This window comes from Jaculus jaculus, chromosome X (genome assembly GCF_020740685.1).
Source record: "Jaculus jaculus isolate mJacJac1 chromosome X, mJacJac1.mat.Y.cur, whole genome shotgun sequence".
NCBI lineage: Eukaryota > Metazoa > Chordata > Mammalia > Rodentia > Dipodidae > Jaculus > Jaculus jaculus.
The window spans coordinates 26,628,652-26,700,740 of record NC_059125.1 but is presented as its reverse complement, the minus strand read 5'-3'; positions in this window follow the sequence as shown (position 1 = coordinate 26,700,740).

The following is a 72,089-nucleotide window of genomic DNA, read 5'->3' as shown; positions in this document are numbered from 1 at the left end:
GTTTTGTTATTATTTTTTTTTTTAATTTGTTTTTTTTTCAAGGTAGGGTCTTACTCTAGCTCAGGCTGACCTGGGATTCACTATGTAGTCTCAGGGTGGCCTCTAACTCTGAGCAATCCTCCTACCTCTGCCTCTCAAGTGCTGGGATTAAAGGTGTGTACCACCATGCCCAGCCAAAAGTCTAATTTCAAACAACTGTTACATAGCTACAAACCTGTTCTACTTCATTTGTGATTAGCTAAAGACAAATTAAAACAACGAAGAGGCACTAAAATGGTACTAAAATGGCAAAAAGTAAAATGTACAATGACAATTAAGTGTTGGCAAGGATGACAAGCAATGCCCCCGCAAGCAGTATAATTTGCTTGTAACTGCTTGGAAATTTTTATATTTCATAACTGAATGTATGCATGGTATATGATCTTGTAAATTAACTATATATATGCACTTATAGAAATATATAGAAAATATCCATAGTAGTGTTATTTGTAGTGGCAAAACATGTTATTGTTGTTGATGATGATGATAATATCCCTGTAAGTGATCCATGCTATAAATAGGAAATGTGTATGGGATGTATAATATAGCTATACAGTAGAGCACTATGTAACCACAGAAGTGTGCAGTTAAATGCACTTTCTTGAATGAGTATCACAAGCATATTTAAAAGAAGGTCAGAAGGATTTCACACACTTCAATTCTGTTTATATAAATGTATAACATACTGGAAATGTTCCTTTGTAATTCTTCAATGTAAATTCATCATTTTATCTCATCTGACTTAAAATGCTAACATAAACAAGGGACTACTGGTGAAGTCAAAAGGTGCTTCTTCCACTTTGATGTTGAATTGAGCCTTTTGTTGGTCAGCAAACTCCTGCAATATTTTGAGTACTGTATCTTTGACACTGATGTACCTTCCAGATAACATCTTGTCTAAATACAGCCTTCCATAAATGTAAGAGAATTCTTGGAAATGTATATTTTTTTCTGAGTTGGACTTTCTTTTCTATATTTTTTTCAATTCTTCTCTGTCATTTTTTTAAATATATGCTGTATATCCAGATGTCTGGTGAAATTTACGATTGTCCTTTATCTTTGGTAAAGCTGGTTGGACAAGTTTTTTATTATTATTTCACTCTGTGAAGGTTACTTGAAAGCTTTTTCTAACTATGTGACTCAATTTTGTGAATGACTCTCTTGGTGCATTCTCCTACTGAAATGCTTGTATTAAAAATCACTTCACAGGAATTTTCTAAATAAGAATGCTTTTCTCTCTGGTCTGTTGTATATATTACAAATGTGTTTCCAAGATTATCATTTTACTTTTCTATTTATATGTTAATGTTTTCATAAGTCACCCTAAAATTTTAGCTGATCAAACTTGAATATTTTTGCTTTCTGACTTTTATTTTGGAGGTCATTCTTAGTAGTTAATTCCTAATACTCTAAATTAAATTGGAGTGCATATTTTAAGCATTGATAATCATTTTACAGGAATTCTGTTAAAATTTAAACATAAACAATTTTCTATTAATTAAATCCAACAGACAATTGTTGTTTATCAGGTGGATACTCAGTATTTTGACAAGTGTGATGGTTAAACTCTGAAGGTCACTTTGACAAGATTTAGAATCACCGTCATAATAAAACTCTAAGTCATTTTTGTGAGGGGTTTTCTAGATTAGATTAGTTGAGGTGAGAGGACTCATTCTAGCTGTGTGAGGCACCATTCCATGGAAAAAGCTAGTTGATAATAGAGGATTTATCTCTCTACTTCCTTTCTGACACTGTGACACCAGCTTTCGTCCCTGCCATGATGGGCTTCCCCTTGAAACTTAAGCCAAAACTAAACTCTGTATTTCCTTTAGCTGCTTTTAGTCAGATGTTTTTCCCAGCAACAAAATAAAGCTGATATAAATTGAAAGTATAAATGAATAAATGACTAATCTTGAGAAATTTATAATCTAGTGACGGATCCAGCAGGTAAATTATCACTATATGGCACATAATAACACTGTGCTAGAACTGTTACAGCACACAAAATGTGGACACAAGTTTGCTGAAAGTCGTAAAGTGTTCTTCAGCCAATAATATTTATTCAAAATTAGTTTAATTGATTAACAAAAATATATATTTTGTCCAGCATGGTGTTTGGTATATAAATACACTTGGAGTGTGTTTTCAGTAGCATGTATAATCTCACACATTTATCATTGTTCACCTGAGAACTGATTTTGAAGATGAAAAATGTTATAATTAATTATAGTTATTAATTATAGTTTAGTTAAATTATTAATTGGCAGCATAGGAGGAATCTGTCAAAAACAGCAAAAATGTATAGATAATACTATAAAATATAAAATAGTAACATAATCGGGCTGGAGAGATGGCTTAGCTGTGAAGCCGGTTCGAGGCTCGGTTCCCCAGGTCCCACGTTAGCCAGATGCACAAGGGGGCGCATGCGTCTGGAGTTCGCTTGCAGTGGCCAGAAGCCCTGGCGTGCCCATTCTCTCTATCTCTCTATCTCTCCCTCTATCTGTCTTTCGCTCTGTGTCTGTCACTCTCAAATAAATAAATAAATAATGGACAAAAAATATTTAAAATAGTAACATAATCAATATTAGCACCAAATTAAATAAATAACAAGATACAGGCCAGCATAACCCACAGTGAAATATTTTATCCCTGGAAAATGCCAAAATATTCAGTGCTTATCTTTAAACATATTCTTTCCTCCTTAACTACCTACCTTCTGATGTCATCTTAGCACATAAGTGTTAGACAATATGACAATATGAACCATAAAAAGAATTCAGTTGTTCAGTTGTATTTATAACACCTTCACATTTTTATTCCTTTAATTACACAGCATATTCAACTAAACTTTAGCTCCAAATCACCATATCTCATAAACATACAAATTCTGTGCTTCTTTGTATTTTTAAAATCTAGTAAATACCATGATTATAGAAGGTCTGGTTAAAGCCATTCATTCAGCTGGTAGGTATAAGTTAGAGGCCTTTTGAACATATCATTTACAAAACTTATTTTGCTGCTTTCTTAAAGTCTAGGGCTGGGTCTATGGTTAAGTGGTACAGTGCTGACCTTGCTTCTTCATGCTATGTTTTTCTGATCTTTTTTTCTTTCTTTTCTCCCTTCTTTCCTTCCTTCCTTCCTTCCTTCCTTCCTTCCTTCCTTCCTTCCTTCCTTCCTTCCTTTCTTCCTTCTTTCTTATTTCTTCTTCCTCTCTCCTCCTCTCTCCTCTCCTTTCTAGCCTCAAATTTACTATGCAACTTTTTGATCATCTTGTCTCCATCACCCAGGTGCTGAAGTTATAAGCATGCACCACCACACTTGGCACATGTGGTACTGGAGATCAAACTCAGGGCTCCAGTGCATGCTAGGCAGGCACTCTATTCACTGAGCTACATTCCCAGTCCCTTGTCTAGCCTTTTGAGGGTGTGGACTCAATCACCAGCCCAGCAAAATAAAGAATCCAAAATCATTTCTTCCTTGGCTTCCTTGTACTATGTATTTGAGAGCTAGAAAGAATAAAATGGTTTTTTAAAATATGAATTTATATTTGAAAACCTTTCCCTAAAGATGATTACAATTGTTAATTAATTATTTTTAACAGATTGTATGCTTTTATTGCCTCTGCACTGTTTCTGTTTCCCTGGGGCTTTCCTCTGTCTGGTTATGAATTTACTGTGAGGTTATGGGATTTACTGTGGGTTCATGAAGGCTCATCCAGTTTCAGTAGAATAGTGGGGTGGTGGGACAATGCCTCAAAGTATTTTCCCACTCTGTGGCTCTTAAAATCTTTCTGTCCCCTCTTCCAAAAATGCCTGAGCCATGGCAGACTTGTTGGCACTCTGATTTAGTGTTGAGTTTTCTGTATCCTCTGGATTTTTGCCTTGATAGATTGTGTTTGATCACTGTGTATGTCACTATCACCCTGGAGCTGGTTGTCAGGTTATCAGTAAGAGCAATGTTCATGGTGCTGCTTCCACTGCAAGTTTTCCTGGGCCATGTCAGATGTGGGATAGGTGGCAAGTCTCATGGTGGGCAGTTGGTTAATTTCTTATCTTATTAATGGATTTTGACTCTCGTTGATTTTCTATGCTATTTGTAAAATAAAGTAGATTCTCCAACCAAGAGTGAGAGCAGCCTTGGCTAAAGGGGTATGTAAAGTTATTGGAGAGATTTTTGGTGTGCAAGTCAATTCTTCTCTAGAGAGCAGTGGGGGCTTCTCTTGGAAGTATGAGTTTCCTAACTATAGGTATCTAACATGGTTCCCTATAGCAGGTATCAATTCTCTCCCACTGAACAGGCCTCATGTACAATCAGAGAATAACTGGTTACCTGCAGAGGCTGTGTGCCACTGTTGCACAAGTGTGTATTTCTTGTCCATCTGGTTGATTTTGTAGTCTGCAGAGTCCTCTGGTAATTCAAGCTATTGATGACCATTTTCCTCCAGCCAAGAGAGAGCTAGTTTCCCTTTCATTTCCAGCATGGTAATCTGATTCCCTGTGACCATGGCCTGTGGTGTCTTCAGCAATATGGTCTTACTTTTTAGCTCTGGTAGGTAATGAAGTGTTTTGATAATGGCCTACATTGTTTTGGAGACCATCTCACTGGTGTGTGGGGGCAACCCACCTCTTGGCCTAGGAGTTACCAGCCAGAGTCCATGATTTTCAGAAGGTTAAGCTTTTGCCACATTCTGTCCAGATTGTCTCCCCTCACTCCTTATTGGTGGTTATATCTTAAAGAATGCTAGTCAGAATTAGGATTTCTATGATACTGATTCATGTTATCTTAAGTTTTGGGTATTTTTCTTCCCTGCCTCCCTCTGCCCTATCCCTCTAAGGCCCCACCCCACCCCCAATATTCTGCCCTCCCCTAACTTTTGAGGTAACTCCTCTTCTCCTCTCTCCCTAGTTCTTCTCTCTATTGGTCCCATTCTAGTTTTATGCTCATATTTATGGTGCTGACTACCATTTGCACTCATATCTAGTCGATCCAAATTAGAAACTGCAGAAGAGAGAGTACATGCGGTATTTGTCTGTCTGTACCTGTGTGACTTCACTTAGAATGATGCTTTCCAATTTCATCCATTACCTGAAATTTGTATTACTTAATTTTTCCTTACTGCTGAGTAGAATTTCATTGTGTATATGTAATACTTCTTTGTTACTTATTAATTCAGTTGATGGGCTGATTCCAGTTACAAGCTGTTGTGAATAGAGCAGCCACAAACATGGAAATATCTCTGTAGTAAAGAGTGGAGTCTTTAGGGTACGTGCCCACAAATGGCATTGCTGGATGAAATGATAACTATATTTTCACCTTTTTCAGGAGCTTCCATACTGATTTCTATAGTGGTTGTAAAAGTATACACTCCTACCAGCAGTGGGTAAGGGTTCTTCTTTCCCACAGCCTCAATAGTATTTATTGTCAATTGATTTTTTATTTGAGGCAAGCCCAACATACTGGTCTTTTTTATGACAGAGGGAGAGAGACAAAATTGGTGTGCAAGGGCCTCCAAACATTGCAATCAAACTGCAGATGTGTGCATCCCCTTGTGTGCATGTGTGGCATTGCACACTTACTTCACTGTGCCTGGCTTATGTGGGACCTGGAGAGTCGAACTTGAGTCCTTCGGCTTCATAGACAAGTACCTTAACTTCTAAGCCACCCCTCCAGCCCTCATTCAACTTTTAAAAAAAAGTTTTGATGTTTATTTATTTGAGAGCAACAGAGAGAGAGAGAGAGAGAGAGAGAGAGAGAGAGAGAACGGGTGTGCCAGGGCTTCCAGCCACTGCAAACGAACTCCAGACACCTGTGCCCCCTTGTAAATCTGGCTAACGTGGGTCCTGGGGAATTGAGCCTCGAAATGGGGTCCTTAGGCTTCACAAGCAAGCGCTTAACTGCTAAGCCATCTCTCCAGCCCACATTCAACTTTTTTTGATGAATTCCATCCTGACTGGAGTGAGATGGAATCTCAGAGTTGTTTTTATTTGTATTTCTCTGATGAATAAAGATAATAAACATCTCTTTACACATGTCATAGCCATTTGTATTCCTTCCTTTGAGAATTCTCTGTTCAAATATCTACCCCATTTGTTAACGTGATTGTTTGATATTTTACTTTTTTGAGTTCTTTATAAGTTTTAGATATTAGACTTTTGTAAGAGGTATAGCTGGTAAAGATTTTCTCCCATTGTGTGGGTTGTCTATTGACTCTGTTGATGGTTTTCTTGTCTTTACAGTAGCTTTTTAGTTTCAAGAGGTCCCAGTGGTTGAGTGTTGATCTGGGTTCTTATTCAGGAAGCCTTTTACTATGCATATATTGTGGAGTATACTCCCTGTGTTTTCTTCTAGTTGTTCTATAGATTCACGTCTTCTATTGAGGTTCTTAATTCATTTAGAGTTGACTTTTGTGCAGGATGAGAAAAGTGGGTGTAATGTCATTCTTCTATATGTGATTATCCAATTTCTCTAACACCATTTGTTAAAGATGCTGCCTTTACTCCAGTGTGTATTTTTGGTCCCTTTGTCAAAGATGAGGTAGCTGTACTTGTTTAGATTTAGAGATGAGTTGTCTATTCCATTGCTCTGTGTGTCTGTATTTGTACCAGTAACATGCTGTTTTAGTTACCATGGCTTTGTAGTATAATTTGAAATCAGGTATGGTGGTACCTCTAGATGCATTCTTTTATTTTGGATATTTTGTCTATTTGAGGCCTTCTGTTATTCCATATGAATTTTGAGACTATTCTTTCTATCTTTTTAAAGAATGTTGCTGAAATTTTTATTGGAATTGCATTGACTCTATTTAATAGTTTTGATGGGATGGCCATTTTCACAATATTAATTGTTACAATCCATAAGCATGGATGATCTTTCCATTTTGTTGTACCCTCCTCAATTTCTTTCCTCCATGTTTTTATATTTTCATTGTGCAGGTCTCTGATTTCCTTGATTAGAGATGTTCCAAGGTATTTATTTTTTTGTGGCTAATTAAAATGGGATAGAGTTGATTACCTCTTTCTTCTTTGGCTTATTGGAAGGCTATGGAGAACTTACAAAAGTGATAAATTCTTTCAGTAAAGTGATTGCTAATTTTTTACATTATTTTTATTTGACTTTCTCTGTTTAGTTTATGTATTTTTTTTACTGTAAGTCTAATGTGTTCTAGACCCTCTGCTAAGTACTTTGCATAAGTCATTTCAGTACAAAATTATAGATTTAATACTTGCAACCTTTAAGATAATAAGATATTAAAATAAAGTATTCAGAGAACAAAATAAGTGGCAATAACTATTACCTGCGATTATAAACAGAACTGATTTTTCTTTTGAGCCCGTCTATTACAGGTAATAATACTGAAATTGGAAACATAAGAATATTATCACCATACATTTATCTAATGCTTTTAAGAAACAAAATGTAAATGTGCTCATGTAATATTTTTTGCTTTGTAACAAGTCACCTTAAAGTTTAGTGGCTTAAGACAAAAACAGTTGATTAAGTTCATGATGTTATAGCTTGATAATTAAGATGAGAGTTGGCCGGGTAATTTGTGTGTGTGTAGGGATGGTTCTTATCTGGGTTCACTCATGTATCTTCACTTTCATTAAGGTTAGCATAGTAGACCTAATTTTAGGCTCAATTGGCAACCATAGTCATAGAGGGATCCTGGGTTTTATGTCTCTCACCTAGAAGACTGTGGTGATTTGATTCAGGTGTCCCCCATAAACTTCGGTGTTCTGAATGCTAGGTTCCCAGATGATGGAGATTTGGGAATTAATGCCTCCTGGAGGGAGTGTATTGTTGGGGGCAGACTTATAGGTGTTAAAGCCAGCTTCCCCTTGCCAGTGTTTGGCACACTCTCCTGTTGCTATATACCTTATGTTGGCCAGGGGGTGATGTTCACTCTCTGCTCATGCCATTGTTTTCCCCTGCCATTGTGGAGATTCCCCTCAAGCCTATAAGTCATAATAAATCTCTTTTTCCCAGAAGCTGCTCTTGGTTGGGTGATTTCTACCAGCAATGTGAATCAGACTGCAACAGTAAAGTGGTACCAAGGAGTGGGATTTCTTCTAGACACTTGACTGTGTGGCTTTTGCCTTTTGGAGCTGATTTTCAAGAGGAATGTGAGAGGATTTGAAGCCTTGGCCTAAGAGACACCTTGCAGTTCTGTAAGTACAGCTTGATGGACTATTCTGGTCAGAGGTGAAAGACCTGAAGGCAGTAAGAACTATGGACTATGAGGTTTGGCTTATGAGGGTGAGAAAGAGCTTTGCTTGGACTGGGCTAGCAGTTTGTGTGAGAAGCTTGCTCTTATGCCCATGTACTGAGAAGTTGTGCAGGGTTGCTTTGCATAGAAATGAACTGGTGTGAGCAGAGGGATATGGCACAGAAAGAAAAATCTTTGGATGAGCTATTGCCTGTTCAGCTGCAACTGAGAGATTGCAACCTTTGAGACTGGGCTAGCTGACCTGTGATGGGGCAACAGGAAGAATGTCAACTCATTTGAAGGGGTCTGAGTGCTCAAGGAGTGTCCTGTTCTTCAAAGTCGGCTTTATTCCCCCCTGGATTAACATACTGGCACCCTACCTGGTATTGTGGAGTACAAGAAATGCTGGAAAGAGAGGGTCATTGAATTTGCAACATGGTCTTGTGTTTTGGAAATGGACATGGGCAGTGTGAAGCAGGTTTGCTGGTTGCCTGCATGGAGACCCCATGGGGCCATGAGGATGAACTGTGGATTGCAGTGGAGACACAGTGGCGATGCCGGGAACATGACATGGCTGCCAAGGAGCTGCCAACCCCGATGAAGTTTTCCAGGACTGTGAGTAGCCTAGGTGGAGGGGCGGAATTGGAATGCCAGAGACTTGTTGCTGGTTACAATTATCAGACTTGGAGATTTGTCACTGGCTAGAGTTGTTGGACTTCAAGCTACAGAGATTGATGTTTGCCCTGGTTGTTTTAAATCTTGTATTGGTTGAATGTGTCTTTGCTATGCCCATTGCCATCTTTTGAAGTATTAATATTTATTTTGTGCCATTATGGGGTTCTTTGAGGTTATTTTTTGGTATAATGGCTCGGTTAAAAGATCTTGGACTATGGCGATGTATGAACATCATTGGAATTGATAAAAACTATGGGACTTTTAAAGTTAGGTGAATGCATTGCATTTTATATCATGTATGGTCATCAGTTTATGGGGGCCAGGGATGGAATGTTGTGGTTTGATTCAAGTGTCCCCCATAAACTTAGGTGTTCTGAATGCTAGGTTCCCAGCTGATGGATATTTGGGAATTAATGCCTCCTGGAGGGAGTGTATTTTTGAGGGTTGGTTTATGGGTTTTATAGCCAGTTTTCCCATGCCAGTGTTTGGCATACCCTCCTGTTGCTGTGGTCCACCTTCTGTTGGCCAGGGGGTGTTATTCACCCTCTGCTCATGCCATCGTTTTCCTCTGCCATCAAGCTTCCCCTCGAGCCTCTAAGCCAATATAAATCTCTTTTTCCCAGAAGCTGCTCTTGGTTGGGTGATTTCTACCAGCAATGTGAACCGAACTGCAACAAAGACTAACCTGATTTTTTTTTTTTTTAACAGCAACAATTTCCAAGAAAAAGAAGATACTCTCAAACCAGAAGGGTTTATTTTTTTTAAATCACCCAAGCATCAAAGGAAGAAACACATCCCATAGAGTGAGTGTGGAAGACTCCCTAAAGGTATGAAGAACAGGGGAAGTGAACATATTATAGGACATATTGCAGTAACCTATCCTTAATATGGTAATTTCTTTTAAAAATATTATTTATTTATTTGAAGGAAGAAAGAGATAAAGAGAAGAGAGAAATATAGAGAGAATGGGTACACCAAGGCCTTCAGCTGCTGCAAAATAAACTTGAGATGTATGTTACACTTTGTATATCTGGATCTACTTGGGTCCTGGGAAATTGAACCCAGGTCCTTAAGTTTTGAAGGCGTGTGCCCCAACCACTGAGCGATATCTTCAGCCCTTGTACTTTCTTAATGAAAATATTTGCTTTTCTGAGTTTTCCTGTACACTGTGAAATTAGTATATTATCTACCTCATTTCCTTATCTCATCTCTCTCTCTTGCCCTTGCTGTTACATTATACACACATACCCTCTACATCATATTGTTTCCTGATAGCAGTCAAGCATTCTTAATGGAGAGCTGCTAAGCCAGTATCTCTCAGAAACACCCATGAATAGGCATTTGTACAAGGAGATTGAAATAAAAAGATAAAATCCTGAAGTTAGCTTTTGAAAAGAGATTAAAAGTGACTGAGAACTAGTCGTTAGCAAAGTGGTGTTCAACACAACTGCAGGAACAGAGAAACATGGCTCTTCCTCAGGGTTTTCAGGCAGCCTTCAAGGCTTACTTTCTATTTGTGCTTTCAGTGCTAACTTCCAATTTAGGCTTTTTGAATGGGAACTCAACCTTCAAATCAATTCAGATGCCATAAAACCATTTTTTGTAGAGGCAAGGAAAGTAAGATATTATGTGTATATAAAAAATGGATAGATGACAACTGTAATAAGAATTTCAAGAATGATAACTTAGTCTAAGATGTCTTTTATTTATTTGTTTATTTATTTGCTACTGCTATATATTCTTCATCCCTAGGTTACTCACAAAATTGGATTAAAAATTTTACAAGTCATACTTCAAATGGATATTTAGAAAAAACACACAATTAGCTCATTTGTCTAAACAGAAATGATACATTTGATGGATTGCTTAGCATATCTAATTATTTGAACTTTGCCTTTCTTTGACACCATTTGAAGGCAAAGCAAGAAACTTCATATTTAAGCATGAATCTATTTATTAGCATGGGAACATACAAATAATATATATTTGTGCAGGTAGGATATATTTCAATGAAAGTTAACAGATGAAATAGAAAACTTTTTCTAAAGATACTAAAAGAAAACCAAACTGAAAAACCATTAATATCAAATTTTTATCTAGACATATTAATCTCCAAGTTATACCTGTGTTATTTATCTTATATCTTGAAACAGGATTTACAATTCAAATAAGTAAGAATGAGTTTGTTCTTAGTTGGTAGGTTAGTGAGGCTGGAATGTGAACTTGGAATTGCTTCTTTGACCCTAAAAAACTTTTGTTTTCATTGATAGTTTTTATTTTCCCTTAAAAGTCAACATAGGTAAACTATTTTTTATATGTAAAACATATCCAACAACTGTTTGTTAAATTGAATTAAATGTTTGTGTGTTAACATTGTATTCATTGCGTTACTACTGATGTGACCAATTATCTGACAATAAAGCAGTTTAAGGAATCAAGGGTTTATTTTGACATACAGTTCAGGGAATAAAGTCTGCCATGGCAGGGAAGGCATGGAGTCAGGAATAGGTAATGGCTGGTCACACTGCATCCATAGTCATGAAATAGAGGATCAAACAAGTGTCGCCAGGTTCTTAAAACACAAGGCTTACTCCAAGTGATATACTTCCTATAATAACACTACACTTCCTAAAGATTTTACATCCTTCTAAAACAGTGTAACCAACTGGGGACCGGGTATACAAATACAAGACTACAAATGACAAATACCCATCATGTTGGTTAAATTAGTTAAATACTTTTCATGCTTTGAAATAGTATTGTTATTTATTTATTCGAGACTGACAGAAAGAGGCAGAGAGAGAGAGAGAGAGAGAGAGAGAGAGAGAGAATGAGTGCACCAGGGATTCTACCACTGTAAACTAACTCAAGACACTTAAAACACTTTGTGCATCTGACTTTACATGTGGACTGGGGAACTGAACCTGGGTTGTCAGGTAATGCAAACAAGCACTTTTAACAGCTGAGCCATCTCTCCAGCCCACTTATGCTACTTTTTTATGAAACATACTTTGAGATTATTATCTCTAACGTTTTCATAGAATCTCCACTGATGTCCCTCTTGAAAATTGGACAAAGAACATATTCTTATTTTTAAGTTTCATATTCATTATGGTCACATTTTGTAAAATGTAATGAGTCCACAAAGAAATTAAAGACATAGAATGTAATACATTTTCATTTTCAGATTCAATAGATACAACATTCTTCTTTAGATTGTTAAAGGACATTTGTTTTATACCTACCTCCTTGAAGGCTGGCACAGTTGTATGAACATACCAAGTTTCCTAGTTTTCAAAACAATTTAAGTGTCATGGGGAAAAAACATTTCAAATATATTTGTGAACTAATAGGAAGTGTTTTTAGAATTTGTTGTAAAGTGAAAAGTGGGCTCCATTTGTTTAAACAAAAGAAAAACTACAAATATATACATATGTTCCTAAAAATTATCCAGAAAAAATTCAGATATTAAGATTAAGATTAATCACTTATAGAGAGTTGAAAGAAATTGGGGAAAATGATAAAATTCAAGAACAAATTCTGTATTTCATATCAATATATTAGTGATATTGTTTTCTATATAACAGGGTGTTCTTGCACTTAAGAAATGGACACTGGAGCATTTCTATAACCTTCACCCCAAAGTTTCAGGGAAATAAACTATGAACAATTGATGTATCTCACTAAGTGTTAAACAGGTTATAATATCAGTGTAGGAGGTATCATTCTTGCAACTCTTTTGTAAGTTTAAAATTATTTCTGAGTAGACAAATTTGCTAATTTAAGTGCTATTTATTAAGATCTCAAAAATGAAAAACATCAGCACCTATCTGTTTAAGCAAGTCTATCAGTTTCCCATATTTACTAGTACATTATGATATACTTTGACCTTTACAATTTGAGGACAGGGTAGTATTTTAATGAGTATTTACATTAGCAGAATTATATGTATTATTTAAAAATCATATACTAGATGCTGAATCTAATTAATCTTCTGCCAGGTGCTTATTCTCCTGTGAAATTTAGCTGCCATGGAAATAATTTGACAAAATGATCTCAGTTGTTAATAGTAACATATTCAAATATGTGAAAAAAATTGCAGATGCCACATCATTAGCTCACAGGTTTACAAAGCAAAACCAGTGTCCAAGTGTTTCTGATTTTGATTTCTTGTTATTTATTTGTTATTTAAGAAATATCAGACAGAACTTTTATCATTAAAAAGGATCTCACACCTATGGTCTCTAAGAAAATGTTTCAGATTTTTAAATCCTTTTCTCTTTGGTTGTATGTATATGTGTCTAGTATGCATGTATATGTATACATGTGTTCATATGCATATGTACACGTGTGTGGATCCATATAGAAGCCAGAAGTAGATGTAATCTCTTGTCTATTGCTTGATACTTTACTTCCTCATTGAATTTGAATCTCACTGATTGGGCTAGATTAGCTAGCTACCAAGCCCCAGGGCTTCTCCTTTCTCTACTTCCCTAGTGCTGGGCTTATAGGTACACCTCACCATGCCTGGAAGTTTACATAGATATTAGGGATTTGAATCCAGGTCTTATGATTTTGTGCTAATTTTTTAATTGACTGATCCATCTCCTTAGCCCTCTAATCTTTGCATTATTTAGTATCCTTAAAAAATAAAACAAAATTATAGGAGATACTGTATACTTTTGCCTTATGCATTTGTTGGCAATAATCTAAAAACAGGACTTTCTGAAAACGAAAAGAAAATAAATTCTAAAAATAGGAATTATTCTCTCAGAATACCCAATATTTTAATTGAGCTCTTAGGGCGTATATGAACATTAGTGACATAGTGTCCATTAGACATGTAGCTGTGGTCAGGAATAGGGTGAAGTGCCTATTGAGTACTTGACATGATAATCAAATGAGCTGACATTTAAAAACAAGCAAAAATTCACAAGCAAAGATAGCTCTTCACACACACCTAGGTCACAGTATTTATTTGGTGGATAAGAGCAAATAGTTAACAATCAAAAGTGAGGAAAAAGTATTTTTGTAAAGTCTTGGAGGAAATAGTATGTGTCAAAATCATCAGGCTATTAATATTACAAAAGGGTATGAGGCCACAGGGATCTGTGGTTGGAAAAATTGTCTGTGGGGTCAGAAAGGTTCGCTTTACCTCTTTGCCTCTCATTAGAAACTTTTGTCTGGGATCAAAAGGTTTTCTCATTATGTACATGGTGCATTTGTCAGATTCAGATTCCTAACTTTATTCTTTTTCATTAAAAAATAATCTTATCATTTGTAAGATCTTCTATCTGAAGGAATTTGTTGTTCAGATTCTAGTCAAACAGGTATATGCATTTCATAATTTGGTATGTACATTTAACATTTTAAACAAAATAATTACATTTATTAAATATATTAGTAAACAATAAGTAATTCTTTAATTACCTAGACTACATTATTTTTCTACAAATAAATTCTATGAGACGCTTCTAACACATACTTTCTTCTATTAGCTTCAGGTAGAATGCTATGTTGGAGATGTTGAACTAACCTCTCTTCTGTCTCCATAAGCTTTATTTTTCAATCAATTGAAAAAATAAACAACATTGACAAACCCCTGGCCAATTTGATCAAGCAAAAAAAAAAAAAAGATGCTTCAAATTAACAAAATTTGAAATGAAAAAGGAGAGATCACAATAAACATAAGTGAAATCGGGAGAATCATCAGGACTTATTTCAAAAGCCTCTACTCCACAAAACTGGATAATATGGAGGAAATGGATAAATTCCTGGAAACATACCATCTATCAAAGCTAAACTCACAGCAGATTAATCTCCTAAACAAACCTATCACACTCATTGAGATTGAAAAAGTAATAAAAAAAAAAAAACTCCCCAAAAAGAAGAGTCCAGGACCAGATGGCTTCTCAGCTGAATTCTATCAAACCTTCATGGAAGAACTCAAACCAATCTTCCTCAAACTGTGCCCCACAATTGGAGAACAGGGAAAGCTCCCCAACTCCTTCTATGAAGCTAGTATCACACCCTAATTCCAAAACCAGGCAGAGATGCCAAAAGAAAAGAAAACTATTGGCCTATTTTCCTCATGAACTTAGATGCAGAGATCCTGAAAAAATCATTGCAAATCGAATCCAAAACACATCAAAAGCATTATCCACCTTGATCAAGTGGGATTCATCACAGGAACACAGGGGTGGTTCAACATACGGAAATCTGTCAATGTAATACACCACATAAACAAGGCTAAACACAAAAACCACATGATCATTTAGATGCAGAAAAGGCCTTTGGCAACATACAACATCACTTCATGATCAAAACATTGCAGAGAATTGGCATGGTCAGTTCATATTTTAACATAATAAAGGCAACATACAAAGCTTCTAAGGCCCAAATAATATTTAATGGAGAGAGAATGGAGGAATTCCCATTGAGATCAGCAACAAGACAGGGGTGTCCACTCTCACCTCTACTCTTCAATATAGCACTGGGTGTCCTAGCTCAAGCAATAAGACAAGAGAAAGTACTTAAAGGGATACAATTTGGAAAGGAAGAAGTTAAGTTAGCTCTCTTTGCTGATGACATGATTCTATACATAAGAGACTCGAAAGACTCCATCTAAAACTCTTGCAGGTGATTAACTCCTATAGCAAAGTATCAGGATACAAAATCAATGCCCCCAAATCAGTAGCCTTTCTCTTTCTCTTTTCTTGCCTTCTCTATCCTTCTTAAGTTAGGCATCCCAGGCGCTCTAATTAAAATGACCTTCCCCATATATATAATGGTAGAGTTGAGGAAGGAAACCATGGAGGTCTAGCTTAAGAATCTACTCTCATAACCCCTATGATGTAATCTCGTTACAGTGTACTCACTATGTTGTGTGATATAAACTGCTTATATGCCAGTAGGTAGTCAGGTATATGTTCAAATTTGCAGCTAAAACGTTCAGCTGAACTTGGTTCCAAGTAAAGGATGATGAAGTTCAGTTTTCTGTACTGTTAGCTATGGGAATTGAATGTCCTGACTGGTAAAGCTCTCTCTTTTCATCTATATTTTAGCACAGCATTTGTGTTAAACTAAGCTTATATGATTCTAAGTAAGAATTCATATAAACTCAAGTGTTCTTCAAATAAGAATTACAATAAGTATAGAATAACTAGTTGTATGTTCAAAATTGTCTAATTGACCCTTGTTTCCTTTTGAACAAACAAACAAAAAATGCCTGTTCTGCAAGTCCTATACCTCTATGATCAATAACTCTTCCTGATTCTTTGAAGGTCTTACTCAGGTATCACCAGTTTGAGAAATGTGTCTCCCAGATGTACATGAGTTATATCCTTAATCCTATGATGCAGCATTGCTGGGAGGTTTGGCTGAGGCTAGCAGAGCCCTCATGAATTGTTTAGTACCTTTCCTGAATGGGAAAGAATCCCCCTTCTCTTGGGACTGGATTAGTTACCTGAGGAATGGGTGCTTAATGAAAGGATTTATCTTTTTCATATTTGGCCTACATTGCATTGCCTACTCCCCTGCACCCTTTCTGCCATGAGTTGAAGTAGAATGGGGCTATTAGTAAATGTGGCTGTTTGTTCTTATACTTTCTGGCTTCCAGGACCTTAAGCCAAAAAAATAAAAATAAAATACTCTCTTCCTTATAAATCATAAAGGTCTGGTATACAATGACAGCAACCAAAAATGTGTAAAACAAGAAATGAAACAAGAATCTATCTCTGACTTACCCTTGTGTTTGGATTAAGTAATTTTCCTCTATATCTTCCTCACATATATCTATATTAATATTAATATCTATATATCTATATGTATGTGTAGAGAGAGAATAAGCTATCTATCTATCAACATATAGCTAGCTAGCTAGCTAGCTAGCCAGATAGATAGATAGATAGATAGACAGACAGACAGACAGACAGATAGATAGATATATTAGTTCCTGAAGGTAGGTATATGCTGTTTCTCTTAATATGGATGGTACCTAATGGTTTTTGCACATGGTAACTCATTAGCTTGTTACAGACTAAAGCCAAACTAAAATGTATGAACAATTACCTCAAATGGTAACAAAAATATCCCCACCTCAACCATGTGAAACTGTTAGAAGGAAAGAAATTAAGTTCTTTGACTAAATATTTTGAAAATAATGTAGTAATGGAAATCTTTTTAAAGAGGTAGTACCCTGGAGAAAAAAGTGTATGGAGAGAGAAGGAATGAAAGAATGAATGATTTAAAAGGCTTGCTAATAATAGCTATCAGATCTTTTGTTAGGGTTCAACACAAATATGAATGCAACAAGGGAGACTGTTGATGAGGTACATATGAATTAGGCTTCCCTGTGGAATGTAAATGTGAATGGAACAGATGAAAAATATCCTCCACAATCAAGTAATTAAAAGAAGTATGAGTTTTGAAATCTAATGGATCTTAGTTTCAAGCAAGGGCTTTTATCTATTGAGATATCTCTCCAGCCCTGGGTCATAGTTTCAAATGTCAGTGGTCTTATTCTCTAGTTCTCTGGTCATTGGAAAGATGCTTTATCTAGCTGGACCTTAGTACCTAGGAATAGCACAATTCTTTTTCAGGGTAATGATTAGGCTGAAATGAGATAGTGCCTTATAGATTGTTTAGGATAACATAGACCTGAAAAGATCAAAAAATCAAGTTTACTTTTATAAAGCTAGATTTACTGTATAATACTTTTAAAAATAAAATTGTGTCCTTAACTCATGCCAATTGCCTCACAACTGATGGGACCATAGCACAACTAGTCCCACTAATGGAAACTCTCCCAAATTATCCTGAGTCAGTATAATTCTCATGAGCTTTTGTGTTTATGTACATACAAAATGAGGATGGAAATCTCAAAACTGCCTGCATCTGTACCTTTACACTCTGTTTGTTATTTTACAGTAGTATGAAATTTGCTTGAGAAGTATTTACATTTTCCTCATATAGACTATATCTGCTTTCAGATGTAGTCCGGTTTAAATAGCAAGAATTCATTGAAGAGACATAATTTGGTTGAAACATCTGTTTGATATTTTGTGCAACTAACTTCATCTATTCTCCACACAAAAAGAACACAATCTTACTTATAATAAACATTTTTTTGGTAACAACAATCATGCAGCTGCAGAAAACATGGTTTATCATTAGATAATCACATCCTTGGGGGATTGGATGCACCCAACTGTGTCATATGCTTTCTATGTTGGAAATTTAATTTTCTCATAAATGTTAGACTATTGCTTGCTACATATTGCTTAATTAATAATTGAGTCATAATTCTATCCTCATAAACTGTATTTAAGCCTATAAGCAATATGCATATATATATAATGCAATCAGGACTAACCACAGATAACACAGATCAGTACATTCACATTTTATACCCTAGTATTAACTTGTACACTTGTACTTGTTGGCACATTTAGTCCATCAATGAAAATATCAGACCATAAAATGATTTAACTGAAGAGACATAGAACAGTTGTTAAAATATCATAGGCCCAGGTTTAAGAATATTAAGCTAGGGACAGAAATGCAAGTGAGTTGTAAGTGAAAGCTAAATGATCACTTTTGAAATTGAAGCTGAATCCTAGTTATCATTAGCAATGAGCCAGGAGTATTTTGGTAACTCAGAAAAGATTAGTCATTTGTGGCATAATACTAGCAAGAGATACACATTTACATATATTTTTTTCTGTATTTAAATGGAAAATATATCTCATTGATGATCCATTATCTTATGCAACAATATACTCAAATACCTGGTGGCACAAAAATTTGTGATGACTCATGTCATGGGCCCTGTAAATCAGCATTTGAACACAATGGCCCTAGAGCAACTGACTTAGAGATAAATCACTTTTACCAGTAGGCAATGTGGTAAGCTCCCAAGGCTGCTTCACTTTGGCATCCTTTCAATCAATAGGAAACCATGTGATACTTTACAATAGAGTGACACAACTTGTCAGCATTCCTCTTGAATGTATCTTATCACTATGGCACAAATATATTGGAGAATGAAAGTCACAAAGAGCCACTACCAGTTGACACTGGTCTAAATAAATCATTTTTTTTTTCTGGCTGGCAGCATACTCATGACTGAGCTGAGCCTAGTTCAGCTTAAATAAGCTGACAGATACTAAATGCATGTTCAGTGATGAGTGCCATTGAGATTTTCTGACTACTTTTGTTTTGCAGCATGATTATGAATACAATTAACTGGCCCTTGCCTTTTTAAATTGACTTTTTAACTTTTTTCTGATAACCTCCATAAATATACACAATGTACCCTACTAATAATCCCCTCCTACCACTCTCCTTTGTCAATTCTCCCCTATACACTTTCAGTGAACCCTTACCTCTTTCCAACTAGTCCCTCTTCTATCTTGATGACATTTAATCATTTTATGTATAACAGGTTATACTCTTCCATCCCTTTGCCCTAGACCTCTGCTCCCTTGGAGTGGGGGGGGTCCTCCCACATGGTAACATGGTATTCACTGTGGGGGCATGAAGGCCTCAGTTATTTCCTGTAGGGTAGCTGGCATTGGGGGGACCTTGTCTCAGGATATTCCCACCCACTCTGTGGCTCTTACAATCTTTTTTTTTTTTTAATTAGTTTTCTATTCAGCAAATACAGGCAGTTTGGTACCATTATTAGGGTCATCTGTGACCTACCCCCTCCCCACTGGCCCCTCCTTGTTGAGGTATATGGGTCGTGCATTGTGGATTTAGCCCAGTTATTGGTACGATAAATGTCTCTGCATATCATGACCCAATATGTGGCTCTGATATTCTTTCTGCCCCCTCTTCCACAAAATTTCCCTGTGGCTCTTACAATCTTTCTTCCTCTCTTCTGCAATGTTCCTGAGCCTTGGCAGCCTATTGGCAGTCTGATTTCAGGTTGAGTTCTCTGTAGCCTCTGGATTTCTGCTTTGATAGGTTCTGATTGTTCACTGTGTCTTTCACCATCACCCTAGAGCTGGTTGTCAGGCTAGCAGTAGGAGCCTTTAAAAAAAAATTGTCTCCCTACAACATTAGTGGAGCATTGCTAGATAGTAATGGTGGGTATTGATCACTTGATTGTCTACCATGTGCTAGGTGTTGTACAGATTTTGATTTTCTTATCTCTTAAAGATAATTATTATTACTCTGTTTTTAGGTAAACAGAATAAAGTTCAGTGATGTTAAGTTTATCTAATTACTGTTTTGACTTCTCTCCCTTGTGTTTTTAGACATCTCAATGTGTGTTTAAAACTGAGGACCTTATGTCCCTCCCACCACCATAAATTGCTTAATATCTGTCATCTTCATCTCAGTTAATGGCAATTCAACCTCCCTAGTTGGTCTAGCATAAAAAATTGAGTTAGCTTCTGTAGCCTACCTTGATTCCAATTTATCAACTAGTCCTATTAATTGTATATGCAACATACTTTCAAAATCAGGTCATTTCTTGCCACATCCATAGGTAAGTAACATCATGAACCAAACCACTATCTCTTGCCTGAATTAATGCATTAGTTTTATCTATCCACTCCACTTCTACTCTTTCCTCTCATAGCTGATTCTCCACATACAGACTATAGTAATGTAAATGTGTTAGAGCACGGTACTCTTCTGCTAATGATATTGTTAGAATAAAAGACGAAATGCATGCAATTGTATATAAGCTACTTTGCAATAAGCATCATGAGGGCAGGGATCATTATGTTCTATTCATTAATATTTGTGTGGGTGCCTGACACTAGAGTGCATACTCATTAAATATTCAATGATTGAATCAACAGAAGCAAAATTGGATAAAGGTTATATTTGGTCAAATAAATACCTGTTTCAGGCCATTTTGTGATTCTGTATAAGAACATCTAAGGATAAGTAATTTATAAAGGACCAAAGTTTTCTCCATTCTGGACTCTGGGATGTTTATGTCAGAGTACCTACTTCTAAGATCATTCCAATCATACTGAAGGAGAAACAGGAAGATGATCCTTTTTTTTTTTTTAAATAGAGTTTAGTTAGGAAGAGAGGCACAAAGAGAGAACTTGTGCTCATAGAACTAGAACCTCTGACTGTTTCAGTCTTATCCACAATGACTACAGTGTTGCTCACTGCTTCACAAAATTCACACATGCAGGTTGGCTAGCCTCTGGATTAGCCCTCTAAAGCAGATCTCCCCCTACACTCCTGAGTTTGAGGACAAAACTCATCCTAATTAATTATTTTTATTCCCTGAAATCAGCTCTTTTGGTCCCTGCTTTTTCCCCTTTCCTATCCTGGCTGGGAGGGGAGAAGCAGAATTACTCTTTTTAATTTTGGTGGTCTGACTCACCTGTAGTTCTTTTATTTGAATACCAGTGTATAAGTTTTCTCCCACTCCCAATGAGAGAGGGAAGGGCTCCTTTTTGTCTTGCTTGGATACTTTTCTACTAGTTTCTTACATATATTTTGTTTGCAGGTACCTTGTTGATGTTACGTGCACTAAAATCTGGGTCTGCCATGTGTATAATAATTCTCTTGACTACTCATTTTCCAGGTGGCTAAATTTTCTGGTTCCTGCTTTGGTGCCTTCTCCCACTTTCAAGCCTCACCACCTAATTCCTTAGTTTCGTCCTATGTGAAGGTGAAGGGCTGGCACTATTCTTTGTTCCCACATGTGTATGTATTCTTATGTTCCTCCAATGTCCTTGGACCCTGCTCTCATATTTTGCCTTGCATGTGTGTGGGCACCAGGCTTGTATTCCATGTCCTACTTCTTACATGCGTGTGTGTGTGTGTGTGTGAGTGTGTGTGTGAGTCTTCTGAATCTGTAGGCCTGAGGTCTCACGTTTTTGCCTCACACCTGTGTGTGTTTATAGACTTTTTCCCCAGAGACTTTTCTGTGATGGAGAGTCTCCCCACCAGCCTGTCAAGGAGAATTCCCTTATAGCCTCAGTCTTTCAGCTAGCCTCCTTCCTGGATCCCAGTTTTCCCTAAATAAACCTCATAATTCATAACTTCTCCCCATAATAAATTCAGTAAGTTCTTATTTATCCTTGTCAGAGTCTGCTTTCTCAATTCCTTTTTAAGATAGATAAGAGCCCAAAATTTAAGGTTCACAGGCCCTCCTTGAACCCCAAATTCTGTACTAGTTCCTTGAATGCTGCATCCTGTAGAGTGTTTGACTGCTACCTTACTACATGGTAGAAGAGGCCTTGGACAGTAGTGTTAGTCCATTTGTGAAGTACAGTTTACCCAACCCACACATCTCTCATTGGACCTCACCTCCCAACAGTGTCACATAGATGATTACACTTCTACCATTAATTTTGGAGAAGACACCTTTACAAAACAGTCATGGCTGGGATGGAATTTAACTCATGTCTGATGCAACTTCAGTGACAATCCAGGTTTTCAATAATTTTTCTAAATGTTCAACTTTTAGGAAATAAAGACTCAAATCTTTTTACTCTCTCTAATGATTAATCTGTCTCCTTTTAACTCTGCTATGAGGAGTAAATTTTCACCTGGATAAAAAAGCAGATTGGTAGTTTTGGTAGTGGTAGAGAGTGGCTTACTAAGGTGCTTTAATTGCATGATATTAGGTGGGAAGAGAGCAGTGGGTAAAAGAAGTCTGCATGGTATGTGGGGCTATAAGGGGCTATATAAGAGTTTGTTTTTCTTTGATAGTGATTTTTAGGTAACTTTTTTTTCATATACAACCTAAAAGCAGTGTTTTCTAAGTTTGTGACAGAATATGACACACATCATTCTACCAGGAAATACCAGCTCTACTTATCCTCAATACTTTTTGTTTGTTTTCTGGCAGTGCAAAGAGATGGAGATTCATAATATGTTATAAGCCTTTGTGTTTTAGAGATCATTATTAGAATACCTCCTGCCCTTCTTTTCGTTAAGCTTACCTAATGTCAAACCATTTAACCTTTATTCCTTAATCACTTTCTAAAATTTAAACATTCTTACTACTTTGCTATCAGTCCTTTTTAAATTCTTCACATATTAAAAGCTGAGAGACTTCTAATAGTATCTTCCACTAGGGGATTTTTCTATTTTTCAATTATATGCTCTATATTGAGTATATAAGCACAGATATGATTAATTACATTCTTCTGTGCAAATATAATTGATCCAGAATATGCATTTTTTATGTATGAACAATACCATTTTATATATTATTGACATATTTTAGTTTGGTTTTATAATTTCAATCCATTTTAGATGACTTTTTTCTTTTTCTTTTTAAAAATTTTTTTGTTCATTATTTATTTGAGAGCAATGGAGAGAGAGAGAGAGAGAGAGAGAGAGAGAGAGAGAGAGAGAGAGACAAAGGCAGATAGATAGATAGATAGATAGATAGATAGAGAAAGAATGGGCGAGCCAGGGCCTTCAGCCACTGCAAATGAACTCCTGACATGTGTGCCCCCTTGTGCATCTGGCTAACATGGGACCTGAGGAATGGAGCCTCGAACCAGGGTCCTTAGGCTTCACAGGCAAGTGTTTAAATGCTAAGCCATCTTTCTAGCCTGACTTTTTTCTTTTTTGTATAACATACTCTAAATCATAAAAGTATTTCAATCATAATTCCTATTTTTCAAGGATTTATAATTTGTGCACTACTGTAATATTAAGATTAAAACACTATAATTTTTCTTGTGAAGGAAATGGTGAAGTATTACCATGAGTTTGTAAAAAAATACCTTTTATTTCCACCTAAAAGATCAATTATGTGATATTTGCATTTTTAATATATATTTTTAAACTATTTTATTTTCATGTATATTTCTAAACTATTCTCTTTTCTCTGGTCTAAAATGCTCATCTGGAAATAGTTTCCACTGTTGGTTTATGAAAAGCCCATAATTACAGGTTTTTCCTAAAAGAACATAGACAATAAGGTACCAATTTGATCCTGCTTACTTTGTGTTCTACTTTTAAAAGATTAAACAGTCTCTGGTAGAAAGTTCAAATGGGGGCTGGAGAGATGGCTTAGCAGTTAAGCTCTTGCCTGTGAAGCCTAAGGACACCGGTTTGAGGCTCGATTCCCCAGGACCCATGTTAGCCAGATGCACAAGTGGATGCATGCATCTGGAATTTGTTTGCAGTGGCTGGAGGCCCTGGTGTGCCCATTCTCTCTCTATCTGTCTATCTGCCTTTCTCTCTCTGTCTGTCACTCTCAAATAAATAAATAAAACTGAACAAAAAAATAATCAAAAAGAAAGTTCAAATGCAAGATAATCTATTATATATGTATCTTTAACCCATAAAACAATCCTTATATTATCCATGAAATGCAAGGATGATATCAATTCTATTAGCTATTGATATTCGTAAATTTCTCTCATGACAGAATATATACTGTGGTCTTGACATGTGGCTCAGTGGTAGAATATTTGTAAGATTCTGGGTTATAGACCAGGCCTGCAAAAGCAATGCATGACTGGTTGGGCATGCTGGCACACAACTGTAGTCCAAGAAGTTGGGAGGCTGAGGAAGAAAGATCTCTGTAAGCTCAAGATGAACTCAGGCTACATAATGAGACCCTGTCTCAAAACAGCAAAAACAACAAAAAACAAGATATAATATAATGTGGATGAATCATCCATTTTGATGTTTATGTTACTTTGAATGGAAATTAACTCAAAATGATAATTATTTTTGTGTGAAAAGATATTTCACTTTTTGAACACTTTCTTTTTATTTTGACTGTAGATACTGGCTTTGGAAAGATATTTTTAGAGATATTATTTTATGGCTTCAATTTCTGCCATAAGTCATGTGAGTTTATTTCAAAAGCAGTTGATCCTGTGTTGAAACCTCTATTTCTGTAAATATCAATAAATTGCCTGTAGGTATATCCAGGAAAAGCCCAAATCATCCTATGCATTTTTAATCAGAACATATATTATTTAAATTTGTTTAACAGAATAAGACACAGATCATATACTTGGTTGAGTTTAGAGGATAAGATAGTTTTGTGGCTATTATTCCTTCAAAAGAAAACGCCAGGTCTAGTTGTATAGCCAAGTAGTAGTGCATTTGCCTAGCATGAATAGTGTCTTGGATTCCACACACCAGTACAATGGTGGTACACAGCCTTGGTGGGTAACCAATGGCTTTCTGATTGGCTAATAGATCCACTCAGTGGAAAAGAACCCATATCTCAAATTGGGAACCAGGTCTGAATCCTATAGGGACAAAGATTATTCTCTCCAGTGTCAAGCTTCCACTAGTCTTTGGCTAAAAGAGGGGTTACATACATTGAAACTCTCCCTAAATTAATAATAGTTATCCAGTTTAACCTATGCTGACTTCACTCTCCATTGGAGAATATGTTTTTCTTTTTCAGAAGGTAGCAAGTCATGAGGAAATAAACTATCCCTGGATTTTCAGCCAAGCCGCAGCTGAAACCACAGAGGAATTTGGAAGATGAGCAAGAGTTCTACTTCCATTGTGAGCCTGATAATCAGCACCAAGGTGAAGGAGACAGACCCTGAGTATACTCAACACTTACCAAAGCAGGGGCTCCTATCCAGAAGCTTCTAAGAGCTCATCACTGAAGTAGACTTAAAACTCACCAACCACAGCTCAGGGAATTTTGCAGAAGAGGGGGAAGAAAGATGCTAAGAGCCATAGGTTGAGATATCATGCCCAGAGTTATTCCCTGCCCCCAAGATAACTGACTGCTGCTCTCACAACACATAACCCACAACCCCAAGGGGAATAGCTGCAATCCCACTGAGGAGGGAGGGAAGAGGGAAAAGAGGGTACCAACACATGTTATCCTCATACAAAATATATTGTTAATAATAATAATAATGTATTTATTCTGCAACTACATTATTATTATTAGTTTTGTTAAGAATAATAGATGCTAAAATACTATTTTCATAACTAATTACAAACATCTACATGGACTTTTTGGTGGACCTAATCCAGGCCTTCTAAGAATTAATACTGTGTTCTATAGGGGTTTATTTCAATCTGGACACACACACACACATGAATATATATATATTCAGTAAACCAGTAGTATTATTAATGGCACTATAGACTGCATATTCTCCATTATATTCTACATTTAATTTTATATTTTCTTTTCTGAAGTACCTACTTTACATAAAAAGAATACTTTAAAGAATTAGAATTCTCTAAAGTTAAATAACATGATATGAAACAATAGTTAAAGATTTCTTGAAATAATGTCATTTGGATTTAGAATTGTGAAGTATATTAGTCCTTTGGCTCTTGAAATTCATAACTACTTAATAACAACATTTATTTCTCTAAACCAAGTGTCTCAGTAGAAAAACTGAACATTTTTTGGCAGCAGTATAACTGATTTATAATTTACAATGGTGTTTTAGTATGTTTGTGCATTTTTGTCTTTTATTTTAATCTTAAGATAGTCACAAAACTCTATTTATACCTTTCAAAAGTAACTTAATCACTTCCAGATTGGAATGTGGCCAACAAATTGAGCTTGGAACAGACCATTCTACGTGAACTCACACAACCACAGAAAGACAATCGTTGCATGATCTCACTCATCTGCAGTTCCTAACCTGGATCAGCCCAAGTTGCTGACATATCTGACTAGTATCTTGAGGCTTGGAAAATAGGGAGAGTAGGGCTTGGGGGAAAGAAAAGTGTGGGGGACACAAAATCTGAACCCAAATTGAACTGGAACCATAGAATCCTATATCCTGGAAATCAGGCAAAAAGGTGGAACCCTCAAGCAATCCTTAGAGGGAGCACCTGAATCGAAGGGACCTGGAGAGAATGAGACAAAACTTAACCTCAAATTTCTCCTGTTTCTCTTTCTTCTCTGGCTTTTTTCCTTTTTTCTTTCCCCTTGGCACTGGCCTGTAATTTCCTGTACCAGGATGTGGTCTATATCCACACTGAGCTGTTGATCAGAGAGACCTACTAGATCTCCCAAAACAAACAAGACAGACTTCTGTCAGAGCACTTGATTACCCACCAGAGGTTAATGGTAAGATCCTACTGCTGAAGACACCATATGATGTTGGCATGGATAATGGAGAGACATGATTTGAATGTGGAGGAAAGCCAGTCCCCAGATAGTTATAACATCTACAGGTGGAAGGTGGTACATGAACTACCAGGGGAAAGTGGCCAACATCTGTCCAAGCAACTCAAAGTCTAAGCAACTCAGAAGAAAACAACTTGACGTGATGCTCACAAAAGTGCAATAGTGGCACACAGCCATGGTGTGTAACCGGCTGCTCTTGGATTGGCTAACAGATCAACTCAGTGGAAATGAAACCATATCTAGAAGTGGGAAACAAGTCAAAATCATATACAGATAATGATTCTGCTTTCCATTGTTAAGTTCCCACTAACCTTAGACTATAAAAGTTTCTAAACCTCTTTAATTCTAAGTTAATAATGGTTATCCCATTTATCTGGCCCTGACTTCATGCTCCGTTGGAGAATATGCTTCTCTTTTTCAGATGGGAACTGGACTTGAGGAGATAAATAACCCAGCACACTCCATCCTAGCCCCAGTTTAAACCACAGTGGAATTGGGGAAATGAGCAAGAATGCCGGCTGCACTTTTAGTGAACCTGGTATCAGCACAAGGGTGATGGAGAAAGATACTGACGACTCAACACCTTCCAAACCAGAGATCCACATGCTCCTATGTGCCCATCACTGAAGTAGATTTAAAATTCTCCCAGCATGGCTCAGGGAATTTTTCAGAAGTGGGCAAGAAAAGATTATTAGGGCCACAAGTTGGGACATTTCTCACAGAGACATTGCCTCTCTCCCATAACTGACTTCTGTCCATATAATGCATGACCCACAATCAACATAGGGTTGACCTGCATCCCAGTGAGAAAGGCCTCTTCAAAAAAGGGGCAGGGAGGAGGGAAAGGATGGCACTAACATATGATGTTTACATACAAAATATGTCCATATCTGATAATATATAAAAAGAATGTAAATTAATTTAATTCCACACTTTTCACTACTCTACTCTTATTCATGCTATAGAGAAAATTTTGAAGTCTCAGATGATTTATATAGAATTCATACATTTTCTTGGTGTATCTGTTAGTTAATACTTTGTAATAAGTCACTCTAGAAATAAGTGGTTTGAAAATAAAATATGAATATTGCTTATATGTTGTTATATAAATGATTCTTATGGTCTAAACTTATTCTTATGGTCTGAGGTGAGTTCAATTGGGTATCTGGAGCCTGTCTGATTTGTCTGGGTTTCACTCGCATGTCTGTTGTTCATCTGTCAATAGTCTGGCCCATGGTGACTTTCTGGGATAGCTATTTTGTAACAAAAATAATCTTTCATCCTACATCAGGGTAAACTAGACTTGCTCATATGGTCATGGCCAGGTATCATAGCACTATGTAAGAAAGGCAAGTAGTCTCTTGAGGTTCAAGGTCATAACTGACACATGACTACTATGCTTCTTTCTTTTGGCCAGAGTTGGTTACAATAAGAGATTGGTTTCAAGAGTTGAGATAACAGATTCATGATGGGGCTTACTATAAGATCATATTGCAAAGAATGTGACTATAGTCAGGGATGAATCAGGCTACTACACTTGCTATGCAGAAGAAAGCATCAGGTTTGTCTGAAGATCCTCATCCTTGATCACCTTTCTGATGAACTTTTGGTTTGCCTTGTTCTTCTTTTTCCAAAGATTTAAGGTGAAGCATTAGGTCATTTACCTGTGACCTTTCTAATTTCTTAATATAGGCACTTAAGGCTATAAATTTGCCTCTTAGAACTGCCTTCATTGTGTCCCAGAGATTTTGATATGTTGTGTTCTCATTATCATTTGACTCTATGAATTTTTTGACTTCCGTCTTGATTTCTTCATTGACCCATTCATCATTTAGTAGTGTATTGTTTAGTTTCCATGATTTTGTGTATGCTCTATAGCCTTTCTTGCTACTGATTTGTAGTTTAATTCCATTGTGGTCAGATAGAATGCAAGGAATTATTTCAATTTTCCTGAATTTGTTAAGATTTGCTTTGTGTCCTAATATATGGTCTATTTTATAGAATGTTCCATGTACTGCTGAAAAGAATGTATATTCTGCAGCCTTTGGATGAAACGTCCAGTAGATTTCTGTTAGGTCCATTCCTTCTATGACCTCATTTAGTCCAGATGCCTCTCTGTTTATTTTTTCCTGGGATGACCTGTCAATTGATGAGAGTGGGGTGTTAAAGTCACCCACTACCACTGTGTTTGGTGTTATCTGTGACCTTAGTTCTAATAGTGTTTGTTTGATGAATTTGGGAGCCCCCATGTTAGGTGCATATATGTTTAGGATTGCAATGTCCTCCTGTTGGAGTGTGCCCTTAATCAATATAAAGTGACCTTCCTTATCTTTCCTGACTAACATTGGACTGAAGTCTACCTTGTCAGATATTAGGATAGCAACCCCTGTTTGTTTTCTAGGCCCATTTGCTTGAAACACCATCTTCCAACCTTTCACCTAAGATAATGTCTATCCTTTGTAGAAAGGTGAGTTTCTTGGAGACAACAAATTGTAGGATCCTGCTTTTTAACCCAGTCTGCAAACCTCTGTCTTTTCGTTGGGGCATTGAGGCTGTTGATATTAAGAGATATTATTGAAAGGTGTGTATTTATATTTGCCTCTTTTTTTGTGGTTCCGGTTCTACCTGTGCTCTTTTAACAAGTACTTGAGTATTGCTTGTTTTTTCTGGGTTCCTTATATGTGTGCTTTTCCTTTTCTTCAGCATGGAGGATTCTATCAAGTATTTTCTGTAGAGCTGGTTTTGTCTTCAAATACTCCTTTAACCTGCTTTTGTCATGGAATGTCCTTATTTCTCCTTCTATTTGAATGGATAACTTTGCAGGATAAAGAAACCTTGGTTGACAGTTGTTATCTTTCAGAACGTGGAAGATATTACTCCAAGCCCTTCTGGCTTTAAAAGTTTGTGTTGAATAATCTGCTGTAATCCTGATGGGCTTACTTTTGTAGGTAACTTGATTTTTCTCTCTAACTGCTTTCAATATTTTTTCTTTGGTGTGTGTGTTTGGAAGTTTGATTACTATATGGCGAGGAGAGGTTCTTTCCAGGTTTTGTCTGGCTGGGGTTCTAAAGGCTTCCTGTATTTGCATTGACATCTCTTTCCCAATTTGGGGGAAATTTTCTTCTATGATTTTGTTGAAGACACCTACTATGCCTTTGGAGTGGAATTCTTCTCCTTCTACTATGCCCTGAATTCTAATATTTGATCTTTTCATAGTGTCCTGAATATCTTGAAATTCCCACTCATACTTTTCTATAAGTTTGTCTTTCTCTTTGTTGGACTGCATTAGGTCTGCCACCTGATCTTCTAGCTTAGATATTTTGTCCTCTCCCTCATCCATCCTACTGGTGAGATTTTCTACAGAGTTTTTTATTTCATTAACTGTGTTCTTCATTGCTAGTAATTCTGACTGGTTTTTCTTTATTATTTCTATTTCCTTATTTATGTCTTGTATTGCCTTCTTTATTTCATGAAATTGGTGTCCTGCATCTTCTTTGATTCTTTTGATTTCCTCTTTAAGTTCTTCTTTGACTCCTTTGATTTGTTCTCTGACTTCTTTGAACATATTTACAATCATTCTTTTGAAGTCTTTCTCAGGCATTTCCTCTAACTCATTCTCACTGGAGGTCATTTCTGATGCATTAATACTTTTAGGTGGATTTATATCGTCTTGCTTTTTAGTGTTTCTTGTGTTATAATGTATATATTTTTGCATCTTGGATTAAGTTAATGCTTGGATTTTCTAGCTAGCTGGGTATTCTTAGCTGTAGCAATTGGTTTGATGTTATATATTTTCAGGGTAGGAGCTTAAGGTGTTAGGTGTGGCTCTGAAGACTCACAGAGTATTTACAAAGGTGCTCCTAGGGGTTGAGTTTCCCTGCTATGGGAGTATTCAAGTAGGCTGAGTGGAATAAAATACAGGTAGATTCTAAAAGTTAACTAAACACTGTACACATTCAGTCAAAAACAGCCCCAAGTATCTATGCCAGAGTAGTTGTTGTAACAACCAGATCCTCTATCAACATAGAGGTTAAGATTTCTGGTCTGTTGAGGGATCCAAGTCAGCTTGTGACCAAGTGAGACCCTTTCCTGGTGCAAACCCAGTTACCTTGGATGAGTTTGGTCTCAGTCAAGTTGCTGCCTGGGTCGTCGGGCTGCTGTTGTGATTTCTGGAGCTGGGCACTGGATTTTCCTGCGGGGCAAGCCAAGCCTGGCAACTGTGGCCCTGCAGATAAGCACCCCCGCTGCTGGAACTGCTGCTGCGAAAGCTGCCTCTTCTGATGAACTTTAATGCATCCAGTTAATTAATATGTTTTACTGCTTGGATCAACACTTAAGCATCTCCATTTCCTTTATGGTCTTTGCTCCTGATGCCTCACCACTCTATATTTTTCTTAGCCTCTTTCCACTGATTATTCTGATTATCCTTCTGTAAGATTCTTTAAGGTATTCATTCCACCCCTTAACCACTTTTTATCTACTTTTATTAATCACACATTACCATATACCTCATTCAATATTTTACTACATTATGTCATGTCTTTATATATTTACCAGTTAGGATCTGTTTAGGAAAAAGAATTTTGCTTCTTTGATGATTTCTATTTCCCAAACATCCAATTCAGTGACTAGAGCATAAATCCTTAGAGAAATAAGTTATAGGAATAAATAGTTAATTTCCTGTTGTTCATTTGCCACAAACTTCCCTCCTGTTTTACTTCTGCACAACTCAATTCTAAGACCTCTAAATATTTGGATATTGATATGTATGGAAAACCTTTATAAGAAAAAAGAAGAAAAACAACCTATTTTATATTTTGTCCCAAGTTTGTGTCTTCTGAGACTGAAAAAAAAAGTCATTTTCAGAAATACTGTGTCTTCTAGTATGTTTTTATATTTTTCAGGAGATTAGTTAACTTTGTTTTTATTCTCTGCTTCTGCTCTTTTAATATGCTGAATGAGATAGAGTAATGGGTTTGAAGAAACTATAAAGGCAAAACTCCTCAATTAATATATCAAATATTATCCTGCCATTAATATCTTGCTGTTTATTGCCCAATTTTAGTGGTAACTCAATAGACTGAGAGTTTAGAGTTATTTCCATTTTAAAACTATGACATTGTACTTGATATTACAACTAGACATCTAGAATAGTTTTCTTTCTCATTTCTTTTTCCTCTTCTTAATGCTATCAGCAGACATAAGCTACTGTTTTTTTTTATCTATAAAAAAGAGAGAGAGAAAAATGACCACTGCAATGAACTTCAGATGTGTGTACCAACTTGTGCACATGTGTCACTTTGTATGCATGTGCCACCTTGTGCATATGGTTTATGTGTGCTTTGGGGAGTCAAACCTGGGTCCTCAGGCTTCACAGCAAGCACATTAACTGCTAAACCATCTCTCCAGCCCCTAAACTATTGACATTAACATAAAATCAATTTGAGAATTGGTTTGTATAATATGATAAGCTCAAAATTCTGAGAGAATGTATGTAAAATTTTGTTCATGGGAGCTTGTATAAATTAACCTTGATAATATTTTCATTTACGTTTTAATTTTGAGAATAAAGGAAAGGGTTTTAATCAACTATATCACTTTTTATATACGTTTTATCTATTATTATATATGTTCTATTTTTTTGATGGACAGCAAACAGTTAACTTCTAGATTTGCTAGAAAATTAGCATCTTCTTTGTAGAAGAGTTTGGTTACTGCTCTTGTTTCTTGCAAGATGCAGTGAAAATTATATAAAAAGTATAAGAATGATAGGGGGGAATAATTCTAGTTGTTAGGTATATATAAACAATAGGAACTAGTATTTTTCAAATTGAATTCTCTATACTCAAGGATGATAGAAAATGGTAAAAGCTAAAAGACATATTTGAGGGAATTATGGACAAAGACATGTCTCTGTATATCATTTGAAACAAGGAAGAAGAATCATGCAGAGAATAATGTTTTTAGTTATAATGTGTACTCTATTTCAGAAAAAGAATTGATTTGTATCATAGCTCCTGAAATGCAAGTTTTAGTTTATAAACCATTCGAATATTTGAAACTGTTCCTCTGAAATGGACCAAATGTGTCTGGAAAAACTTCATAGGTTTAATGCTGGTTCCCAAAGTAATGGTATATAGATGTAGTACTTGGAAAGGTTAGGAAAGGGGCACCTCCTACTTAGATTATATAGATATAAAGGTTCTAGGGTAGAATGTGTGCTTAGTATTTATGATGCCTTGGGTTCAATCCCCAGCACCCCTCCAAAAAAAAAAAAGTCATGAGAGATGATACTTTTTCTGCCATGTGAATGCATACCAAGAAGCTGTCTATTTGCAAGCCAGGAAGAGGACCCTTAAAGAAATAGAATAGGCAAAGCCCTGTATCTTGTACTTTCCATCCTTTAAAACCATGAAAAATAACTTAATTTGGTTTAAGTTATACAGCCCATTGTATTTCTTGTTATAGCAGTTATAAAGTGACTAAGATAGCTTCTATAGGAATTTTTCCTTCTTGGGAACAGAGATTGTTTTCAATAATTAATCAAAGGGCATCCACTGAGTACTTTTCTACATATTATGTTCTGCAGTACATATTGGTGCTCAAAGTATAGTGAAAAGTGATCTTCTTGAAGAACTAGTCTTCTGGAAAAATTTTCATGGATAAATTGTTGTATGATTTCCAGAATAATTTTCATTTTAAGTTTTCTCCTAACTCTTTAGATACTTTTTTCTTTCTTTTTAATTCTTTTTTTGGAAGCTCCATCTTCAATCCTTCTCTTAGTTTTGGCATTTCCCAGTATCTATTAAGAAGACCTCATACTTGAATCTGTGTCTTCAAATTATCTGTATACTGATGCTAATAATCTTATGTCTAACTTGAATACATATGCCCTAAAATATAGTCCCACATACCTGGAGTGACCATCTAATTCATAGTCAAAACCAGAATGTTTTGGGATAAATGAAAACTAGTACTATTAAATTTTATAGGATTCTATAAATGATATATGCGCCTCCTCAAAGTTCCATGTGGCTTGCTCTTCAACATGTTATCAGGTTTGGTAGATTCCTTAAGTGGTGCCCAGTAGAAAATTTTCTAGTAACTAATGGTGTACACCAAAAGAGACAGTCAAACCTCAGGCCCTTTCTCTTAGTCTCATTTTTATTTATAGCAACTAGGTGGGTTAAATCAACCCACCTTACATTACTGCCATAATTTGCTGCTTTATCACAGGCCCAAAGCACCATGCATAACTGATCATGGGCTGAAATTTCCAAAATGTGAGCCAAAGTAAACCTTTTTCCATATAAGTTAATTTTTCCAAATATGTGTTATAGTTGTAAAACTCTAGCATATAGGGTAAAAATCCTAATAAATATTTGAGAAAATAAATATATATAGTCACCTTTTATCTATCTTACTGGATATATATACTTGAATGCCCTTTAAGTACCTGAATAGAATGGGGTGCGGGAACTCAAGTTATCTGCCTTATAATGCTACTCCTCCTGCATTCTATACTTCAACATAGTTATCTCTACAAGTTTTTCAAGCCTAAAATATAATAAGTATCCATAACTATGGTGGTAGTTTGAATGCTATGTATCACCCATAGCCTCATGGGTTTGTGATTCTTATATTCAATCCCCAGCTGGTAGAAATTTGGGAGATTGAGCCTTGCTAGAAATGTGTCAGTGGAAGTTATACTTTGATGTTTATTAGCCCAGCTCTAAGCCTAATACATGGACTACTTCTCTCTCAATGTCTCGATAGATAGATAGATAGATAGATAGATAGATAGATAGATAAATAGATAGATAGATAGATAGAAAGATAGATAATCAGCTTCCTGCTCAAGCCATGTTTCCCCCATCAGGATGAAACTTCTCCCTCGAAACTGTAAACCTAAACTACTCTTTCCTCATATAAGCTTCTTCTGGTTGGGTATTTTATCTCATCAACAGGAAGGCAACTGCTACAGAAAAGTAGAAAACCAAGAAGTAGATTTTTTGCTGTGATAAGCCAGATCCTATGGTTTTGGCTTTTAAGAACAGATTTGCAGGAGTAATATGGACTAATTTCAAACTTTGGACTATGATACTACTTAAAATGCTGTAACTAGTACTTGAGGAATCATTCTGTTCAGAGTTTGGAAGGCCAAAATTCAGAAAGAACTGTGGACTGTAAAGGCTTGGCTAATGAGATTTCAGAGGGAAAGTAAGGACTTTGTTGGAACTGGTCTAGAAACAGTTCATATGATATTGTGGCTGTGTTCTTCCTGTACCCTGAGAATTTAAACAAAGTTGAATTTAAAAGTAATGGACAGGTGTTTTGGCAGTAAAATGACACAAAGCTTATAAGTTTTGGCCTGGAGACAGCAGCCCAGTTAAGTTTCAGTTGTTTGAGAGATTACCAAAACTATAGGCCAACTACTCTACATTAGGACAGTATGGGGAATATTTTTGTTTTTAAGAAGGTAGTTGAAGGAAGAAAGTTAAAGAAGTTTTCATGCTGTTCCTCAATAATAAGCTTTATTCTGCCTCTGATTAACAAATTTGGTATCCTACCTGTGAATGATTTTGGAAGAGTGAAAACATGTAGGAAAAGAGGGTCATTGGATTTGCAACATGGATTTTTGGAGATAGTCACTGTACTATGTATGATAAGGTTTAAATCCCTGCATAGGGATCATATGAAGTCATGACACTGAGCAGCACAGATGAATCATGACATGAAGTGGAAACCCCAGGATTTTGGAAATACTAGGACTGTGAGTCTGCTGCTAAGGAAAGCTGTTTGCCTTTGTTTAGGAGAATCTGCAAGCAGCTAAAGCTACAAGGACAAAATGGGAACCCAGAGATTTTGTCATGGTCCCAGATGTTGGACAGGGAGCTACACGATTTGATATTTGCCCTACTGATTTTCTATCTTGCATTGGTTGAATGTTTACTGCTTTTGCCTGCTTTTTGCAATGATAGTTCTTACTCTGTATCAAATACTTGAATTATTTATCTTGTATTTTGATTTTACAGGGCTCAATGTTAAGAGACTGTCTAGAGTTTTAGAAGAGACTTTGAACTTTTGAACAGTGTTGGAACTGATAAAGCCTATAGGGATTTTTAAAAAAGAACACGAGTAATTTAATTTATTGAGCCTGAGTTAATGAACTCAATGTAATATTTTATAGGTACATCCTTTTTCCTACAAATTCTATAACCTTTTTTATCTTTAGAGCTGATTAAAATTCATTGAGTATAAGGGCCACATTTTTATTATCCAGTTATCAGTTTGTGAGCATCTAGGCTGGTTCCGCTTCCTAGATATTATGAATAGAATAGCAGTGAATATAGATATACAATACCTCTGTAGTAGACTATAGTGTTCTTTGGGTATAAATTCAGAAGTTTTATAGGTGGGTAATAAGTTCTTTGAGTGTAAGTGCAGATGTGGTATAAATAGGTGATAATTACCTTTTAAAGGAAGCTCCACACTGATTCTCACATTTCTTACACTATTTTACACTCCCACCATAATAGTGTCTTATATTTCTGTGAAGAATGGTACCAGGATTTTAATTAGGATTGTATTATGTGTGTATATTGCTTTTGGTTGGATGGCCTTTTTCATAATTTTAATTCTTTTAACCCATGAGCATGTAAAAACTTTTCCATCTTATAATATCTGCTTCAGTTTCTTTGTTTATGGTTATAAGGTATTCATTGCAGGTATTTTTTTAAACTTTTTATGGACAACATCCATAAATATAGATAACATACCATGATTATGACCCCTACCACAACCCTACCTTTTTAACCCCCAGAATCCCCTCTCCATTGAATCCCATATTCTAAACTAGTGTCTCTTCTATTATATTGTCATAGTTTTTCTCTCCTATTAAACAGGCCTTGTGTAGGTTGTGTGAGACACTGTGAGGTTCTAAAAATCATGGCCACTTTGTGCCTAGAACACAGTATTTTAAGCCCTCTTCCCATTCCTTTGCTTCTTACCTTATTTTTTCTGCTTTTTCTGCAGTGGTTCAGGTGATAGACACATATTAGACATATTACTTTGTGCTGGGAACTCAACTCTCAACTTCATCTTTGGTGAGTTTTGAATCTCCCTAGTAGACAGCATCATCTGAAAATAGAAAATTGTCTAACCAAATATGAGTGTAGCATTAGTATATGGGCATAAACATAAGTATTTAGAGGGCAATTGAGTAGGCATGATGCATCCATTTAACCAGACAACAATAGCAGGTTCCCCACTAGGGCTTATGACCTCCTGTAAACTAAAAATCAAAATATCGTCATGAATCTATGGGTATCAGGAGCAGAATGTGGTAGTTTAAATATAAAATGTCCCCTTAATCTTATGTGTTTGTAATTAAACCTCATATTAAGTCCCTATCTAGTAGCAATTTGGAAAGTGGAGCCTTGCTAGAAGAAGTGTGTCACTTGGGGTTTATTAGTTCACCTCCAAGCCTTGTACTCAGACTACTTCCATCCAAATATGTGACAGCTTCTTGCTTATGACATATGTTTCTGCCATTAGGGAGCTTCCCTTCAAAACTATAATCCTGAAATACATCCTTTATTCCCATAAGCTGCTTCTGGCTGGGAGTTTTGTCTCAGCTACTAGAAAGTAAGTACAACAACTGCTAATACCTACCAGGTGTGTCAAACTTGTGGTCTGCTATAGGATAGCTATGCGTTCCACCAAACACAAAATCATAAACTTACTTTGCAAGTTTCATTTTGTGTTTTGTTTTGTAATTCAATTGCATGATTACTGAGTGTAGACTTTCTAGTAGATGACAACATCATGTTAGAAATCTCAAAATATGGGCCATACCTGGAACCATCTCCACAGATTACCAAATCTGTCAAAATGGGACCCTTAATAAATTGTTTCTAAATGGTCCCAATGTCCCCATTGTCTGCTGCTCTTATTTTAGTTGAAGCAGTCAGTTTATCTCCTGTGATAGCAGATAGCCTACTAAAAGATTTATGGATCTTTTTCCTAGACTCCTTTATTCATTTTGCTGAAACTAAGTGTGTATGACTGTTCACTTGAAAATCTTCCAAGTTCTCTTTAAATTTTTCAAGATAAAGGGGGAAAAAAAAAACTCTTTAGTAGGATCTTAAAACCCTATATGGCCACATAATCTGGCTTTGGTGCAACTTTTAATGTATTTTATCATCATTAATTACCCAAACTGTACATTTATGTCTTATCCAACTCTGGCAGGCAAAATGCTCTTTCTCTTCCTACTTCATTCTCTTATTATTTCATTATCATTATTCAAAACTACTATTGAATGCTAATTTTCCTGGAAACTGTTCATGAAATTTATTCTTCATTACAGAGTAGTATTTGCCAACAAATTCCTTATAAAATTTTTGTTTTTTTCTATTTAGTATGATTCTTTAAAGTCATATAAGGTTTACACACAGTGAAGCACACATATCTTAATTGAACTATTAAATGAATTTTAACAACTATTTGTATCCAATTGTCCAATAAAGCAATCAAAGTAAAAATCTATACTGTTCCTGTAAGTTTCTTTATGCCCACATCTGGTTCCACTTTTTCAACCCCTGAAAGCCTCTGCTTGGAATTTATCATTATGAATTAACTTTGCCTATCTCTAATTTCATAGAAATGACCTATTTTCATTAAATACCAGCCTGTATTTTTGCTTACAAAAAAAATCACATAACTATATTTTTCATGGTCATGGTTGACTTAAATGCTTCATTTGATGAAGAAAAGTTTGAAAGTATTTCAAAGTGTGCTTGCTGTGAGATTATAAACTTATGGTCACTCTTCTAGACTGGCCTTATATTTTCATATGCTTTCTAAAGCCTATATTTCTGAAATTCAACAGTATCTCCTTTTTCTCTCATAAAAATGAGGGCAAGAATGAGTGGCTGCCTCATTCAGCAAGATTCTGCTTAATAAGGCATAGTTGTAATGTTGGAAAATATGCCAACTCTGAAACAGAATGCATGTAACTTCAGCAAGAGTCCTAATGAGCTCTGCAGGGGCAATTGCACTTTAGAATTCCAAATAAGGAGAAGCTAATTGTCAGCCAAATTTACACTCAAAGGAAAAGGATCAGTGACTATATTAATGTTGAGAATGGAAGCTCTATTACACATTAGAGAGAAAATATTCAGTGTTCTCTTTCATACAATGCTTATTGTGGCTACTTTTATAACAGGAGCTACTGCCTAGAAATGGGGGTAGGGACCTTATCAAATTGCAAAGCAAAGCAAGTGGATTCAAATGAGGGCAAGAAACACACACACACACACACACACACACACACACACACACACACACATATATATTTCATTCATTAACAGTGACAATGCAATCTGGGTAAAATATATACTTAATCAACAGCTAAGAAATAAGTGAATAAATAATTTTGTTTCTTAATGCAATGGAATGGCTATTGTCTTTTTGAGGATGCTGTCATATTGAATAATCCTCTAAAAGAAAGGAGTGCTCTCATTTCTTAAAATAATGTGTTCAGCTCTCTAGTAGAATATTCTGTGCAGAAAATGGAATAGTTGAGATTTTGAAGAGGCTATAGAGCCTTGCTGGTATGTTGAAGATTTTATGGTTTCAAATAATCCACAATTGGAGTCAGACTATTTCCACATAACACAGAGGTTTAAACAAACAGTAGTTTTTCAACTTTTGGCCAAAGTATTGCATTTCTACCCAACCGTAGTCCAAACCTCTGTCAGCAGCCATCTCTACATATAGTGATCTACATTTGATAGTGTCTGAAAGGCTATACTTTTGGGAAAAAATAATATTTTTCATTTTCTTTTATGTAACCTGTAAACTATATGTATACCCCACATTTTTATGAGAATTACTATAGTACTAAGAATATAGGTATTAATTGAGACCAAGGATCTTATTTTAAGAATTAAGGACTAGTAGTTTGTCATACTATACAAAAGTTGTACCTAAGTTGATAAATGATGCTTGTTTCAAAGTTTCTTTGCCTATAAACTTTTAAAATATTTTATTTGGGCTGGAGAGATGGTTTAGCGGTTAAGCGCTTGCCTGTGAAGCCTAAGGACCCCGGTTCGAGGCTCGGTTTCCCAGGTCCCACGTTAGCCAGATGCACAAGAGGGCACACGCGTCTGGAGTTCGTTTGCAGAGGCTGGAAGCCCTGGCGCGCCCATTCTCTCTCTCTCCCTCTATCTGTCTTTCTCTCTGAGTCTGTCGCTCTCAAATAAATAAATAAATAATTAAAAAAATATTTTATTTATTTGTAAACAGAGAGAGACAGAGAGAAGAGAGGCAGAAAAATAGAGAAAGAATGGGCATGTCACGGTATCTAGCCACTACAAATGAACCACAGATGCATGTGCCACATTGTGCATCTGGCTTTATGTGGGTACACTGAAACTGGATCATTATGCTTTGCTTGCAAGTGCCCTAACCACTGATAAATCTCTCCAATCCTAAATATCTTTTTTTTTTTAAATTTAATTTATTAGTTTTCATTTCAGTGAATACAGGCAGTTTGGTACCATTATTTAGGCTCATCTGTGATCTATCCCCTCCCATTAGACCTTCCTTGTTAATGAAAATGGGTCGTGCATTGTGGAGTTAGCCCCCAGTTATTAGTATGATAAATGTCTCTGCAAATCATGACCCAACATGTAACTCTGACATTCTTTCCGCCCCCTCTTCCTCAAGATTTCCCTGAGCCATGTTGGGTTCATTTTTGGTCTGCTTCAGTGCTGAGGTGTTGGGGACCTCTGAGGCTTTGGCTCTCTGATTTGGTAGGAGTTGATTTTTCTCTGCGTTGATCTTCTTCCCCTTTGTGCTGGTATCCGGTTCACAGGAAAACATCACCCTTGCTTATTTCACAGTTGTCCTTAGTTTCAGTTGGGCCCCTTTTGAGGTATGTTGGGGCAGCTCTCTTCTTAGGATCTGCATCTATCTGGAAAAGAGAAGCAGATTCTCCAACGGAGAGTAAGTTAGCACCCGGAAAATTGAGATAACACTTACTTTTTTGATAGACAGTTTGATAGGTGTAGGCCCTCTTATACCCCGTGATTGATGGTAGCTTGATATTGTAGAGTGGGCTTGTGTTTGGGTATGGTTCTGACTTGTTTCCCAGCTCCAGCTAAGGGTCTAGTACCACTGAGTGGATCAGTTAGCCAAATCAAGAGCAATTGATTCCTTACCATGGCTGTGTACCACTATTGCACTTGTGTGGGCATCACATCTGGTTATTTGTTGCTAATTAGGTTAAACAATGTGTTGCTTGGACAGATCTTGGTCATTTCCCCCAGTCGCCTATGTAGCGCCTTCTGGCACTAGACATGCTGACTGTCTGGGGACTGACTCTCTCCTGGCTTCCAGCCATGTCATTCCATTTTACACGTCAGCTGTGTATGGAGTCTTCAGCAATAGGGTCTTATCACTGGCCTTTGGTGGGTCATCAAGTACTCTGATGGAAGTCTGTCATTGTTTTGGGAAACCTTGTAGGTTTCTCTGATCAAAAGCTCATTGTGGATGGTAGGCCCAAGCTGGAAGTGGGGGTTACAGGTCAGTGTCCACTAAGAAATTGAGGAAAAAGATAACTAATATACAAGAGTTAGAGAGGAGAGAGATAGAGGGGAGAGGGGGAGAGGGAGGGAGGGAAGATGTAGGAGATTTAGGTCAGTCTTGATCCTACCCTCTCCAGTGTCTTGTGGTTCAGGTGTTTCCTGTAAGGGTCTAGTGAAGGTTCAGCCATTTGGTCTGTCTTTTAGGAAGTAGAATTTTATGGTACCATTGCCGTTTGGGTCCAGATTACTGTTTTCCACTCTTTGATTCCCTCCCCGCCCTCCCATCCATCTTATTGTCTAGTCCATGAGGTGCTTGCTGGGTATGTAAGGCATCTTGGGCAGATTCAGGTTAGGTGTGGCAGATGAGTGAGACTATGTGTCGATTTTTTTTCTGTGATTGGGTAAGTTCACTGAGAATGATCTGTTCCAGGTTCAACCATTTTTCCTCAAATTTCTTTATGTCGTTTTTTCTTACTGCTGTATAGAATTCCATTGTGTAGATATACCACATCTTTGTTATCCATTCTTCTAATGATGGACATCTGGGTTGATTCCAGCTTTTAGCTATTACGAATTGAGCTGCTACAAACATGGTTGAGCAAATCTCTCTGGCTTTTGGTTTGAAGGTTTTAGGGTACATGCCCAGTAATGGTATAACTGGGTCTGTTGGTATTTCTATAGTCAGCTTTTTCAGGAGTCTCCATATTGCTTTCCAAAGTGGTTGTACCATCCTAAATATCTTTTAAAAAAAAACATACTGTCTACATTAATGAATGCCAGTGAAAATTGCTCATGTATTTTAAATTGTTTTTTATTTGCAGGAGTATGTGTGTGTCTGTGTGCATTTGCCTTTGCTAGCATCTCTTGCCACTGAAAAAGGTATGTCAAATGCTTGTGCCACTCTTGGCATTAGATTTTATATGTGTGCAAGGGAATTGAACATGGCCTAGCATGCTTTTCAAGCAAGTGTCTTTAATTGCTGAGCCATCTTATTAGTTTTAAAATTGTTTATCTTAATGAGAAAATATTTTGTATAAGAGTTATTAGAGAACATAAGTTCCATTAAACTAATAATTACATCTATTTCTTAAATATGTGAATGTCATTAGGGTGTTTGACATGGGATGTAGATTTTGGAATTAAGAAAATAAGATTAAGCTGGGCGTGGTGGCACATCCCAGTACTCGGGAGGCAGAGGTAGGAGGATCACTGTAAATTGGAGGCCACCCTGAGATTACATAGTAAATTCCAGGTCAGCCTGAGCTAGAGTGAAACCCTCCCTTGAAAAAAAAGAAAAACAAAAAGAAAAAGACAGTAAGATTAATACTGGAGAGATGGCTCAGTAGATAAGGGTGCCTGCTTGCAAAGCTTGCTGGCTGGTTTCATTTCTACAGCAACCATGTAAAGGCACATGCACAGAGTGGTGCATACATCTGGAGTTGCAGTGGTGGGAGGCTCTGCTGTGCCCATTTCTCACAGGTATGCCCGCTCTCTCCCTTTCTCTCTCTCTCTCTCTCTCTCTCTCTCTCTCTCTCCCTCCCTCCATGAAAATAAATAATATTTTTTAATTAATACTAAAAGAAAAGTGATTTTAAATGAGGCAAAAAGAAAAGTAATTAGTGTGATGTTGTGTTACCTTGATAAAATCAATTAATTTCTTTGGTTATCAAGCCTCTTTTTTATAAAAATTATAGAGCTGGGCTATTCAGTCTCTGAAATATCTTAGTCTCTACTTAGCCATGATACTATCTTGTAGAAAATTTTTAAACTAATCAAAAGGGTTTATTTCTTGAGTCCTGATAACCTGTAATCCAATAAGTACTATGTGGGTTTTTTTTTTGTATGTTTCAATTATGGCTACATTGCACCAAAATTTATTTGAATAGATTATTGGAGAACTAGATATGCTATGGTTGCATCCTTTGGAGGTGAAGGGAGAGTCATCAGAAGGGGAAAGACCATGAAGTAGAATGTTGGAAGAGAGAATAGAAGCAGAGTAATTAAAACTGACACGTTCACAACAAAATTTAAAGGGTTTGTTTTTAGGCCAACACAATAGCTCTAAGTACAACACAGGGTGACTAGTTACTTTATAATTATAAATTCATTTTGGCCAGGGAAATGAAGTGTTCTTATGGAGATCTTTTCTACTCTGCAAGTGCAGTTGGAATGCAGGAAATCTGTGCAGTAAAAGAAGCTCATGCTGTGTGTGGTGCTGAAGCGCTGCCATTATCGAATACCATGGGTCTCATGTGCTGGAGTAGATGACTCTTAAGCATTAGTTCATATTTTTCCAATTAAGCATAAGTTGTGTTTCTTTATGTGATTCAACAGAGTGAGTCATTTAGTCCCCATGAGAAACATTTTATCAAAAGCAAAGATTATAGCCAGAGACAAAGGCACTTGTAAATGAATTATAGGCCTCCCCTCATTCTAGCAGGACTTACCTCCTTACATGGTTTATTGTGATGTAATAGTGATCATGTTTGGAACAAATAAATATTTGTCAATAAAAAAGGAAGCCAACAAGATATTATGAATGAAATGACGAAGGGGAAAGGAAAGATATTAAGATTTATATAAAATCATATGAGTGAAATGAGCAGTTATATAACATAAGCATTCAATATCTAATTTATTTTTTCTTAGCCTTTTATTTGTTCCATTACTATGTTTTTATTGGAAGGAAGTCTTAGTTTATATCTATATTTACAGGCCTGAGCTTTATTTAGAAGAGGTCCTCCAATAAACTAGATAGCTTCATATTTCAACTTTTAATTCAAGTTAAAGGTAGAATATTATATATCACATTATATTTTAGATAAAAAATTGTTATGCACTTACTAAAGTCTGTGTAAATTTCACCTTTAAAAGGAAAAGGAGCCTTCTGCATATATAATCCAAAGATTTCACAGGTGTCTTCAGGTTATAGAAGTAGCAAGTCAAGAGTCTCAAAATACATTAACCATTCCTGTTTCCAATGTTAATTAGAAAAGCAGAGAGGAGTTTGTCCTTCATGTTCTCTTCACTGTTCCCTGTGTATGGACAGTACAGATTAGAAGGTCTTACTTACTATAATCCCAATTATAGATACAAAGTAAATAATGCTTTACCCATTTTTATACATTTTATTTGCTTGTAAGAGAGGGAGAGGAGAGATAATGGCACAGCAGGGCCTGCAGCCACTATAAACAAACTCCAGATGCATGTTCTACCTTGTATGTCTGGCTTATATGAGTACTGGGGAATCACACCTGGGTCCTTAGACTTCACAGGCAAGTGACTTAATGGCTAAAGCATCTTTCCAGCCCTATGTTTTTTGTTTTTGTTTTTTTTTTATTTTTCAGAAGGCAAAACTAAATATTGGGTAGCTTGAGAGATTATGGGTCCTGTTCTCTTATTCTGTCTGATGGTAGAGATTCTGTCCTTGTCATGTCACTGTGCCTTCTTTCACTGTGGCTGGTAATGAGGTGGGAAGGTAGACATTTCCATAATAGTTCAAAACTGTGCACTAGAATAGTATTTTGAGAAATGTCATCCTCTGATTTTTTTTGTAAGAAGAAGTAAGTAAATTTTGGTGTCTAAATGTGAGATCTTGTACTTTAGAGAGGATGGAAAATTCAGGGAATAGACAATCATTTTGGAGAAATTAATAAATTATGGAGGAACTCTTTCTGACCTTAAAAGTACATACTCAAGGGCTGGAGAGATGGCTTAGTGGTTAAGCACTTGCCTGTGAAGCCTAAGGACCCTGGTTCGAGGCTCAATTCCCCAGGACCCGTGTTAGCCAGATGCACAAGGGGGCGCACACATCTAAAGTTTAAATTAAAAAGAAAAAGTACATACTCAAAATAAGTCAGGCAAAGTTAGAATGCTGCCATAAATTTGTTTGGGGACTCACAGGGTAGGGTGTTGGGACCTGCTGATACTTCACATAGGCATACCAAGCCAAACTCCCAGACAGGAATCCAAGAGGAGACACCCATGGTTTGTGACAATTTCCTCCCTTTCCAGGTAAGAATGCATGAAGGCAGGAGATATTTTTGTGCAATAAGAATGGTGGGTTTAAGACTAAGTAATAAGAGTTTTCTGGTGGTCATTGCAAGGTAGGTGAGTCAGAATAGGTTTCATACTTTGATAATGACACAAACCTGGTCCAAGTCATTAATCTGTCAAAAGTGGGTTTATGTTCGGAATATGAAGTTCAAAAAGCATATTATGTTTTACCTGGTGTTTTCATTTCTGTCTAATGGCAGACTATAAATGTTATATTTTGATTTGGATAAAGGAAATTTTAGGATATGTAGTAAGATTGAAACCTTCATATGGGAAAACATAATTTGATGGGGGACAGAAGTAATGTTAAAGGAAGCAGGAGAGGACTGTGATTAGGATAAGCACATCCACGCCAAGTATGTGCATGAAGAAGATAGATCTGTCTTGGAGGCTTTACTTCATTTAATAAAGAGATTAGTTGGATCCACAGATAAAATCTTGTGATGGAATGAAGCTATGCTGTGAGTTTAGTGAGAGCTGGATGCTACATTGTGTGGGTATGTATGTGTGCAGATGGTGTTCATAATAATGGCACTATGAAAGAGCAACAAAATTGCTGCCATAGCTCATACTGAAGACAATGACTTAATTTGTAGTACTATCTTTCCAACATGGTTGGAGAAAAAATAATGCCCTGACCATTTAATTGCTTTATCAGTATCAAGAAAGCAATATGTATTTACATTTAATTTTTTTTTCACAATAGGGTCTTGCTCTAGCCCAGGCTGACCTGGAATTCACTATGTATTCTCAGGATGACCTCAAACTTATGGTGATCCTCCTACCTGTGCCTCCCAAGAGCTGGGATTAAAGGCATGCACCACCATGCCCAGCTAAAAATATTTTTATTGATTATTTATTTGCAAGGAGAGAGAGACACAGAGAGAGTGAGCATGAATGGGCAGGGACTCCTGCCACTGCAAACAATATCTAGACACATGTGCCACTTTGTACATTTGGCTTTACACGGGTGCTAGGGAATCAAATCAAGGTCGTTAGGTTTTGCAGTCAAGCACATTTAACCACTGAACAATCTCTTCAGCCCTTTTCATTTTCCATGAGCATGTTAGACTTATACATAAAACATTTATCATTGTATCAGTATGAGTAACAGTTTGGGCTAGAGGCTAAGAAAATAGCTCTGGGCTTCCTGGGTTCTGCCTTCTATGAAATGGTGGCCCTATTTCAGCCTAGCACTTTACTTCTGGAGGTAGTATATAGTATAGATAATGGCTGGAGAAAGGGCTTAGTGGTTAAAGCCTTTACATGGAAAGCTGAAGGACCCAGGTTTGATTCTCCAGGACCCACATAAGCCAGATGCCCAGGGTGGCACATGCATCTGGACTTCATTTGTGTTGGCTGGAGGCCCTGGCATAACCATTCTCTCTCTATCTACCTCTCTCTCTCTCAAATAAATTAATAACAATAGTACTAGATGAGCACTTGACATGTTAAGCATTATAAATGTTACATATCTATGTTATTCTTTTTGAGAAAAGAATCTATGTATGGGACAGGGAGATTTCTCAGTGGTTAATGGTGCTTGATTGCAGTCTGCTGACCCAGATTCATTTCTCTAATACTCAAATAAAGTCTGATGCAAAATGTGGTGCATGTGTCTGGAGTTTGTTTGCGGTGGCAGGAAGCCTTTCATGTGGCCATTTTCTCCCCCAATAAATAAACAAATTAATTAATTAATTTAATTTTTAGGAAAAAAGCAAAAAATAAATTAAAAAGAATACACCTATGTAGCCTAGGCTGACCTTAAATTCATTAACTAAAGTGATGCAATTACTAGTATGTGCTACCATTCTTGGCTTTAATATTATTTTTGATTATCTTACCAGTAATGAAAAGGTAAGGTCATATTCACTTAAAAATAGTAGCAACTAACATTTCTGTGAATAGATCATGCCTCATTTTGCATGTATGATCTTATTTAATATTCATAACTTTTAGGCATAGGCCTTGAAACTGATTTAGCCAAAATTTTTTCTTCAGGAGATTTAAATGGCTTATCAAAAGTGTCCACATACAATTCTTGAGTGCATCTTGCTGCAAGGAGTATCAGCACAGTGGGAACTAGTACTGAGTTGTGTTTCTTAAACATTTTTTCCCCAAGTCAACTTTTCTGTATGTTGTCCTCAAACATACTTTTTTTTTTCAGCTTCAGACTCTCAAGGGCTAGAATTATAGGCATAGGCACAACTCCTGGAACTTTTTGAACTTCAATGTTCATAGGAATCTCCTGGAGACCTTGAGTGAGCAAGTACAGATTCTGGTTCAGTAGGACTGTGGTAGTTTTGAGGTCCTGCATTTAAATTTTTTTTTGTTATCTTTATTTAATTGAGAGTGACAGAGACAGAGGCAGATAGAGAGATGGAGAGAGAATGGGTGCGCCAGGGCCTCCAGCCACTGCAAACGAACTCCAGATGCGTGCGCCCCCTTATGCATCTGGTTAATGTGGGTCCTGGGGAATCGAGCCTTGTACCAGGGTCCTTAGGCTTCACAGGCAAGCGCTTAATCACTAAGCCAACTCTCCAGCCCAGGTCCTGCATTTTTAAAGACTTCCAGGTGATGCTGATACTCCTGCCCACAGAGCACATAACTTGCTTGACCACACATTGCTTGAAGGCCACTGTAATGATTCTACAGTATGTCAGGCATATTGGCTGCAGTTAGGCTTATGAGGACTATTTTAAGAATGTACATATGTCTTTCCTTCCTGAAAGGTAATAGAAATGATCCTTTGAGGCAGTGTAATTTATAAACATTGTTCACTTGGTGAAAGAATGACCTTGTTCTAATTAACCAGGTTGCATTGTGCTTATGTTATTCCAGTGCTGGGAGCACCACAGTTCAGAAATATTCATGTAGCACTAAAACTACACTGTATACAATTCAATAGTATGATCCAGGAGGCATTTTAAGATTTTGTAGATATGCTGTAATCATTATGCTGGTACAGAGAAGCGGAGCTGGTTAATATAGATGTCCAATTGATAGAATGCTACATGAACTGGCTCTGAGGATACTTTTGGTGATGATACCCAGAAGAACTTGCAGAAATAACACATCAGAAATATATTGACCAATATTCCATCATCAGTCTTCAAACTATCCAGTTAGATTCAGTTTATTCTCTGTCATAGAAGCCAAATGAACAAGCACCTCAATTTATAATTGAAAGGGCAAGGGGCACAAAGATTTACTGAGTATCGGATACAGTATCATTAATATTAAAAATAAATGTTCAACTATACTCACTCTTAGCAAGTGTACTAAAAAGAAATCAAAGTGTGGATGCATTTATTTTATGTATGGTAAAGCCCTCACATGTAGCACAAAACATTTCAGAATGTGAGAAGATTGAATTACAGTTCATTGGTCTTTAATAAAGTTATTTCTCTCTAATCCTTAGGTGGATATCAGAAAATCAGAAGTGCTTGATTCAGGTACACACAAGGTAAAATGAAAAGAATAATAAGGCTTAGTATTCAAGGAAAGGTAATGCTACACAAGTTTATCAAATCCTCCATACCAATACTGTAATTCTCAGTAAAGCTCAACAAGATAGTTCAAAATAAAACAGGGCCATGACAAGAGTACATAAGTCTTGGTGTATTTGAATAAGATACAAAAAGTTTTCTTTTTCTTTCTAATCCATTCACTGGGATTACACCCCAAACAGGACAGAGCCAAAGGGGTAATGTAACTTATTCTTGCATATATAGAGAAATATTCCCATGTTGGTTGTCCATTTAATGTATTTTGAAGAAGACAAGGACCCCTCTCCTCAAACAAACTTCAATCTATTTTAATTAAAATAAAAACAAGTTGTGGGGTAGAGAGATGGCTTAGTGGTGAAGGAACTTGTCTTCAAAGCCTAAGGACCCAGGTTCAATTCCCCAGAACCCACATATGCCAGATGCACATGGTGGCTCATGAGTCTAGAGTTCTTTTGCAGTGGATAGAGGCCCTGACCAGTCCACTCTCTCTCCCTCTCTCTCTTTCTCCCTCTCTCTCTTTCTTTAATAAAGAAAGAAATAAAAATAAAATAAATAAAACTGAGTTGTGTATGATGGGGCAAAAAAACAAAAAAATAATTAGATTGCGGGATGCTTAGTTAAGTCAGATCTTCAGATAAACAGTATTTTACAGCACAATTATGTCTCATGCATTATTTAGTGATTGGTGCTGGGTAACTGGTATACATTGAAGATATGAAATATTATAGCATACTAAATAGTTATTATTTATGTGAATGTCAGATTTAACTTACTGCTTATTATATTATTTTTTCCACCTAAATTTGATAAGGGTAAAACTATTGAGAGTGATAACTACTTATGTAAAAGATGAGGAAGAATGACACAGATAAGATAAGCATTGCAAAACTCTTATTTCTTACCTCCCAGTAGACTATTCTTACAATTTAAAACCCTTGTTCTTACCTGTTTCCATCCAGGAACATAGCTTTTTGTCATGTCTGGTATTTGGGTAGTGCCAGTATAGTAACCAGTTAACAGTCTCTCTGATGGATTGGGCATCTGAATGATTGGTCCATGCCATGTATTAACATTTTATTAACATTAATATTTTGATTATCACCTCTGGTTACTGGCAAACATGAAGGCACCTGAGTGTGAAATAATAATGTAGGTCCATTGAAAAAGCTGATAATTTGGTGCCCAACAAACCATTAATCTTTTAATATGTCTCAAAGCATTTATTTAAAATCACTGCATGAAGAAAGTACAGACTGTATAGCCCTCTCAGCAAACATAGGAGCTGGGTAGTTTCAGAAAATGCCTTCCTTAAAAATCAGTTTCAAGTCTATGTACTTTTATCTGACAGCTAATTTTCTATTGCTACATAACACTACACACATATTAGCTCACAATTCTAGGGATTATACATCCAGCATGGCCTCAGGCTGGGTTTTAGGCTTAAGATATCATGGACTGGGCTGGAGAGATGGTTTAGTGGTTAAGCGCTTGCCTGTGAAGCCTAAGGACCCTGGTTCGAGGCTCGATTTCCCCAGGACCCACGTTAGCCAGATGCACAAGGGGGCACATGCATCTGGAGTTCGTTTGCAGTTGCTGGAAGCTGTGGCATGCCCATTCTCTCTTTCTCTCTGCCTGTTTCTCTCTCTGTCTGTCGCTCTCAAATAAATAAGAATAAACAAAAAGTATTTTTAAAAAAGATGTCATGGACTAAGTTCAAGGTGTCACCCACGTAATGTTTGTATTTTGAGATTCTATGGGAAAATCCAAGTGATATTTTTCATATTACTGGCAGAATTCAGTTATGTGTAGTGAATACTGAGGTAGTCATATCGACCATTAACAGAGGCCACTTCTTATCCCTGGAGGCCACCCATATTTATAGTTCATGGTACCTTTTATACTTAAGCCAAAAGTTTTATGTTAATCCAGATCTTTGACTTCCTCTTTTGTAACCAGCCTAAGAGATCTCTCTTAAAGGACTTCTGCATATACATTTATTCTATCTCCATGCTTCTTGTATTTTATACTTCTGAGGGGGAAAAATCCTTTATAACAGTGTATGGGTTCTATACACTAAGTTTGAAAAATGAGGAGAACTTGTGTATACACCAGGGATCAGGAATCTGGGATGGGCTATTTTAGAATTCTTCCCATCACATTTATCATAGCAGACTTTCATTCCAGGAGACTCCTCTTCCACCAATCCCATCCAAGTATTCCATTTATTCATGTATATCAGGACCTCTCAAATATGTTCATTGCTTTCTTTATAACTATGACTTAACAGGACTTGTTTCAGTGCCCAGTATAACTAGTGTCACCCTGGATGAACCTAGTCCTGATTTAAATCTGCTTGTCATTTGCTGACTCTATGTGCATTTACAGGTAGAAAATCTGCTTATTGTTTTATCCATTTCTTCTACTTTCCCATATAAAATGATATCATGATTCACCACTTTTCAGTTAATTTGTGAAATCTGTTTTCCTCTAATTACATCATCTGCATTCTAATATATTAAAACAAAACAAACAAAATCGTCCATGGTGGCTTGAGCTGCTAACACTATCTTACTGCTGGAAGAGAGGTTTGTTGCCCTGTTGCCCTTATGTAGCTGCTGATTGACATAAGGAATTGGTTCCATATTAATTCATTCTGTGGTGAATAACAACTAAGATTTATATCATAGGCTTTTCATTTTGCTATATACATCTATTTTTCTCAGGACTTAGAAATCTCACAATTATTTCTCATTCTATTTATTCCAGAAGATGGTGCTGCTGCTACTTCTGGTGCCAAAAGAAAAAAAAAAAAAAATCACACTAGGGGGGAAAAAGTCTCAGCTGGATGTTTTAGCATTTAATAATAATGGAATAAGCATCCATATTGGCAAAAACATACTTTTAAATGACATTTAAAATAAATTCTATATTATTTTCTTCCTTATGCTGACTTTAGTTTTCATAGAAGAAATAATTACAACCCACTAATTAAATGATATACGTTGAGGCAGAAGGAGACCCTTTGTGATTCTCTCAGCTTACAGTTAAGACCCAGATGGTGTCTTACTTGAATTTAAGAGGGGTACCTAATATTGCACAGAGGCCCTGCAGAAGCCTTCTTGACTGACTCTACTTTGAATAATGATGTCATCAATTGTGCTCAACTAAAGCATGAACCATATACATTGCCATTAAGAGAAACTTGAGCTCTTACTTGAGCTCTTATTTTGTTTTATTTTGTTGGGGTAGGGTCACTAGCCTAGGCTGACCTGGAACTCACTCTGTACCCCCAGATAGCCTCGAATTCATGGTGATCCTCCTTCCTCAGCCTCCTAAGTGCTGGGATTAAAGGCATATACTACCATGCCCAGTTAATTTTGTTTTGTACATTTTTGTGTGTTAGTACTGGAGAGTGAACCCCAGGTCTCATGCAAGATAGGCAAGCTCTCTGCTACTGTGCTATATTCCTAGTGATTTATTTATCTTTAAAATAATGCAGTCATTGTACATAGATGTATATGTGTATATGGATGTGCACATTCCATAGCACACATCGAGAAGTGTAAGGACACTCTTGGAGTCTTTGTCCTCTCCTACTGCCTTGCTTAACACATGGTCTCCCTTGCATTTTGCTGTGAACTAGAGTAGGTGGCCTGCTAGGTTCTGGATTCTTCTGACTCAGCCTCCTATTGCTATAGGCACATCTGGATTAAAGACTTGGGTTTTTCCTTATGTCTGGTTTGCCTGAGTGCTGTGGAATCAAATGTGGAACAGCAGGTTTGCAAGAAACCACATTAAACAACTGAGCCATCTCTCCAAATTTTAAAATAATATTGAAGAAAACTGAAACTTAAGAAATATTCAATATCAGAGATTAGCCATTCTTTTATATGTGCAAACCTCATATCCACATTTAAAATTTGGTATTCAATTATTTAGATTTTGAATGTCTTACACAAAGTTCCAATCTTATTAACTAGTACCCTATATTCTGTTTTTCTAGTTAACTTGAGGCTTATTGCATGAAGACTATGTGGAAAATTTTTAACTAGAATTTTACTAGCAACATGAAACCCAGGATAAAAGACTTCCAAAATACATTATTCAATTGAAGTATTCAGGAAGTCATACATTTCCTATCCAAGTACATTAATTTCATGATAAACTCTGCGAAGTAATATAAGTCCCTCCTTCACTTGTAATATGTAGAACAATTCCTGACATATTTTTGACATTTAATAAATAATGAAAATTTTACTCCTGACATATGATCAAGTTCTTTTATACACTATTTCATTCAATCCAGACAAAGAAAGTATTGTCCATGTTTTAGAACTTAGGAAACAGAGAATTAAAGAGGTTAAATAAATTTCACTAAGTCATAAAATGTAAGTGGCAGAGTTGATGCTCATATGTACGTGATCTGTCTTTCAAGTTTGTGTCTGCACTTCCCCTCCCTTCTCTACTTCCTACAATCTACCAAGTGCTGATATGACCAGCATTGGTCACCCTGCCTAGCCAAGTATGATCTTTTATCTATCTCCATTTTATAGATAGTAACATAGGCACAGAATGCTAATATTCTAAAGAGTCAGAAAATCAGAATGTAGAAGATCCAGGTTATAAGTCAGTTTTGATTGATCACAGTCATACTTTTTTATCACTGCTTTGGGGCTGGAGAGATTGCTTAGTGGTTAAGGCTTTGCCTGCGAAGCAAAGTACCATGTTCGACTTTCCTGATCCCACATAAGCAAGATGTGCTAAGTTGCACATGTTCACTAGGTGGCACAAGCTTCTAGAGTTTGATTTCAGTGTCTGAGGCCCTAATGCACTAATTCTCTCTCTTTCTAACATAATAATTAAAAAACCACTGCTATGGTGAACCAAATCCATGGCTGATCATTTTTTATTTATTTTTAAAAACTATAGTTAAGCATGCTCCCCTGTCCAATCTGGCTCTGAGCAAGGCCATCTAGGCACTTAGGTTCCCAGTGAACAATTTGCTTTAAGCTCACCCCCTAGCCCTGCATAGACCTACTATGGGTGTATGCCTAGAACAGGGAAGACTACATCATGCTGACAAAGTGGGAGTATCAAACCATTCCTAGTATCACATGTTCCCACCTCAGATGTATGGATAATGTCATCCAAGTCCAATTCTGAGCAAGGCAATCAAGGTCTGCAGGTTCCCTGTGAGCAGTATGCCATATACTCACCCACACACCCTGCCCAAACTCATGGGTAGACCTCCTGTGGTTACCCACCTGCAGCACTACAGATGAAGCCATTCAACACAGTTCTTGTTAGCTCAGGCCAGCTCCCCCAAGAGGCATCACTTCCCCTGCTCATTGAGACCACAGTCCTACTCTCCCTGCCCATACATGGTGATGGGCAGACCACAGCACAAAAGAAACAATGAATAATTAAGATAGAGCAGAAATTAATGAATTGGAAACTATGAAAACAATTCAGAAAATTGACAAAACAAAGAGTTTGTTCTCTGAAAAAATAAACAAGATTGACACACCCCTGGCCAATTTGATCAAGAAAAAAGAAGAGATGCTTCAAATTAACAAAATGTCAAATGAGAAGGAGAGATAACAACAGAAAGATTGAAATTGGGAGAACCGTCAGGACTTATTTCACAAACCTCTACTCCACAAAACTGGATAATATGGAGGAAATGGATAAATTTCTGGACATACACCACCTACCAAAGCTAAACTTATAACAGAATATTTTCCTAAACAAACCTATCACACTCATTGAGATAGAAAAGTGAAGAAAAATCTCTCCAAAAAGAAGAGTCCAGGACCAGATGGCTTCTCAGCTAAATTCTGCCAAGCCTTCATGGAAGAAATCTTTCCCAAACTGTGCCAAACAACTGGAGAACAGGGAAAACTCACTAACTCCTTCTAAGAAGTTAGTATCACCCTAATTACAAAACGAGGCACAGATGCCACTAAAAAAGAAAACTACAGGCCAATTTCCTGATTAATTTATATGCAAAGATCCTGAAAAAATCCTCTGCAAAACGAATCCAACAACACATCAAAAGCATTGTCCAGGGCTGGAGAGATGGCTTAGCAGTTAAGCGCTTGCCTGTGACGCCTAAGGACCCTGTTTTGAGGCTCAATTACCCAGTACCCACATGAGCCAGATGCACATGCCTGGAGTTCGTATGCAGTGGCTGGAGGCCCTGGTGCACACATTTTCTCTCTCTCTCTGCCTCATTCTCTATCTGTCTATTGCTCTCAAATAAATAAATAAATAAAAACAAAAAAAATTTAAAAAGCATTGTCCACTTTGATCAAGTGGTATTCATCCCAGGAATGCAGGGGTGGTTCAACATACGGAAAACTGTCAATGTAGTGCACCATATAAGCACAGTTAAACACAAGAACACATGATCATTTCTATAGATGCAGAAAAGGCCTTTGACAAAACGCAACATCACTTCATGATCAAAACATTGGAGACAATTGGCATGGCTGGTTCATATCTTAACATAATACAGGGTATATACAAAGCTCCTAAAGCCCAAAAAATACTTACTGGAGAAAGACGGGAAGAACTCCCTTGAGATCGGGAACAAGACAGGGGTGTCCACTCTCACCTCTGTTCTTCAATATAGTACTGGAAGTTCTAGCTCAAGCAATAAGACAGAAAAAAGAAATAAAAATGATACAATTTGGAAAGGAAGAAGTTAAGTTTGCTCTATTCACTGATGACATGATTCTATATGTAAGAGACCCAAGAGACTCCATCCCAAAACCCTTGAAGGTTTTTAATGCCTTTAGCAAAGTAGAAGGATACAAAATAAATGCACAAAGTCAGTAGCCTTTCTATATGCAAATGACAAATATACAGAGAATGAAATAAGTGACATGGTCCCATTTTCAATAGCAACAGCAACAACAAAAATACCTTGGAATAACTTTAACCAAGGAAGTGAAAGATTTTTACAATGACAACATAAAAACACTCCAAAAAATTGAGGAGACTTGAGAAAATGGAAAGACCTCCCATGCTCCTGGACAGGCAGAGTTAACATTGTGAAAATGGCCATCCTAACAATGGCAATATACAGATTTAATGCAATTTGAATTAAAATCCCAACATTGTTCTTCACAGAGATATAAAAAATAATCTCAAAATTCATATGGAAAGGCAGAAGGCCTAAGATATCCAAGAATATCCTCACCAAAAACAAAAAAAAAACAAAAAAAAAACAAAAAAAAACCAAAAAAAAACAACCCTCTGGAGGCATAACCATACCTTATCTGAAGCTACATTACAAAGCCATAGTAATAAAAACAGAATGGTAATGGCATAAAAACAGGAGTATAGACCAGTGGAATAGAATTGAGTTCCCAGACTTTGGGTCAAGCAACTACAGCTACTTGATATTTGACAGAGGCCCTAATAATATAGGCTGGGAAAAAATACAGCATCTTCAACAAATAGTGCTGGACAAACTGGATAACCATATACAGGAAAATGAAACTTGATCCACACATCTTGCCATGCACAACACTCAAGACCAAATGGATAAAAGACTTCAATATAAGACCAAAAACTCGGCTACTACTGGAAGAAAATATTGGAGGAACTTTCCATGATATAGGAATGGAAAAAGACTTCTTGAACAAAACCCCAATAACACAGGATCTTAAATAGTCAATCAACCAATGGGATCACATGATGCTGTAGAGTTTCTTCACAGCCAAACTTGCAATAAGCAAAGATAATAGATTACCCAAAGAATGGGAGAAAATATTTGCTGAATATCCAATAGACAGAGACCTAATCTCTAGAATCTACAAAGAACTCAAAAACTTAAACAATAAAAGGTCAAAAAACCCACTCACAAAATGGAGCAAAGAGCTGTACAGGCAGATCACAGAGGAAGAAATACAAATGGCAAGCACACACTTAAGAAAATGTTCATCATCCCTAATCATCAGGGAAATGCAAATTAAAACAGTTGTGAGATTCCAACTTACCCCAGTAGGAAATATCAAAAATAAACAAACAAATAAAATGACAATAAATGCTGGTGAGGATGTGGAGAAATAGGAACCCTCATCCACTGTTGGTAGGAATGTACAATGATACAACCACTTTGGAAAGAAATATGGAGACTCCTAAAAAAGTTGACTATAGAGTTACCAACAGACCTACTTACTCCCTTACTGGCTGTGTACTCTAAAACCTTTAAAGCACAGTCCAGAAATATTTATTCAACCATTTTTACAGCAGCTCAATTCACAATAGCTAAGAGCTGGAATTAACCCAGATGTCCATCACTAGATGAATCCTAACTGAGATGGGGTATATCTACACAATGGAATTCTACACAGCACTATGAAAAAAAATGACACAATGAAATTTGAAGAAAAATTGGTTCAACCTGGAACAGATCATTCTCACCGAACTTACCCAATCACAGAAAGATAATCCCGACATAGTATCCTCATCTATAGCACCTAACCTGAATCTACCCAAGATGCCGATATACCCAGCAAGCATCTCAAAGACTGGACAGTAGTGTGGGTGTGGAAAGAGGGGAGGGCAAGAGAGAGGTAGACAATACAAATCTGGACCAAATGGCAATGATACTATAAAATTCTACATCCTACAAGGCAGACCAAATGGTTGAATCTTCACCAGGCCCTTAGAGGGAACACCTGAGTCACAAGGCACTGGAGAGTATATGATGAAGACTGACCTTAAACTCTCTCTCTCTCTCTCTCTCTCCCTCTCTCTCTCTCTTTCTCCCTCTTCTCTCTAACTCTTTTATATCACTTATCTTTTTCTTCCTTCTCTTTGTGGGCACTGACCTGTAACTCTCAGTATGAGCAGGTGGCTGTCATCCACAATGAGCTTTTGATCAGAGAGACCTACAAGGTTTCCTAAAACAATGAAAGATTTCTGTCAGCATACTTGATAACCCACCAAAGGTTAGTGGTAAGACCCTACTGCTGAAGACACCATATGAGGTTGACACATGGAATGACATGGCTGGAAACTGGAGGAAAGTCCCCAGACAGTCAGTGTGTCTACTGCCAGAAGGTGGTCCATGGGTGACTGGGGGAAAATGACCAATATCTGTCCAAACAACTCATAGTCTAACCTACTTAGCAAATACCCTATCATGATGATCATACATGTGCAATAGTGGCACACAGCCATGGTGGGAAACCAACTGCTCTTGATTTGGCTAACTGGTCTGCTCGGTGGAATGGAACCCATAGCTGGAGCTGGGAAACAAGTCAGAACCATATCCAAAAATGAGCCCACTCTCCATTATATAAGCTACCACCAATTGTGTCCTACAAGAGGGCCTACACCTAATAAAATCTCTCTAAATAAATAAGGGTTATCCCATTTATCTGGTGCTAACTCTACTCTCCATTGGAGAATCTGCTTCTCTTTTTCAGATAGATGTAGATCCCAAGGACAGAACCACCCCATCATACCTCAAAAAGGCCCCAGCTGAAACTAAGAATAATTGGTGAAACAAACAGGGTGCTGTTTTCTTGGGAAACCTGGTACCAGCACAAGGATGAAGGAAATTGACACAGAGAACAATCAACTCCTACCAAATGAGATATCCAAAGGCACAGAGGCTCCCAAGACTTCATCACTGAAACAGACCTAAAATGAACCCAACATGGCTTAGGGAAATTTGCAGAAGAGAGGCCACAAAGAATGTCAGAACCACATGTTGGATAATGATACACAGTGACATTTCATCCTGCCTCCTATAACTGAGAGCTAACCCCACAATGCATGACCTATATACCTCAATAAGGAGGGGCCATTGGGAGGATGGAGGACAGGGAGGATGATAACAATGGTACCAATTTGACTGCATTCATTGAGTACAAATCCAATTAATAAAAAATCTCTGGAACAGAAAATAAAATAAAATAACTAAAACAGTTGTTAAAGAAAATGTAGATTAAAAAAACACCAAACGCCATAAATTATCAACATGACACAGATTATTCAGTGCAATTCTCATCAAAATTATAGCAGCATTCTTCCCAGAAACAGAAAAAGTAATCTCAAAATTCATACAGAAGAACAAAATGCCATGCATTGCCTAAAGTGTCCTCAACAAAAGAATGCCAATGTTGGTATCACCATACCTGATTGCAAGATTTCAAGGTATAATTCAAAGCCATAGGTATATAAACAACATGAAAATGGCACAAAACAGATACATAGATCAATGGAATAGAAATTCCAAGAATAATTTCTAGTAACAATATCCCCCTGATCTTTGACAAATAGGCTTAAACCACACTGAAAAACAGATGGCATTTTCAACATATGGTGCTGGAGAATCTTAATAACTATATGTGGAAGAATGAATCTAGATCCTCTTCTTTCACTCTGCACAAAAATTTCAACTCCAAATGGATAAACTACCTGAATATAAGATCAGAAACTATGATACAACTACAGAAAAAAAGAAGGGACAACACTTCTAAGATATAGACATAAGGAAATACCTTATAAATAAGATTCTAGTAGGCCAGGAAATAAAGCAGATCACCACTGTGATTTTATGAAACTAAAGATATTGTACAGTGAACCAAACTATCAACAGAGTCAATAGAGACCCCATATAATAAGAAAAACTCTTCAATGTTTAATATCTGGAATATACAAAGAATTCAAAACACTAAGCAATAAAATATCGGTCTATCCACTCAAAAACAAGGTAGGGAACTGAACAGAGAGTTCTCACAGGAAGAAATACAAATGGCTGATAAACATTTAAAAATTGCTCAACATCTTTAGCCATTAGGAAAATGCAAATTAAAACTATTTTGAGAATCCATCTCATTCTTGTCAGAATAGCTATCATCAAAATCTTGCATGACAGCAAATACTGCTGAAGGTGTGGGGAAATGGCAACCTTCATTCATTGTTGGTGGGAATATAAGCTTATATTGCCATTATGGAAATCAGTATGGAGGTTCCTCACAAATGTAAAGATGAATCTATTTAACCCAGCTATACCATTTCTTGGCATATATCATAAGATTATACTTTTTACTAGAGATACTTGTTCAGTCTTGTTTGTAGCCATTCTATTTACACTATCTAGGAAATGGAATTAGCTCAGATGCCCATCAACTGTTGAATAGATAATGATGATATGGTACATATACATAATGGAAATCTATTCAGTTATAAACGAAAATGAAATTAGCAGAAAATTGGATAGACCTGGAAAAAGTCATACTAAATGAGGTTATACAGGTTTAGAAAGATAAACACAGCACATTCCTTCTCATTTATGGTTTCTAACATTTAAGAGTTTAATATGTTTATAAATTGCAGGAAATGTAAGTAGAACTTGTCAATAAGCTAAAATGAGGTTTGGAGAGAGGAGAAGCTGGGAGGAATCAGAAGATAATATAATAGGCAAGTGGAGGGGCAGAAAGGACTAATGGTTGATGGGAAGAAGGGAAGAAAAGACAATAATAAAAGTAAAGATGGCATGAATTAGCACTATAGAAATATTCTTCTTTGTTAGCTAATTAAAATATGTAGCTCTTAAAAATGTGAGAGACTGTTTGGGCAGAGGTACCCTACTATGGTTCAGAAACTATAGGTTTTTGAAGGTGAATTCCAGTACCAAAATGAGTCGCCCCCTACAAGAAGACCCATGAAACTCCCCATAGCAAAGTAGGCCACAGCCAAATCACTTGTCTATCCACCATAACTAGATGTAGGACCTATTGCTGAAAATATCACAGGCTATGGTAGCAGGATACTGAGAAATCAAGCTAGAAGTGAAATGGAAGCCAGCTTCTTGACAGCTAGCTGTCATAGTGCTGGAAAGCTACAAAATTAACCAAACAGGCAAGATGTATTCACTAGTACAATAGTTGCACATAAATTATAGGAGTAATTATTTGCTCTCTGATGGGATATGAAGCTTGCTCAGTGAGAGGGAAATTCACGCCTGGTACTGAGAACCAAGTCAAAAGCCTATAGTTGGAAGGGCATAATTCCTATAGTTAAGCTTCTACCTTTTTTGGTTAAATGGAGAGATTTTGCCCAACAAAAATTCTTCTAAATGTCTGTGTTTATCTCATCTAATCCATGCTGCTCTCACTCTTGGTTAGAGAACCTGCTTTTTTTTGAAGATGGCAGTATATACCAAGGAGACTCAAGACACATCAAAATGATAAGAGAAACTGGAGTGCCTAGCACAAGACAACTTTATCAAACTCCACAGGGTCCAGAGAACATTACAAAGAAAGTGGCAGATTACATGAGTGCTGCTCTCATTGCTACCCATAGAACCATTTCTGGAAATGGTAGTACAAACTAAATAGACTCAAACTCCATCAAAGCAGAAAATCCAAGTCTGCTGTGAGATCAGTACTGAAACAGACTGCTAGCATGCCATCCAAGGTTCAAGGAACATTGCAGAGAAGGAGTCATAATCTAAGGGCCACAGGGTGTTAAGTAGCCTGGGTTAAACTTTGTTCAAGGTATACTGCAAGACATTGTCTTCCCCACAGTAACTGACTTGTGCATCCATAACCCTACAGTGACTAACTATAACCCACTTAAAAGTACCCTCAGGGCAATGGGGTTGGGGAGAAGGGACATATGAGGATTAAACTGATGGGAAAAGGACAAATTTAAAATATGTTTGTAGATTAAATTTTCAAATAAGTTTTAGTGAAATTCATAACTCAATAAAAGTATCATATTTATATAAAATATGTCTGTGAAGAGGAACAATATTTGCTACCTCAAACAATTTGCAAGGGTATGTAATATAGTGTATTTATATTGTTGGACAGTAGCTCTCTAGAACTATTTACCTTGTAAAACTATGAATGCCAGCTCTCCTTTTCCTCTTCCAGCCCCATTGAGAACCAGATTCTAGTTTACTTCTATGAGCTGGACTATTTTAGAAACCTCCCATATGTGGAATCATACTGTATTTCTTTTGTGTGGGTTATTTCACTTAGCATAATCTTCTCAAGGTTTATTCACTTGGTATTATTTTTTCCATCCTTCTATCCTTCCTTTCTTCCCTCAAGACAAAAATCTCACTGTCACTGAGAATACTCTGGAACTTGCCCTGTCTGGCATTGAACTTTTGATCCTTTCACTCCAGCCTCTCAAGTATTAGAATTATGAATGTGTATTACCACTCTTGGCTAGAGTTTTCTTATTTTTTGAAGCTATGTTATTTTCCATTACATGTGTATAAATATATATTCATATACATTTAATTTTATTTATTCATTCATCCACTTTTGGATATCTGGTTTGCTTCTACCACTCTGCTGTTGTGAACATTATGTCTTTGAAAAATGAATGTGCAAATATCTCTTTAAGACTTGTTTTGAGTTGCTCTATTTAATATATGTATATTCTCATCTCACTGATTATTTTGTAGTTTTGTAGGACTTGTTCTATGAGATTAGTAGAACTTAATAGCTATCATTTTTTTGCCCTGCTCTTAGAATGTATTTTATCTAAGTTGCTTCATCCCTTTAAATATTAACAGCTAAGCCAGGCGTGGTGGCACATGCCTTTAATCCCAGCAGTCGGGAGGCAGAGGTAGGAGGATCACTGTGAATTCGAGGCCACCCTGAGACTACATAGTGAATTCCAGGTCAGCCTGAGCCAGAGTGAGACCCTACCTCGAAAAACAAAACGTGTGTGTGTGTGTGTGTGTGTGTGTGTGTGTGTGTGTGTGTGTATGGAGCTAGGTGATCAAAAGACAGCTATTATAAAATACCAGAGAAATCTGATCAACATTTTACTTTCAAGGAAATCAGTAAAAAATTATTTTTTTTTAAATTTTTTTTGTTCATCTTTATTTATTTATTTGAGATTGACAGTGAGAGAAAGAGGCAGATTGATAGAGAGAGAGAGAGAGAGAGAGAGAGAGAGAGAGAGAGAGAGAGAGAGGGAGAGAATGGGCGCTCCAGGGCCTCCAGCCACTGCAAACGAATGCCAGATGCATGTGCCCCCTTGTGCATCTGGCTAATGTGGATCCTGGGGAATCAAGCCTCGAACTAGGGTCCTTAGGCTTCATAGGCAAGCACTTAACCACTAAGCCATCTCTCCAGCCCTATTTATTTCATTTTAAAAATATTTTATTTTATTTATTTGAGAGAGATACAGAAATGGTCAGGGAGAGAGAGAGAGAGAGAGACAGAGAGAGAATGGACATGCTAGGGACTCCAGCGACTGCAAAGGAACTCTGAATGTGTGTGCTCCCTTGTACATCTGGCTTACTTGGGTCCTGGAGAATCGAACCTGAGTCCCTTGGCTTTGCAGACAAGTGCCTTAATCACTAAGCCATCTCTCCAGCCCTAAAAAATTATTTTGTATTTTCCTGGTATATCTGCTTTGCTTCTTGGTAATAAACCCAGTGAGAAATTCTGGTGATGGCTGCCATTTGTTTTTATTCCCAAACTCTAGATATTCCATTCTGACTCTGTTAGAATAGTGGTGTAAATCTGAACATTCACTGAATTTTTAGTATTTCTGTTTGTCCTCCCTTTGTGTTGAAATATAAGAAACAAATTGAAAGTTGGATAATGGTATTTTTGAGATTGTTTGCAGGATGGGGAACGTGGCCTGTGACAACTGTTAAAACAATAAGGGTGTGGAATATATTGAAACCAGGAATTGAAGTACACATTGGATGTTGAAGGAAATAGTGATGCTAAGTTGACCAGAGTTGGAAGAATTGAAATTAGTTTGGAAATTCTGGGTTGAGTCACTTTTGGAAACTTTATGCAGAGATATCAAATATGCATTTGGATGAGCTCAAAAGAGACAGTGCAACATAAGTCTTTCACATATCTATGCATTCATTCCTTAAATGAATTTTTGAGCACTTCTGTGTGAGGAACTCTGTCTAGAGAAACTTAAAATAACAATTTCCTCACATTTGTCTAAATGAGTATCTGAAATTTCATATTTGAAATATGAAATGTGCTGTGTCCTAAATTAATTGACTTTAATCATGACATTTTATAGACAAATAAGATGAGTAAATGCTTATATTGAAAATATAAATAAAATATGGGTGCTAAGATGTTAGCCATTTTGGGGTGAGTGTGATATTTAATTGAACTGAAAATATTGGAAAGTATAGAAAGGAGAAAATGAAACTTTTAATAATATATTATGTAAAGAAAAGGCTGGTTTCTGGTATAGAAATGTAACAGTTCACATATCTCACATAATTTAATCATTTTTAAATGATTTATTTGCAAGGAGAGAGAGAGAGAAAGAGAGAGAAGTGAAATGGGCATACCAGGGCCTCTAGTGGCTGCAAACTAACTCCTAATGCATGTGACACCCTTGTGCATCTGGCTTTACATGGGTACTGGGGAATAGAACCTAGATTGTTAGGCTTTGCCAGCAAAAGCTTTAACCTCTGAGCCATCTCCCCAGCATGTTTCAATCATTTTTCTATTTGCTTTTTGTGTTTATATGTGAGTGGTGTGGGTGAATGTCTGTGTATGTGTTGTATATTTGTATATATGTATGTATATGTTGCAAGTGTGTGTCTGTGAGCGTGCATGCATGTGTATGCACATGTATGTAGAAGCCAGAGATCCCCAATGGATGTGAAATACGTGCTAAATTTCTTAATTAATCTTTCATAAAATCGATAGCTTTTATTGTTGCAATAGGATTTACTAAATCCTGGGCTTGTCTTGAACTTACTATGTAGGTAAGGATGACCTTGAATTCTTGACCCTCCTGTCTCCTTCTCCTTAGTGCTAGAATTACTGGTGTGTGCTACCATGTCTAGTTTTATGTGGTGCTGGAGATCAAATCTAGAACCTTGTGCATGCTTGGCAAGCACTCTATCAATTAACCTACATTACCAGGTCTAAAATAGGTAATATTCAACATGACTATGCATTACTACAGTAATAAGTCAACTATTAAAATGAAATATTTGATCATGCCATTTCTACCCTAATAAATTTTTTAAACATATTAATATTGGATGAAATATATTTTTGTTTGTGTATGGTAGTGGCTGTATTTTTTAACTGTCAAAAGAAGGTAGATACTTTATGATTCATTAGGAACATTACTTTAAATATGATGTGTGTGTAAGAGAGAGAGACAGAGATATATACACATGTATATGTGCAGATATGTGTGACCCATATGCATGCATGCAGAAGATAGAGGAGGACTTGAGTTGTCCTCAATCACTTTTCCACCTCATCTCCTTGAGAGAGAGTGTCCCACTGAACCTGGAGCTCACTATTTTTTGACTAGACTGGCTGACCAGTGAGCTCCACCAATCTTCCTATTTCTGCCCATTTTAGTAATGGAGTTGTAGGCACGTACACCTAAATTTTTAGAAAAGTACTAGGGATTGAACTCATGTCCTCCTGCTAGCACAGAAAGTGCACTTACCTGTCTTTCCAGCCCCTTCAAATATGATTTCTATTCTTTGAAAATTGTTTTCTTGGGATACTTAACTTTCTCAGTTTGGTTGATATTTGGGAAAATTGAACATTGAGTCTAATAAGTAGGTTGTTAGAAATTGTTTTATATGTAAATTAACTTATATTTTTAACATAATTACACTGACTAGATGTTTATGAATATATTATTGTGTGTTTGTTTCTGTTTTAATTCTTTCCCATCCTAGCCTTCCAGAACTTACTCTATCTTAATCTCTTCACAACAGAAAGTAGTTTTCCTATAATTATTTTTTGTGCTATTTGTTTGTCCAATATGATCTTTATCATATTAAGTGGTAAAGTGTAAGGCACAAATTTAAGGAGACCAAAGGGGTGGAAATGATATTGTTAAAACTAAGATGAAAATAAATTATGCTACTTGAAGATAATAATGGTTAATAGAAGAAGTTATTAAAGCAGCATGATGTACTGGAAGGAACAAAATTCTGGAGTTACAACTGCATTTCAGTTAAATTTTCTGCATTTTGTGTGTCCTTGGGTAAATTATTTTTACAACTCTGAGCTTCAGTTTCCATGCCTAACATAAAATTATGCAGGATATTAAAATGGCTAGAAATTAAATTTTCTATAATATTGTTCTGAAGTCATTTTATTGAGATATTTTTGTGTCTATATGTAGTAATAAGAGTCAATGTTGCATATATTGAGCATTCTGTAAGCTCACTTTTGGCTTATTTGGGGGGGCATGTACAGGATGTCAATATGTAGCCCAGACTGGTCTCAAACTTGTAGTCTTCCTACCTCAGTCTCCTAAGTGGTAGCATTTCAAGTGTAAGTTATCATGAATTTCTTTTTAGAAAACTTCTTCTGAACTTAAATAGTATTTAGATCTCAATATTTCTTAAACTCCTTTGATAAAATGTTTTTTTATGACAATGAGATAAGAGAGGTCCTTAAGTCATTTTAAAAAATTAATTCACTTATTTGCAAGGAGAGAAAGAGAGAGAGATAGGGAGGGAGAGAAGGAGAGAGAAAAGAGAATATGGGCATGTCAGGGCCTTTCATCACTGCAAAAGAACTCCAGGCACATGTGCCACTTTGTGCATCTGAGTTCTGTGGTTACTGGGAAATCAACCCCGGGTTGTTAAGCTTTACAAGCAAGCACCTTTTTAACCACTGAGCCATCTCTCCAGCCCTAACAAATATTTCTATATTATTTTATAATTTTAGAACATCTGGGCCTCTAGCCACTGCAAATGAACTCCAGATGCATGTACCAGTTTGTGTGTCTGTCTTTACATGGTTACTGGGGAATTGAACTTTGGACAGAATGCTTTGCAAGCAAATGCATTTAACCATTAGTCATCTCTCCAGCCAACTTCCATATTTTTTCAGGAGGTTTCTTTAATTACTTTATTTTATTGTTGCTTTATTCAAGGTACAGTATCACTATAGCCCAGGTTGACCTAGAACTAACTCTGTGATCTCAGGCTGGCCTCAAATGCACAACCATCCTCAGGTCTCTTCCTGCAAAGTGCTGGGATTAGAGGAGTATGCCACCATGCCTGGCCCATGAAGTTTATTTATTTGGTGATTTTTATTCCATTTAATTTTGTGTATATAATGTACAAGGTAAAATACAATTTTGAAAAAGAAGGACTTTATTTTCCTAATGTGAATGCTTTAGAGATAATATTGAACATAATGGACTTTTTATGAGTTTCATTGACAAGAAATGAAAGCTAATATTCTTGCTATTAAAGCTAACACATGAGCAGTTCTGATTTCAGACCAAAAAATGGATGGGAGTTACAACACACAATTATCACAATTGATAATACATGCAGCACTTCACATGTGCATTTTCTCAGATCTCCTTGTGACTGCACATCTTATCAGTCCATTTGTTAATTCATTGTTTTATCTCTTTGAACTATATTAGATACAGAGGTATTTGCCACTATAGGCTTGCTAATTAAGAATTTCCTCAAACTCTATTGCTAAGCTTTGGGAAAATTTTTTATTGTTCTTTTAATGTATCAAAATTGTTCCCATTGAAAAATGACAATAAGCCACTGTGTTTGTAGTCTGGCAATTGTTTGTCACCTGTGAAGTAATTGTGATGAGAAACAACTGACAAAATGAACCATTTTCTTGTAATGGAATCAATGCTTTGTTACAAAACAAGCAAATTCACTGCAGCTAAGCCCTAATTATGGGTTTGAGTCCAAGCAAGGCTATGTTTCAGGATCTGAATCTCACATCCTTTTGTTTCCTGCCCTAGACATTTCTTTTTACTCTCCTAGACATCCTTTACATTGATGAATGAGAAGCTGCCATTGTGCTCTGTAATTATTGTCTGAAAAGTTATTTGCTGACAATTGAATATGCTCCCTAATATTGATTATCTTGAAGGCACACAGTAAGTTCATAAAATGCTTTTCCACTTTATTAAGCTTTAGAAGTTCAAGAAATGGGAAAACTGATTTCAGACTAAGCTAAGCAAAGAACCTAGAGAAGGCCAACAAAGGTCTGAAAGATGTATGTAACTACCAAGGGATCAATATATGCTCATTGAATAAAAGAATAAAAGAATGAATCTTCACTTTTTGATGTACCAATGGAGAACAAAAATAAAAGAATGAGCAAGTACAAAGTGATAAATTAAGTGATAATTCATGCTGAATTACTGTTGCAATGGATATTTCCCAAGAAAATAACATATATTTTTGAAATATAAGACAATGTAACAGGATTACAGTATTAAAGTTACATACTTTAATAAATAGTATTCGTTACTTGGGAACAACACAGGGAAATGTGGACTAACATTTCTCTATTCTAATGGGAGATTCATATTAGAAGATTTAATATATATATATATTAGTTACCTTTTATATTACTGTAGAAAAATGCCTTACAGAAGCATCTTAAGGAGGAAAGGTTTATTTAAGCTTACAGTTTTATTTTAATTGATAAGAGGTCATAGGTATAAAGTTCTTTCTGGCTTTAAACCTTGTATATAGTCCAGTCTGCTCTTGAACTTGTCTTCTTCCTGTCTCAGCCTCCTGACTTTCAGGATTATAGTGATACACTACCGTATGTAGCTGTCATTACTCTTGTTATTATCTCTATTTTTTTAAAAAAAATCTTTTTATTTATTTGAGACATAAAGAGTGAGGAAGAGAGGCAGGGAGAGACATTGGGCACACCAGGACCTCCAGTCACTGCAAACAAACTCCAGATGTATGCACCACCTTGTGCGTCTGGCTTACGTGGGTCCTGGGGAATTGAACCTGTGTCTTCAGGCTTTGCAAACCAGTCCATTAACCACTAAGTCATCTCTCCAGCCATTTCAGCTCCATAGTGTATAGAAAGTGTACACATAAGGGGATCATTATACCATTTCATGAATATATCATTTACTTTTGCTTAAACCTTTTTAATATCATCTATTTTCTCATATATCTTTACCTATAGCTATCCAAAAGGATTGCTAAATAATTTTCTTCTTCTCTAATAAGAAATTTATAACATTTGCTACAATGGAAACCCCTATGAAATAGTACATGCTTCTTAGCCTCAGAAATGGTATTGGATAGACAAATGGGGTTGACATGCACAACCAATTTAGGATAAAAGTCTTCCTCAAACCAAAAGACAGTTGAATTTCAAGTCATATCTAACCCATTTAAGAAACTTAAGAAAAATATTTCACTATTAGCTTTTCTTAAAAATTGTCTAGGCTCATATAGTGGATTTACTCAAAAGTAGAGTTTAGAGGTAGAAAGAGACACAGCATGTGATGATAGTTAATGAAAAGAATCTTTGAATATCTTTTCCATGTACCTTAGAATGGAATATTTTCTTGTTTTTGTGCCCTGGCCAAGAATGGTCCTCTTCAAAAGCTTTGATCCAGTAATCATAGTAAGATATAACACAGAGAAAGCAAGATAGGAGTATGTTAAATTATTCTGGCCTATGTCCTGGATCAATAGTATTACATCGTGAACCGGGTACCAGCACAAAGGGGAAGGAGATCAACGCAGAGAAAAATCAACTCCTACCAAAGCAGAGAGCCAAGCCTCAGAGGCCCCCAACACCTCAGCACTGAAGCAGACCAAAAATGAACCCAACATGGCTCAGGGAAATTTTGCGGAAGAGGGGGCAGAAAGAATGTCAGAGTCACATGTTGGGTCATGATTTGCAGAGACATTTATCATACCAATAACTATGGGCTAACTCCACAATGCACGACCCATTTTCATTAACAAGGAGGGTCTAATGGGAAGGGGTAGATCACAGATGAGCCTAAATAATGGTACCAAACTGCCTGTATTTACTAAAAAGAAAACTAATAAATTAAATTAAAAAAAAAAAACACCTGCTGTGATTTAATGAAAGTGGAGTTCAGGTATCTTGTTCATATAACTGATGGATATAGATAAAATTTAATGTAATGTCTGTACAATTCTTTAAAAAATGTCAACTTTGGGAATGGGAAGATGACTCAACAGTTAGTCTTGCTTGTTTGCAAAGCCTGCCCACCCAGGTTCAATTGCAAAACTATCCATGTAAACTGGACACAAAAAATGGTGTAACAAGGGGGAAGGAGATCAACACAGAGAAAAATCAACTCCTACCAAATCAGAGAGCCAGAGCCTCAGAGGCTCCCAACACCCCATCACTAAAGCAGACCAAAATTGAACCTAACATGGCTTAGGGAAATTTTGCGGAAGAGGGGGCTGAAAGAATGTCAGAGCCACATGTTGGGTCATGATATGCAGAGACATTTATCTTACCCATAACTGTGGACTAACTCCACAATGCATGACCCATATACCTCAACAAGGAGAGGCCAAGGGGAGGGGGTAGGTCATGGATGAGCCTAATAATGGTACCAAATTGACTGTATTTGCTGAATACAAAACTAATTAATAAAAAAAATGGTGTAAAAAAATAAAAAAAAATTAAAAAAAATAGTATTACATCTTATGATCTCACAGGGATAAGAGTCTGTTGAGCATATAGGGCTATCTTTAGTGGCTGTTTGTACATTGGAACCAAGGACAAAACAAATAACAAATAAAATCCACCCTTAATGATGAATAAAATTTTGATGTAAATTGGATGTATAAAATGTATAAACCAATGTATCCCAAAATTAGGGCCATTCCAGTGGGAGGAAGGCCAGGCTTGAGGAAATTAAATTCAAATGTCATATGTAGCAGACAGCTTCAGGTTTGCTGAGATAAACTTACAGATTAGCCATAGTTATAGAGGAAGGGATTTATTGAAGCTTATAGATCCAGGGGAAGTTCCATAATGATAGAAGAAGCTGCCTGCTTTCACAGGACCAAACACAGAGAGAGAAACACAAGCCAACAAGCCAAAAGCCACACAGCACAGCACACTTCAGGAACTCCGGCTAGGCACACTTTGCATATCTTTAGATTGAAATCTCAAACCCACCACCACACCTTAAGATCTACCCAGTGACACTGCCTCCAGTCAGGTGGCTGCAGATGCAAACTACTAACTAATAAAACACTGAATATATTGGGGGCCATCTATTCAAACTACCACATCATATATCTATATAAAGTAAGGAAGTCAAACCTGACCCTCAGTTTTGAGGAGTCTTCTGTACACATCACTCTCTCCATCTTGTAGGAAGCAAAGTTGTTATATGCACAGATTCATCCATCACCTTTTTAATTCCACTGGTACCACTTCCAATATTATTGCTTATTCACCTAACATTTAAAAAGTACTTACTATGTGTCAGGCCCTATTATGAGTTCTCTACATGGGGCTACTGTAATCCTTACAAAAACTCCAAGTGGTGTGTGGTGGTTTGATTCAGATGTTCTTAGGTGTTCTGAACACTAAGTTCCCAGATGATAGGGATTTGGGAATTAGTACCTCCTGGAGGCAATGTATTGTTGGGGGCAGGCTTATGGGTATTATTGACAGTCTCCCCTTGCCAGTGTTTGGCGCACTTTCCTGTTCCTGTTGTCTACCTAATATTGGCTAGGAAATGGTGTCCACCCTCTGTTCATGCCATTGTTTTCCCCTGCTATGATGGTGTTTCCCTTCAAGTCTGTAAGCCAAAATAAACCATTTTTTTTCCCCAGAAACTGCTCTTGGTTGGGTGATTTCTACAAGAAATGCGAACCTGGCTGCAACAAAGTGTCATTATAATATCCATTTTATAAGTGATAACATTTAAGCTCAAAGGTGTTAAATAACTTGCTGGTGTTAATAAGAAAAAGTCCTTAAACATTTAGATATCTTACTCTAATTAAGCTCAAGAGGAGTGGAATTTATGTGATAGATTTTTATGTTTTCTTTATTTCTCTGTGATCTCTCTCTCCCTCTTTATCTTTGTTTCTGTCTCTCACTTTTCCACTACAAACACAGTAGCAGACATGCTGTCATGTGTATTTCAAATATGGCTCATACTGTTTA